General features: G+C 39.0%; 1 protein-coding gene across 1 annotated transcript; it reads left to right on the top strand.

The window, feature by feature from the left end:
• The first annotated feature begins 39,735 nt into the window (after positions 1 to 39,735).
• On the top strand, positions 39,736 to 68,930 carry Frg1 (FSHD region gene 1). The gene is made up of 9 exons (XM_070016341.1): positions 39,736 to 40,011; positions 41,180 to 41,250; positions 53,015 to 53,140; positions 53,966 to 54,023; positions 57,614 to 57,728; positions 59,367 to 59,471; positions 65,132 to 65,223; positions 67,115 to 67,225; positions 68,819 to 68,930. The coding sequence occupies exons 1-9, from the start codon at positions 39,950 to 39,952 to the stop codon at positions 68,853 to 68,855; spliced, it is 777 nt and encodes a 258-aa protein (XP_069872442.1). The 5' UTR covers positions 39,736 to 39,949; the 3' UTR covers positions 68,856 to 68,930.
• Positions 68,931 to 72,089: the final 3,159 nt, after the last annotated feature.

Below are 72,089 nucleotides of genomic sequence, written 5' to 3'. Positions count from 1 at the left end.
ATACATATTCTAGTCACAATCTGTAATAAATGCTATGATGGATGAAGAAAGGACACAGAAGAGTCTTCATTGAGAAACTAGTAAGGGAAATTATTCTAGAAGGAGTCTTCAAGGATGTGATATTTTACTGGGCAAAATAAAGTTACTCAAGCAAAACATAGGTGAGTTTCCAGGGCAGAGGAATCCGCACATACAAAAATCCCTGAGTCAGACAAGAGCTTGGCTTACTCAGGCAACTAAAAATAAAAAGGCCAGGAAATGCCATGGAAGCAGCATAAAGCTAGGAAACAAAGAAGGGAAAGATCAAAAAGGCATAATGGCCCATGTCATAATCTCTGAATTTATATTAACTATAACAGGAAGGCTATTTGTTCTGCAGTGTCTGTCAGCTCTGTTCCAAGCCTGACCTCTGAAAAGGCTTGATTTTCAGTTTTCTCTTTTCTTATCTATATATTAGAGTATTAGTGTCCTAGGGCAGACAGAGCAAGCTACCATAAAATGGGTGGTAGGAGACCAAAGAAATTCATTCTCTCACAGTCTGGGAGCCAGAAGTCTGAAAGCAAGGTACAACATGATTGGTTCATATTTACAGGCTTACATAGTGAAACTTCCATGTTTTTCTCCTAACTGCTGCAGATTACTGGTAAGCCTTTCATCCTTTGGCTTGTGGCAGTATAAATCCGATCTCTCTCTTCATCATCATCATCATCTCCCTATGTATTTCTGCTCTGAGTTTAAATGTCCTTTTAATAAGGGGTTCAGTTGTTGTGTTAGGGATAACACTAATTCAATATTATCTTATTTTACATTGAACATCTGCAAAGATTTAATCTCCAAACAAATTCACATCAACAAGTAACAAGAGTGAGGAGCTGAACACATCTTTTTGAAAGACGAATTCAACCCATAATAGGAAGCTATTGAAATATTTTTGCCAAAGGAGTAATATGATTTATTTGCATTTTTATCATTATTGTGGCTCCTGGCTGAGGTATGGATTCAAAAGAGGCTGAAGAGAAAGAAATAGACAATTAAGAGGTTGTGTGAATTTTATTTTCTACAATACAATAGAGTAAGTGTTCTGAGAATTCTCATCATATAAAATACCTAGAAATACTAATTTTTTTTGGCTGGTCCTGGGGCTTGAACACAGCCTGTGTGCTGTCCCTGACCTTCTTTTGCTCAAAACTCTACCACTCAAGCCACAACTCTACTTCCAGCTTTTTGTATAGCTTATTGGAGCTAGGATTACTGGTGTGAAGCACATGCACCTGGCTATGAATATTTAATAATCATTTAATATATAACTAAACTAGAGGTACCAATACAATTCATAATAATGAGGGAGAAATGTTAACACACCAAAAGAAAAAGAATGAAAAGGAAACATAAATCCAGAATGATAAACTGTCACAGAGAGAAGGAAGAAAAGGAAGGAGGGGAGGGAGAGAGAGAGGGGGAAAAAGGAAAGGAAATAAGACTGTGTTAACTACTTACTATGGTTATTACTATGTTCACTACCTAGTATAGCATACACTTTCCCACAAGTTATGTCTCAAAATTAGATTTTATTACTTCTATGTATCAGAGGGCTGGGAGGAATTAGATTGCCATGAGTTTAAGGGACATTCACAAAATCACACTTGAAGCTAATTTGCATTAAAAAAAAAAAAAGAATACCCAAACCCAGTCAGATTAGCAGACACCTGGTTTTGGTAACATCAGTACACTTCCATATGAGATGATGTGTTAGGCTTTTAGGTGGAAAATGTGACACTGAGAAAGTTCATGAAAATTAAGTAACACATGGACAGTGTGTGTTTCAACTGACTGTGCCATGAACTGGTTCTCAGTAATCTGTTTTGAATTTTCTGGGTGTTTCTCCTTCAGAACTATGAGCCCACAGCCACTAAATTCAAAAGGCTTTAAAATGTAAACTAGATTTTTCACTCTCCACCTATTTTGGCTAGTCTTTATAATTTGAGGAGCTTGGATTTTATTCATTCTTATCTCCAGAAATGTTTAGTGAATTCAATATGTTTAGTCAGTAATGATCTGGCCATGCAGGCACACATTTCCCCACTAGCTGATGAGTGGCTACAGAAATTGTCCAGAGCTGGATGCCAATGGCTCATGCCTATATTCTAGAACTTAGAAGGTTAAGGCAAGAGTATAGTGGGTTCCAAGACTTGAGCTGCCTGACAGAATATAGCTATGTCTCAAAAAGAAAAAGAAGAAAAAAAGAAAGAAAAAGAAGAAAGAAAGAAAGAAAGAAAGAAAGAAAGAAAGAAAGAAAGAAAGGAAGGAAGGAAGGAAGGAAGGAAGGAAGGAAGGAAGGAAGGAAGGAAGGAAGGAAGGAAGGAAGGAAGGAAGGAAGAGCGGAGGGAGGGAAGAAGGGAGGTAAACTGTACAGGAAAATCAAGAAGAAAACAGGTGGCATATTTCTGTACAGAAGAACCCATATCTAAGGCAGAAATCCACAACATAAAAACTCATTTATGGGCTGGGAAAGTGGTTCAGTGGTAGAGTGTTTGCCTCGCATGCATGAGGACTTGGGTTTGATTCCTCAGTACCACATAACAGAAAAAGCAAGAAGTAGTGCTGTCAACTATGTTTATTGCAGCATTATTTACCATAGCTAAGATATGGAACCAACCCAGATGCCCCTCAGTAGATGAATGGATCAAGAAAATGTGGTATATATACACAATGGAATTCTATGCCTCCATCAGAAAGAATGACATTTCCCCATTTGTTAGGAAATGGAAAGGTTTGGAAAAAATTATATTAAGTGAAGTAAGCCAGGCCCAAAGAAGCATAGGTCCCATGGTTTCCCTTATTTGCAATATCTAGTATAGGTATGAGTCAAGCGGAAAAGGCCAGATAATGTGATGTTAGGAAAATGAACCCTTAAATATGTATTTTAATGTTTTCGTTTCTTTCATGCATGTATTTCTAATGCATTTATAAGATTATTCCTTTATTGCTTTGTATGTCCCTCCCCCACAGTGTAACCCCCGCTTTCACATATTTGATATCAGTATATCATGTGGAGGAGATGGGGACAAACAAATCGTTTAAGGATTCAGGTGGACCTGTTGCAACAATGAGAAGTACAAAATGTCATGTCAAAACCAGCTTTACAATTTCGGTGTGGGGGGGGGGGAGGGGGGTATAATTGGGTGGGGGGAGGGGGGTAAAATTGGGTGGGGGGAGGGGGGAGGCAGGGAAGGGAAGTGAAGGGTAAACAAAGGAGGAGGCTGCAATGCTTGGTAAGAAATGTATGCATTATTCTGCCCATGTAATTGTAGCCCCTCTGTACAGTATGTTCTCAAATAAAATAAAATACAATTTAAAAAAAAAAAAAAAAAGAAGTAGTGCTGTGGCTCAAGTGATACAGCACTAGCCTTGAGCTGAAGAGCTCAAGGACAGGCCCAGAGTTCAAGCCCCATGACCAACAAAAAAAAACTCATGTCTCAATGTGCAACTCTTTACATTTTGAATAGGATTGAACTTTCATACAAATATTAAATTAATATATTTGTAATCCTTTTTTAGAAATATGTACAGTTTGATCTAAACTTATAAAAAATGGTCTGTATCTCTAACTTGTGAGCTGCCCCTCACCCTTTCCATGTGTGCATCTGTATGTGTCTATGTGTGTCATGAAACTTTACCCAATTTGATAATGATTTCCAAATAGTAGGATTTTAGGTGTATTTGTTCTTAACTTTTCCATATTGCTTAAAAGTTTTTTTAATAATAACACACTTTCATAAAATCTTTTAAAAGTAATTCATGTTTATTGTGGAACATTTAAAATATTTTTAAAAGTTATTACAAATGAAAAAGTAAATCACACTTCTACTTAATTTTTGCTTTTATTTGTTACATCACAGTTAGCATATTGGCATTTCCGCCAAGATCAGTTTGAATATGCAACTTGGTTTTTTACAGGAAGAGTTTTACTTAACCTTATTTATTTTTACAGGAAGGGTTTTCATTAACCTTTCCAAAACATAGAAAAAGGGATCTACGAGACAATGTGGTATATATACAATGGACATCGCCCATTTGTTAGGAAATGGAAAGACTTGGAAAATATTATATTAAGTGAAGTAAGCCAGGCCTAAAGAAACATAGGTCCCATGGTTTCCCTTATCTGCAATAACTAGTGTAGGTCTAGAACAAGAGAAAAGGTTAAAAGCTATGTACTTACGACCATATAAGATGATGATAAGAAAATGAACCCCAAGATAGGATGCAAGAGGTTTTATCTTTCTTGCTGTTGTTTTTAATGTATTTATAATATACTATGTGATTTTTTTTGTTTCTTTTGTACATACTTCCCCATGGTATAACCCCTGTTTTCACTGTATTTGATGTCAGTGCCCTGCATCTTGTATATACATTTTTCTAATTTTGGGAGGGGAAGGGAAATAACAAAATACTGAAATAAGGATTCAGGATAACACATTGTAACAACAAGATGTACAAGACACTATGTTGAAAACGAACTTTACAATTTTGGGGAGGGGAGGAAAGGGGTGGTAGGGGAAAAATAAAGGAGGGTATAACACTGCTTGATAGGAAATGTACTCATTACCTTACTCTGTAACCCCTCTGTACAATATCTTCACAATAAAAAATATAAAACAAGAAAAAGGTATCTATTCCAATAGTCAAACAATAAGGACTGGGAGGGGTGATCAGGATTGGGATGGTGGAAATAGGTATTTTAAAAGAAATATGAGAAATATTTAAAGATAAAATTGTCAGGATAAGGTATCAGATTTTATATCTATTTTGAAATAACATCCCAGTTACATGATTTATTTCCACAAATAGACAGGCCTCATAATTTATCATAAATCCTGCACAAAGAACACAAAGTGCAATGATATCTCCATTGGAGGTACAAGAAAATTTTATCCCTATGGGCTGGGAATGTGGCTTAGTGGTAGAATACTTGCCTAGCATGCATGAAGCCCTGGGTTCGATTCCTCAGTACCACAAAAACAGAAAAAGACAGACATTGCACTGTGACTCAAGTGGTAGAGTGCTAGCTTTGAGAAAAAGAAGCTCCAGAGACAGTGCCTAGATCCTGAAGTTCAAGCCCCAGGACTGGCAAAAAAATAGAAAAGAAAATTTCATCCCAAATCAATTTAAAATTGTGAGTGTCTGTGCCAACTTATTTACCTAGAGTCAAAAAGTAAGTTTATATCTATTGTATTTCTAACATTTTTACTTACTACTATGAATGAGTATATTCTACTCTGAGTATCAGATAGAAATAGGACCTAAAATAATACAAGAGAAAAGGTCTTGGTTCTTAACTTCAATGGTATATTTCTGTCTTCACTACCTAACAGTGAAGTCTATTTTTAAAAATCTAAAACTAAAGCAAACTCATACTGCTTCAATAATTGTATTTAAGGGCCTTTGTTACACACTTGAAATATATTCTATTTTCAAAGCTAACTGACTGATTTATGAAGAAACACACATGTGTTTTCTTGCTTCACAAAAGCAACCCAAAGCACATTTGGATATTATTAACCTGAAAAGATAAAATATTGCACAGGTCTGAAGAATTAATTTAAAAATGTTTCTTTAAGATAAACAGTGAATCAACTATATCTTAAATGTCATCACTTTGGGTGACCAACTAAGCAGATTTATGGACAACCACATAGCTAAAAAGGAATTAATTTTGGTCTCTCTGTCAAAAACCATTATGTCTAAAGACATGGGCATCGTTTCTATCTTTTCGTCTTGCAAGAAAGCTGTTCTCTACAAGCTGTGGAACTTCAGTGGAAATCTGTTCCTATCAGTGGAAATGACAACAAGGGAGAGATATACTCCTCCTCATGCAGAATTCTTTAAAGAATTTGCTCAGCTTAAGTTTGGCTTGAAAATGCTTTTTTGGGTTGGAGAGGAGTAAAATCTTAACTATCACAGGTATATATGAAAGAACTGTCAGCATTCTGTCCCTCAGACTGTAATTTAGAGGCAGTGTACGAGTCATAAGCTGCTCTTATCACAAATCTGATTTCTTAGCTTTTCTTTACACATTCCAACCTTTCTTCACATACTCTGGGCTTTTTTATGATGAAATAATGCTAATGTGTAATCCTTAGTTGTTGCTTTATTCTTTATTAATCAAGTTTGTGATGTTTAAATATTAAATCATGCAGGTATGATTTTTTGTAAACTCTCAGTTTTCCACAATCAGGTAGTACCCAGCCCAGTAAGCCATCTGTCCCTGAGATTGATACAACAACCCAACACCTTCCAGTTCTCAACTAAAAAAAAAATACCTAAAGAACTGTATGGTTTGGCAACTTAACCTACAAAGTTCTATTTCTTAATTTGGAAGAAAGTAGTACAAGATCCTTCCAGGAACAAGGAATAAAAAGGCAACCAAGGCAACTATGAGATGCACTGGCAATACTTTTTCTCCATGTTAATGTCACTGAAGACTAAGCTCCAGTGAGTATGTACCCTAGTATTTCTTGAGGATTCACTCATTCCACAAATATTTATTGAGGGCAAGCACTGTAAACCATGTAGGAATAAAACATGTAACAATGGGAGCAAAAATACTTTTTTTTCTCATGGAGCTCACATTCCACCACATTTTGTGAAGCTTCTATCATCAAAAGCACTCTAAAAGGAGGAATCCTTCCTTCTCCAGTATCATCAAGACCCACTGTTTAATACTCAGCTACTGATATAGGAGACAGATATAGGAGAAAAAAATTAGAAGTTCTAGTTACAAATAATAACAAAGGCTATAGTAGCTCCAAACCGTAATTTATTTAGTCTTAATGAAGATATGGCTGCATTACTTTTGTAGAAAAGCGAACAAGAAAACAGAATGCATCTTTTATCCCCTTAGGGTAAATAATCCATTATTTATCTTATGCTTAACTATTTTGTGTTCATTAGTTTGGAGAAAATGAAAGATAAAAAGCAAAGCCAGTCACAGATGTTAAGAAAAAGTATTTGTATTAGTAACAGAAAACCACAGTAATGTGAGGGATCATTCTCAGGAAGATCTTAAATCCCCTCTCACCTTCCAACACATGGGATACCCAAGGATCTTCTAAAGTATCTGAGAGAAGGTGGGTAATATCTTTTAATGCCACAACTCTCCCAAGAATTCAATATAAAAGAGCGGTGCTGGAACCTCATCTTTCGGCAGTTTCTATTCCTTTATAAGAAAACAATGTGTTCTTTCTTATGTAAACAATAGACCTACCTGAATTAATCTTGACATCTGATGACAGAGACAACATATTGAATAAAGAAATATTATAAACCTAATTTGAATATATGCCTTATATTCATATTGAGTGAATCCAAGAATAATGTTATATAACTGAAACATAGCAAGAAATAGCTACTATTTTTAGTATATATTTTTTATTGTAAAGATACTGTCACAGTTACATGAGTAAGGTAATGAGTACATTTCCTATCGAGCATTGTTACCTCCTCCTTTGTTTTTCCCCTACCATCCCTTCCCTCCCCACTTCCCCAACTCCTCCCTCCCCCACCTCCCCAATATCTCGCTCCCCCACCTCACACCAAAGTGTGAAGTTCCTTTTCAACATAGTGTCTTATACATCTCATTACTACAATGGGCCAACCTGTATGCTTATTTCAGCTTTTGGTTATTTCCCTTCCCCTCCCCAAATTAGAAATATATATATATATATATATATATATATATATATATATATATATATATATATATATATATATATATATATATATATACACACACACACACACATGATGCAGGACACCAGAATCAAATACAGTGACAACAGGGGTTATACCAAGGGGAAAGAACATACAAAACAAAAAAAATCACATCGTACATTATTAAATATTAAAAACAACATCAAGAAAGATAAAACCTCTTTTGTCCCTGTTTTGGGGTTTATTTCACATATCATCATCTTATATGGTCATATGTACATAGCTTTTGACCTTTTCTGCTTGTCCTAGACATATACCAGTTATTGCAGATAAGGGACCTATCATTCTTTGAGTCTGGCTTACTTCACTTAATATAATTTTTTCCAAGTCTTTCCATTTCCTAACAAATGGGGTGATGCCATTCTTTCTTATGGAGGCATAGAATTCTATTACATACATATATATATATATATATATGTAATATATATGTATGTATATATATATATATATATATATATATATATGCATTCATCTACTGAAGAGCAGTATGGGTTGTTTCCATATCTTAGCTATGGGGAATAATGCTGTGATAAACATGGTTGCACTGGTAGTTTTAGTATGGCCTTGTTTGTGATCATTTGGGTAAATGCCCAAAAAAAAGTGGGGTTGTTGGGTCATAGGGGAGTTCTATGTGGAGTCTTTTGAGGAACCTCCATACTGCTTTCCAAAGGGGTTGAACAAGTTTACACTCCCACCAACAATGCAGTAGGGCTCCCTTCTGGCCACATCTTCTCCAGCATCTGTTGTTATTAGAGTTCTTGATTATAGCCATTCTAACTGGGGTGAGGTAGAATCTTAATGTTTTGATTTGTATTTCTTTTATGGCTAGGGAGGTTGAGCATTTCTTCATGTGTCTATAGGCCATCCTTCTTTCCTCTTCAGAGAAGTTTCTAAGTCTGTAGCCCATTTATTAATCGGTGGTTGTTTCTTTGAAGATTTATTGTTAGGGGATTTAATTTTTTGAGTTCCAGGTATATTTTAGATATGAGACCCTTGTCTGTTGTATGGCTAGTGAAGATCTTCTCCCAATCCGTGGGCTTTCTATTGATCTTGCTAGCTATGTCCTTTGCCATGCAGAAGCTCTGCAATTTCATGCAATCCCATTTGTCTAACCTTTCTTTGATTTGTTGTGTTTCTGGGTCTCTTTTTCTTTTTTTTGTTTTCTTTTGGGTCCAGTCGTGGGGCCTGAACTCTGGGCCTGGGCGCTGTCCCTCAGCTCTTCAGCTCAAGGCTAGCACTCTACCACTTGAGCCACAGCACCACTTCCGGCTTTTTTCTTTCTGCTTATGGTGCTGAGGAATCGAACCCAGGGACTTATGCATGCAAGGCAAGCACTCTACCACTGAGCCACCTTCCCAGCCCTCTGGGTCTCTTTTAAGAAAATTTCAGCCTGTGCCAAGGAGACCTAGGGTTTCTCCTATTCCATCCTGTAATGTTTTCAGAGTGTCTGCTTTGACTCTGAGGTCTTTGATCCATTTGGAGTTGATTCTGGTACAGGGTGATATATAAGGATCTAGCTTTAAAAGCTACCAACACAACTATGTTTATTGCAGCATTATTTACCATAGCTAAGATATGGAACCAACCCAGATGCCCCTCAGTACATGAATGGATCAAGAAAATGTGGTATATATACACAATGGAATTCTATGCCTCCATCAGAAAGAACAACATTGCCCCATTTGTTAGGAAATGGAAAGACTTGGAAAAAAATTATATTAAGTGAAGTAAGCCAGGCCCAAAGAAACATAGGTCCCATGGTTTCCCTTATTTGCATTAACTAGTATATGTCTGAGTCAAGCAGAAAAGGTCAGATAAGTTGATGTTAGGGAAATGAACCCTAAGATATGTATTCAAATGTTTTTTTTCTTTCATGCTATTGTTTCTAACACATTTATAAGATTATTTCTTTGTTGCTTTGTATGTCCCTCCCCCACAGTATAACCCCTGCTTTCACTGTATTTGATGTCAGTATAATTTGTGGAGGGGAAGGGGAAAAACAAATCGTTTAAATAGGGATACAGGCGGACCCATTGCAACAATGAGATGTACAAGTCGTTATGTTGAAAACGAACTTTACAACTTTGGTGGGAGGGGAGGATTGGAAGGTGGGGGAGGATGGGAAGGGACAGGAAGGGGAAACAAAGGAGGAGGCTACAATGCTAATAAGAAATGTACTCATTATTTTGCCCATGTAATTGTAACTCCTCTGTACAGTATTTTCACAATAAAAAAAATGTACTCATTATCTTGCTCATGTAATTGTAACCCCTCTGTACGGTATTTTCACAATAAAAAAATTTCCTTTTTCCAGTTTTCAAAAATCAGAGTCCTTCACTTCTTTAGTTAGTGCCTAGATATTTTAATTTTTGTGGGGCTATTACAAAAGGAGTTGCTGGGCTGGGAAGGTGGCTCAGTGGTAGAGTGCTTGCCTTGCATGCCTGAGGCCCTGGGTTCGGTTCCTCAGCACCACATAAGCAAAAAGAAAAAAGCCGGAAGTGGCACTGTGGCTCAAGTGGTAGAGCTCTCGCCTTGAGCTGAAGAGCTGAGGGACAGTGCCCAGGCCCAGAGTTCAGGCCCCATGACCGGACCCAAAAAAAAAAAAAAAAAAAGGAGTTGCTTTCTTGATTTCAACCCCGCTCTTCTCATTATTGGCATACAGAAAAGCCATTGGTTGTTTTTTTGTTTTTGTTTTGGTCAGTCGTGGGGCTTGAACTCCGGGCTTGGGCACTGTCCCTGAGCTCTTCAGCTCAAGGCAAGTGCTCTACCACTTGAGCCACAGCGTCACTTCCAGTTTTCATGTGGTTTATTGGAGATAAGAGTCTCACGGACTTTCCTGCCCAGGCTGGCTTTGAACCGCGATCCTCAGATCTCAGCCTACACCGGCGCCTGGCTAGCCATTGGTTTTTGAGAGTTAATTTTATACCCTGATATTCTGCCAAAGTTTTGGATCAGCTGAGTAACTTGGGAGTGGGGTCAATAGGGTTCTTTAAATACAAACAGGGAGAAATTTACTTCATCTTTCCATATTTGGGTCCCCTTTATGTTTGCATCTTGGCCTGAGACTTAATTTCTATTTACCAAGTCTATAGGCTCATCATGAAGCATAACATGAATTTTGTAGAATACCTTGATACCTTGACAACAGTCTCTTGACCATGAGAAATAAAGCTTTCCCTTGGTAAAGATAGAGAACTCAACTCATGCGGTGAACAAGAAAACTTCCCCCAAGGAGTCCAGAGCAACAATGTCCCAAAGTCTTTATCAGCTCATCCTAGGTTTCCTTGGATGCCTTCTTTTCTGTGTCAATAAACCTTCATGCTCAGCATTGTAATCCAAGGGTCCAGTTTCACACCCATCAACTAGGCACTTGATTCTGAGTACACAATCCAGGATGCAACAGTCACAATCCTTCAACAGACTGGGTCAAAAGTAGCAGCTCTGTCTGCCCATAGTCAAGCTCAGAGGATAAATAAGATATATACACAATGGAATTCTGTGCTTCCATCAGAAAGAATGACATTGCCCCATTCATAAGGAAATGGAAAGACGTGGGACAAAATCATATTAAGTGAAGTAAGGCAGACCCCCCCCAAAAAGAGGCTCGATGGTTCCCCTCATTTATAATAATTAGTATATGCCTAGGATTATCCCAGCAGAGGATTACAATAGCCCAATAGCTATGTGCATATGACCATATACAACTATGCTATCAGAAATGAACCCCCTGATATGAAAACGAGGGTTTTTTCCCTTTTCTTTTTTTTAAGTGTACTGTTTGCAGTTATTTCTTTTGTCTTTCGTTCCCCCTCCCCCTGGTTTATTCTCTGTGGTCACTGTTTTTGATTTTGGTATCCTTTGTCTTGTATATTTATTTATCTTATTTGGGGAAGATAAGGGGAATCACAGAAATGGTGGGACAAAGGGTGAACCAACGCAAAAGCATACTCAGAAGACACTATGTTGGAAATGGACTTTACAACTTGTGGGGGAGGGAAATCGGGAGCAAATGAAGGAGGGGATAGCACTGTTCAAAAAGAAAGGTACTCATTACCTTATTTACATAACTGTGAGCCCTCTGTACATCACCTTTACAATAAAATAATTTGTTTAAAAAGATACACAGAATAGAACTGCTTAATTGAGAACATATTTAGTTTATTATTTAGTTTCCTCATAGGAGATGAAAGATTTCTTTTCCATTGCTAGGTTCATGGCTAAAATCTGTACAACAAGATTAATAAAAAATATATATATATATATAAATGGCACTGGGCTGGGAAGGTGGCTCAGTGGTAGAGTGCTTGCCTTGCATGCATGAGGCCCTGGGTTCAATTCCTCAGCACCACATAAGCAAAAAGAAAAAAGCCAGAAGTGGCGCTGTGGCTCAAGTGGTAGAGCGCTAGCCTTGAGCTGAAGAGCTGAGGGACAGCACTCAGGCCCACAGTTCAGGCCCCATGATCGGACCCAAAAAAAAAAAAAAGTATCCAATATAATTTCTTGTGGTACTTTGGAAGGAAATGAAGAGCCAGACAGGAATATGTATATATTTGGGGGGAGGGGGGGTCTGATGAAGAATACTCCACTGTAGAGGAATAAATGGACAAAGGGGCATGCTCTAATAGCAATAAGGTGAAGGGAACTTAGGAAGGCCTTTCTTTTCCCAATTCTTCTGTTTTCTTGTGTCAGTAGAAAAAAAAGATGCTTCTTTCCTCAGTCATAGAGACAGCACCTCTCAACTGAAATAGTATGACCTGCTTCAGCAGAAAAGTGTGGAAGACAGTAACCAAATCAAGGTGCCTTATTTTGAAGTAGCATTTCCTGAACTCCATCACCTTCATTGCTTGAATACAGACAGTAGGCAGTAAACAAAAATGTCATGATTAACTTGTTGAGAGTGCACCAAGTGACATAATATATAAGATTTGCCCCCACAGTCATAAAAATGGTTACTGGCTTTATAATAAAGATAGCCAAGTAAATTAATACTATAAGTGGTAACTTTTTTAAGTTCATAAGTATTTTTTTGCTTTTTCATAAATAATAAATGGCATTGGAGAGTCATTTATAAGAAAAGCAAAATTACTGCCTTATAACTCCTTGAAGTATTTATTTGGGACTTTTGGTTTTAGGTTGATTTTGCTTGTTTTGTGTTTTGTTTTATTTTTAGGGTTTTTGGGGGTTTTGTTTAGCCAAAGTCTCATAAGCCTCCTTCCTCAGTCTCCTACGTGTTGGCATTGCAGGCATGTGCCACCATGCCTGACTCAACTTTTTGTTTTCACAGAGATTATAATTCTGTCTCAATCATTATTTATCAAGCTTAATTTGACAGATTTTTACTATTTCATTCTCCTTATATAACAAATACTTTCTTCCCCTAATGATATTCAAATTAATGTGCCAGAGAGTTAGACACCTTATTCAAGAGAAAAAAATCAAGGTATGTCTTAAAGTAAGAAAACATAATTAGAATAAATATGTCCTTCCAAGGTCATACACACACATACACACACACACACACAAACACACTCAAATGGAAAATGGTAACCTACAAGGAGAAAATTAGCATTTTTATTTGACTTGTTAATTTATTTTGTGTCTGGGCTATTTTCTGATTTGTAAGGAAATAATTCATCTTTTATAGATTTTGAAGCATAAATAATAGGTTTACATTCTAAAAAATCATATATTTAATATCATAGTGCTTATTATTTAAGAGTTTTCATATAAGGTCCCACAAATGAGAATGTAGTTTCTAAAATAGAAAGAACATTTTAAGTAGTTTCTAAAAGTATATTTTATTTATTATTTTTACATTACTTATATTATTGTTTATATTACTCTGAACCAAATATCATTCTAAAGAACTGTTAAATTAAAAACCTTTCTCCTTATAAAATTACTTAGCTAGAATTTCCAGAGATATTTTCTTTTTCCACCATATTGTTGTATCCTAGATTTCAAAATAACTTCTTCTAATTTATTATTTTTTTCAGGAACAAAATCATCATGCTATAACATTGAGACCAGAGATTTCATAGCTTTTAATGTAAAATTTTATTGAGATGATTGTAGATTCACATGTACTTGTAAGAATACAGAAATATATTTTGTATGCTTTTCCCAGTCTATTCCCATACTAATATTTTGCAAAACTACAAAAGAATAGCACACTCAGAAAATCAGCATTATAGAAACTAGTGATAGCATTCATTTCCCCAGGTTTACTTATCCACCAGCCCTCCCTTTATCCATAGTAGGTATATTCCCCAATCCCCAAGGAATGCCTGAAATCATATGTCTACTTTAAGCCAAATGAACCCCAAGATAGAGACATAAGTGGTTTTTTCTTTCTTGCTATTGTTTCTAACGTATTTATACTGTACCATGTGATTTTTTTTTCTTTTGTTCTTTTTCGTTCCTCCCCCACAGTATAACTTCTGTTTTCACTGTATTTGATGTCAGTGCCCTGCATCTTGTACTTATAATAATCAAAATAGATACCCAGTGGCTTACTCCTGCAACCTAGTTACTCAGTAGGCTGAGATGTTAAGACTGTGGTTTGAAATTAACCTGGGCAGAAAAGTCCAGGAGACTCTTAGCTCCAATTACCCAGAAAAAGGCTGGTAAAAAGAAAGCATTGAGAAAAAAAAGGCTGAGGAAGAACACTAGGCCCTGAATTCAAGCCCCAGCGCACATGTGCATGTGCGCACGCGCACACACACACACATATACGTGCACAGACATACAAACAGCAATATCCTAGTAAAATGTGTTTGTCTCTGTTTCTCTCATCAAAACAAATATTAGTATTTTCAACTTTCTGAGTTGGTAACCAAAAGCATTGAAAGCAAAAACTGGAAAGAGTGGAACTAATGTGCTCACACGTGTGTGTGTGTGTGTGTGTGTGTGTGTGTGTGTGTGTTTGCATATATTGAATTCTATGCAGTTTTATCATGAGGATAGGCCATGGTCAATATACTGGATAGTTCTAATCACCATAGGGATCCTTTGTAATTTATATATTATTTGGCTACATTGTCACAAATGGGAGATACCAAATGATTGTCCCATATTCATTTATCACCTATATGTAATTTTCAGAATGGTGTTCATTTTTTTAGATCATGTTTCAAAATCTGCTATCTCAAAGTCATGCTTTCAGCAAACCATACTTACTGTTTATCATTGTCAGCATGAACAAAACAGAAACAATTTTAAGATAACAAGAAAAGTATCAAAATCCCAAGACTGGTAAAGGTTATAATCTCAGAACAGTAATAATCAAGGATCATATGGTCCTTTGTTTTTGCCCTCACTGCATTGCCTCCTGCTCTCTACTTCCATAATCTCTGTTGTTTAGTGTGAAGACTCAGGGTCTGTGTTGAGGGGGCAGAATGATGCAGGCTCCAGCCTTGGGATTATCTGAGGACTGTGTTTGGGATTAGGAAAGCTCTTGGAAAGCCAGGCTGGAGAGGGAAAATGTTCTCTCTCCCTATCTCCAGACACATGTCACAGACTCCTGAGAGCTGAGGAAGTGGCTCTTCCGCTTGCTTAAGCATAGATGAACAGCTGGTCAAGCATTTTCCTGAGATTGGAGAAGTGGTTTGAGCTTGCTCTAAAATAGTTTAGATAATAATATACCTAGACATTGTCTCATAGGTCAAGTAAAAATGTATCTGTTGAAATTTTTGTGTGAATGTCTTCTGACCAAATCTTGGCAAAGATTATGCTTGCTTGTCTTTAAATACCCACTAACAATAAAGCACAGCATGCAGTGGCAATTGCTGTTTACATGCTGCATCCCCTGTGTCCTGGTGATTTCGTGACCCTTACTCAGGGACCCCAACGCACTAGACGTTGACAGTTTAGTCTTTATCTTTCCTTTTTTTTTCTGTTGTCACAGTGATGTATGGAAGGGTTACAGTTACATAAGGTAATAAGTACAGTTCTTGTTTAACTGTTGCCTCCTCTCTCACTTTTCTCCCATTTTCCCTCCTCCCCAATCCCCCCTCCTTCTGTATTTCTTAGGATGATATTAACAAGTAAAAGTAGTCACAATTGTTAATGTACCCCTAGTTGCAGAAGAATTTGAAGCAAGACTGGAAGTTGATACAGAATAAACAGAGATGATGAAATAGAGCAGGAGGAAAGAAGATGGTAAAGGCAGAATCTTTTGTGGTTTTTTTTTTTCTTTTTTGTAGGTTGTGGGGCTTGAATCTGGACCTGGGCACTGTCCCTCAGCTCTTGAGCTTAAGGCAAGTGCTCTACCACTTGACCCACAGCGCCACTTCCGGTTTTCTGGTGGTTTATTGGAGATAAGAGTGTCACAGACTCTCCTGCCTGGGTTGGCTTTGAAGCCAGCCTCTAAGTAGCTAGTATTACAGGCATGAGCCACCAGCATCCAGGAAGGCAGAATCTTAACAAGAGCAGTCCAAGTAAATCCTCTTTCATGAAACAGAGATTTTAGCACAGTAGAAGTTTTTAAGCAAAGAATTCTGGAAAGTAGCAAGCGTGCATCAAAGATGTTCAAGCTCACACCTCAAAGACTGTTCTGGTATTGCAGACCAAGCTGAGCAGGGAAGAGATGGCACTGTCTCTGCTCAAAGGCATCCTTGACTTCCGGCTGGTTCAGGGCAATCTTAGTACAGAGGTTATTTCAGATGCATTTCTAACCGTGAGAATTCAGGACTATATACTAGACCTGATTCCTACATTGGCCATTCAGTGTGTATAATCATGTCCAGTCTGCTGATGCCACTGTAACTTGGACCCAAAATCTTTCCCCACCAATCTGCTGTGAAGGAGCTCAATCATGTGACATCCTTGGGCCTTTTTCAATATCCTTTTACAGCTGCTCCATAGCATAGCACATCAAAGGGCATTTCTTTTTCAGTAAATTCTTTAAAAAAAAAAAAAAAAGCTTGCAAATCATGTCAGTGAATCTCATTATACTCTTTTGATACCATTAATGCTGATTCATAAAAGATGTACTATCCTAAAATCGACATTAACAAAGATGAAAGTTCATCTAATTCAACTCAAAAAAATCGTTCATTTCTTTTGGCAGGATTATGGTAAAGGGGACTTGACTAAATCAGTGAAAGAAAATAGAAAGGATTGTTAAGTAATGACATTAAATTTGAGGATGGGGTAGATTTTCAAATGCCACAATATATAGGGAATACTACTGAACTTACTTTTCCTTTATTACTGATTTTTGGGAAGAAGAAGCAAAGACTCTCTTAATAACCTCTATAAGCAAATCCCAACACCCATCTGTTCAGTGTTGTTCACATTCAGAGCTGAGAAGTGAAACCAAGTACTACAGCCAGATTAGAAAGGGAGGGAGGCAATAAAGATCAGATCTAGCCTAGTAAGCTAATATCTCTGCAGGGAATGTTATAAAACACCTTTATGTAATGGAAGGAAGGTCCTTGTAAAGGTATAATGGCAAAAGAGACATAGAATTGTTGTAAGGTACTAAAATAGTATTTGCCATGAGTGATGACAACTAAAAAAGAAGTGACTGAAGTGTGGATGGTAGAAACACAGATGCCCCATCCCACTTAGAAGTGACAAAGAATTTAAGAAAGGACTGCATGAGGCTGCAGCACAGTGCCATAATTAGTTCTAAGAACTTTCTGGTTAGAAAAATCATGGGAAATTAAATTATATTTAGGAGGCAGAAAACAGGAAGAATTAAAGAACGTGGAGTACGTTGGGAAGAAGAGAAATCCACACCTGCCTGATCTGCCTTAATAAGGAATCTGGCTACACATTTTTAGGGGGAGTCAATACTAAATAAAACACATAAAGATCATTTAGGATGCCATGCTGACAAATAAAATAAGAGTTTAGGTAAAGACTGAAGGTATGGATCAAATGGTAGAGCATCAGCCATTAATTGGGGTAGAAACAGTAAGAACATGTCTCTTAACTCTGCCTGAAAAAATACTACTTGCTCTTCACACCTCATGAGACTTTCCTGTTTTAGAAACTGCCAAAAGTCAGCCCAAACCAAGACTACATCTCTGCACCTTCCTTTTCTTTCCCCCTTGATCTAAGGCCTACTGCTTCACAACTCAGTGTATGAATGAATGAATGAAGAAATAAATAAATGAAGTAAATAGGAAACCAAAGAATAGAAGGATAGATTTATCCAAAAATGAAAGATGACTGTTGCCAACATGCTATTCTTGATGCTGGCAATCCACACCTTTGAAAAGGAAAAGGACAGAGCCCCTTCTTGTTGCATGTATGCTAGGAGAGATTATGGCAAACAGGTCTGGTCAGAAATGCAGGAAGAACTTTAATAGACAATGACTGGACTGGAGGGGATTAAATGGGATTTAAAAAGAAATAGAACCAAGTGCCAGTAGCTCACACCTATAATCCTAGCTGCAGAGATCTGGAGGGTAGTGATTAAAGGCTACAACAGGGAAAATGTTCTCAAGACCCATCTTAATCAATAGCTGGGTACAGTGATGTGTTCCTATTATCCCAGCTACATTGAAGGAATAAATAAAAGAATGGTGATCCAGGCCAGCCCAAACAAAGTGAGACTTTATCTCAAAAATGCTCAAAATAAAAAGGACTGAAGTATAATTCAAGTGATACAGAACCTACCTAGTAAGTGTGAACCATGGAGTTTGAACCCCATACTACCACAAATACATACATACATATATACATACATACATACATACACACATACATACATACATATGTGCGTACATACCTACATAGAAACAAATAACAAGGCTACACACCCATTCATCTCAAATCTGTTCAGATCTGCTGTAATCTCAGGCCCCAGATATCTTCAATACATTGACGATGAGCCCTCAAACTGCCTTAGAGTGGCCTTTGAGAGTGTTACTTCCTATTTCTTGGCCTCACAGAAATTTCAGGAGCTTCCAGGATCATTCATGACATTCCCTGGTTCCTAACAACTGAGTCTAGCTCCTCATTGTCTAGCAAGAATCATGCTTGATTTTGTGTCGAGTCTTTAGGAATTCAGGCCTCAGAAGAAAGCTTTCATGGGAAATCATGGGCACAGAGGCCATAAAAGAAGTTTGTAACCAAAATACTAAGGCTCAAAGAAATTAAATAACTTACCTAAGACATCACATGTACTGAGGGCATAGTCTGGATTCTCAATATCTGTGAGGCCCAGGTCTGTTAGTTCCACTGTATGTGACACTAAAATGCAGCTCTAAACCAGTAAGACTGACTTCCTCATAAAGTCAGATCACTATCTATGAGGACCATTAAAACAAGTACTTTCAAAATGTCTGTGAGCAATAGAAGCATCATGGGAATAAACAGATAAATTCCCAATGCTCCTCATTTAGATTCATTTGAGATTCTTCTCTATACATGGACTCAAATACAAGGAAATTGAATCTAAAGGAAGAAAAGAAACAAAAGAGGACTGAATCTTCTATTTGTTAGCCAGAACAGATAATGTGGGAATTCTCTCTGTTTTCCAGACAAACCCAACAAAGATGTCTGTTTTTGCTATCTAAAATCAACTAGAAAAGTTTTACCTTCCCATCCCTAATGGCTTTGTATAAAGCACATAATTAAACTTTAGTTCCTCTGGCAAAGATTTCTTCCAATTTTTTTAAATATTATTCAAAGCAAGCTTATTTTATCCTTGACTATAAGCAGAATATCAACAATGCTCCACAGATTAGCTATATTAGAGAGAAAATGCCATGAAACTCTAAAGTCCTAGATTATCGGGGGAATGAAAAATTCATGCCTTGCTCTGGTGAAGCAAAGCTTTTGTAATGTTAGTGAGACGCCTTCCGAGTGTGCCGACCCCTGTTTCAGATAAACGGCCTTCATTTTACTGTTTGCTTGTTCTTGATAAGGTTACTAGATTGATTCAAGTTGTTGCAGTGCCTTGAGGGAGAGGATGTTCCAACACCAAACATCCTTACAACACACTACAGCTTTCCTAAGGAAGATTCTTGCCATAATAAACTAGATTTCAATAGAAAACGTTTTATATTTTATTGGACATTAATTTTGCTCTGGAATAAGTAAATATAACTACTGAAAATGCCAATGAGAATTTCATGTTGATGCATATGTGTTTTTTTTCTAGCCTGCAGGTAAATAGCAAAGTCTCTCTTAATCCATCGTTCTAAGTCTCAAACCACAGCAAGACAAGTATCAAAATGTCAATTTTTAACCTGGGGTTAGAAATTCAAATAGGAATTCTAGTTTCTCCATAATCATAAAATAAGCATCAAGACAAGTCTCTTGACATTTAAATTCATATGAATGGAGAGTAGATCCTTCTTTCACATAAATAAATTGTAAAAAGTTACACCTAACTAGGCACTGGTGGCCCATGCCTGTAATCCTAGCTACTCAGGAGGCTGAGATCTAAGAATTGTGGTTCAAAGCCAACCCTGGGCAGGAAAGTCCATGAGACTCTTATCTCTAATTAACCAACAGAAAAGTGAAGTGGCACTGTGGCTCAAGAGGTAGAGCACTCGCCTTGACCTCAGAGTTGAGGACAGTGCCCAGGCCCAGAGTTAAGTTACACCTTTCACCACTACCCTACCTTTACGCAGAGTTAACAAAAATTTTGTAGCAGTGCAGTAAGTTTTAAGGCTTTGAGAGATTTAAATGTGGACAGCCAAACCTATGGTTTCACATTAATCAGAATACCATTTTTCAAATGGAAAAACAATTTCTGAAAGTATATGGTCTTCTTATAGGATATAAATTCCAACTTTCTTATCAGTGTACCCAAAGTGAAATAGATACACTTCCTAAAAAGAAATTCTGTTCTAAAAATTACTGCCAAATCTTCCTTCCTCCTTCATTCCCAGTCACCATCAAACACACACACACACACACACACGCACACACACACACACACACACACACACACACACACACACACACACACAAATGTTGAGAGCATTGGACTCTTTCTTCTTAAGGAGTCTAATTTTTTTTTGTTGTTGGTCATGGGCTTGAACTCTCAGCCTGAGTGCTGTCCCTCAGCTCTTCAGCTCAAGGCTAGCGCTCTACCACTTGAGCTACAGTACCACTTCCAGTTTTCTGGTGGTTTATTGGTGTAAGAGTTTCATGGTTTTTCCTGCCCCAGTGGACTTTGAATCACAATCCTCAGATCTCAGCCTGCTGAGTAGTTAGGATTATAGGTGTGAGCCACTGGCGCCCAGCTTAGGAGTCTAATTTTTAAGAAATGAAAGGTGAAAAATAGAAGAGCAAATGCTTTGCATGAACATATTTAATATTCAGCACTATGCACAGAAGAGTTATAGAAATAGAAATAATGAAATGGGGAATTTTTTTGCTTTAGGAGTTTATAATCTATAGACAGAAAGTAATATAACAATTCTGAGTATATTCTAAAGAAAGAGAAAAGGCAAATATAAGAAAAATATTATAACCAGAATATGGGCAAATATTTCAGTGTGAGCAGTGCAGTCCTGCCATGGGTGATCTCCAGAGCTTTCCAGCTTCTCTAGGTGTGCTACCACGTCCCTTTCCCATCACTAAGGAACTTTCCCCAACTTCTCAACCTGATTTATTTAGCAAAAAAAAATGTTTATTGTTCACTTCAATCTAATACTATTCCAAATGACAAAAACTAAATGACAAAAATACAGCAATGACACAAAATAAAAATATTTACCCTCCTTCAGATTACATTTCAGTGGGGGTAGACCTTACAAAACAAACCACGTTAAATATATAATATGCCAAAAGTTGATAAGTGGTACAGGAAAAATATAAGAATGAAAGAGGGACAGAGAGTGCTGAGGGTGAGTGGGTACAAAGTCAAGTACAATAGACAGGAACAGAAGGTAAAATGATGCCCCCACTAACACACTAGTTTCCAGGTGTAGCAGAAGGGACTTTGCAGCCATGTTAAGAATCATGAGATGGGGAAGTTATCTTGGAATATCCAGGTGAACCCAAAGTAGTCACAGAGTACTTTTTTTAATTTATTTTTTATTGTGAAAATACTGTACAGATGGGTTACAATTACATGGGCAAGATAATGAGCACATTTCTTTTTTTTTTTTTTTTTTTTTTTGGGTCTGGTCGTGGGGCCTGAACTCTGGGCCTGGGTGCTATCCCTCAGCTCTTCAGCTCAAGGCTAGCGCTGTACCACTTGAGCCACAGCACCACTTCCGGCTTTTTTCTTTTTGCTTATGTGGTGCTGAGGAATCGAACCCAGGGCCTTGAGCATGCAAGGCAAGCGCTCTACCACTGAGCCACCTTCCCAGCCCCTAATGAGCACATTTCTTATCAAGCATTGTAACCTCCTCCTTTGTTTTCCCTTCCCATCCCTTCCTCCCCCCACCCCCCCAACCCTCCTCCCCCCATCAAAGTTGTAAAGTTCATTTTTGACGTAACTACTTGTACATCTCATTGTTGCAATGGGTCCCCCTGTATCCCTATTTAAACGATTTGTTTTACCCCTTCCCCTCCACAATTATACCAACATCAAATAAAGTGAAAGAAGGGGTTATACCATGGGGGAGGGACATACAAAGCAACAAAGAAATAATCTTATAAATGCGTTAGAAACACATGCATGAAAGAAAAAAACATTTGAATACATATCTTAGGGTTCATTTCCCTAACATCAACTTAACTGACCTTTTCTGCTTTACTCAGACATATACTAGTTATTGCAAATAAGGGAAACCATGGGACCTATGTTTCTTTGGGCCTGGCTTACTTCACTTAATATAATTTTTTCCAAGCCTTTCCATTTCCTAACAAATGGGCAATGTCTTTCTTTCTGATGGAAGCATAGAATTCCATTGTGTATATATACCACATTTTCTTGATCCATTCATGTACTGAGGGGCATCTGGGTTGGTTCCATATCTTAGCTATAGTAAATAATGCTGCAGTAAACATAGTTGTGCTGGTAGCTTTAGTATGGTCTTGTTCGTGAACATTTGGGTGAATGCCCAAAAGTGGGATTGCTGGGTTATAGAGGAGCTCTATGTGGAGTCTTTTGAGGAACCTCCATACTGCTCTCCAAAGTGGTTGAACAAGTTTACACTCCCACCAACAATGAAGTAAGGTTCCCTTCTGTCCACATCCCCTGTCACAGAGTACTTAATGTAGAAAAAGTACCAGGTCCCTAAAAAAAATAAATAAAGAGGCAAAAAATATAAAGAGAGAGGTCACAATGATGACTAGAATGGAGCTAGGAGTCAAGGAATATGGGCATCCTCTCAAAGCTGTAAAAGGTAAGGAAATCAATTCTCCCCTCGGGGGGGGGGGGGCATTGTTTTACCTACTGTTCTTGACCATCTTATTTGACTTTATACCTATTCAATCAAGCTCAGCATTCTCTATACCTCTTTCATTCTTATATTTTTCCTGTACCACTGATACATTTCTGGCATATTATATGTTTCACCTATTTGTTTTGTTGATAGGTATACCTTCACACCAAAAAAAAAACCTGAACATATTTAAGATTAAAATTGGTTGTTTAGTGAAAAAATGATTAAAAATTTGGATTTGTAGAATTTGCTGATTTCCATGGTGTAAATATTCCAACAATGGTCCATTTCAAGCTACAATAGAATTATAAATTACCTCAGCTTCAAATTTCATTTCCAGGTGAGCACTTCACACAAGATTCTCCATTTACCAATTCTACATCATATTCCATGTGGGCCCAGCAGTTTCAGAATCAATTAGTCACAACGCGTGCGTGCGCGCGCGTGCGCGCGCGCGCACACACACACACACACACACACACACACACACACACACACACACACACACACACACACACCAGAAATAATAAAAATCAGTGATAACTTGTTTAACCATATGAAATTCTAGAATTTACTAAATGCTATCTAAGAAGCACTTTTAGCTCCATATCAGAATTTTGCCATCAAATAATAGAGTTGTACTTTATATTCAGTCTTCTCTGTTTTTCTTTGTCCTCAAAAACAAAAAATCAGGATCCTTGTAGAAACCAGAATATATTTCAGAGGTAAGGTATTTGTCTAGCATGTGTAAAGCCCTGTGTTTGATTCCTAACACTGTAGAAAAAATACTGGAAAATATACAATAGAATTTTTGAAGTTGGGTTAAAAAGGAATCAAATTACATATGAGATGAGTGGATCAGGAAAATAAATAAATGGATAGAAAAGGAGAAGGAAGGTTTGATCAAGCCAAAGATAAAAGGCTACACTTAAGAAGTAATGAGAGAAAAAATGAACTCTGACATGAAAAAATACTATCTTAATTTCAAGAGATCTGAGACTGTTTAGTACAATACGATTTTTTGTATGTATGTGTCAGTACTGAGGCTTGAACTCAGGACCTCACACTCTATTCAAAGCTAGAGCTCTGTCACTTGAGCTACAGCTCCACTTCCATCTTTTCCTGATTAACTGGAAGTAAGAGTCTCATGGACTTTTCTGCTGGCCCTACTTTTAAACTATGATCCTCAGATCTCAGCTTCTGAGTAGCTAGCATTACAGATGTGACCCACCAGCACCCAATCCAACACTATTTGTACGAGAGGAAAGCAAAAATGTGTATCCAGACAGACTTCATATGTGGATCTGTCTACAGGAAAATATGATCAAGGTGTTAAAGATGAATATCCTTCCTTTTCAAAGATGAAGAATAGTTGCCACATTCAATTCCACATTCCCTTGTATCTATCTATCCACAGACTTCTAAGCTGTTTATCACTGTGGGAATAATGTTCCTATGATATTACTATGACATAGGTGTGCAAGTTTCTGAATCTTTGCTTTTAATTCATTTGAATATAGATATCTATATGAATATAGATATCGACAGATAAGTGAGTGGGATTGTTGAATCATATGGTAATTCTATGTTTTACTTTTTGAGGAACTGTCATACCATATCCCACAACTACTGCACCATCTTTCATTCCTACCAGCAATGTGAAGGGCTACAATTTCTTCACACCCTGCCAGCACTTCTGACTTTTTTATAGAAACCAGCCTAATGGATGTGCAATGTAGTCTTGAGTACCATTCCAGTGATTCTAAGGGGTAGCCAGTGGTGAGATCTTTAAATCTGGATGGAATTGAGCAAGTAAAACCTACTGACAAGTTTTTATGATGACTAAATGTGTGTCCCTTAGATGGCAATCAAAAAAAAATGTTGGTCCTTCTTTTATTTCCTTGGATTTAGATTCAGCTTCCTCCCACAGAAACGATACGAAGTTCTAAAGTATGTAGATATAGGGCTGACTTCCAACTTCTGTTTTGTTTTACCTCTGTATCTTGCAACAGATGTCAAATGTGTCCTCCATTATGTCTAAATAGCACTACACCTGCAACCAGCTTTCCACTCAAATTAACTACTCATCAGCTCTATTATTAAACAAACAAGGAACAGCTGTAATACTCAAGGAATGTGTGGGATTATACTTTAAAATTACATTCCTGCCAACACTTCCAGTTTGTTGAATAACCCCCAACCAATTTTTCCAGTTAAATTAACAGAATAGTTTGGTATCCATAAAACCCTGAGATGCCTGGCAATACACCACATGATAGTTTATAAGCAAAGAATAAATGTATGACACTTCAGAAATGCTTTCAGAGACAGGTTTAAGAAGTGTTTATTTTTAATTAGGGTGTTTTCTTTCATGTCACGGTCATAAAACACTGTTCATCAGTTGTATGTCCTTGTAAAATGCTGGATGTTTGCAATAATGTGATTATTGGGCTTCTGAAAGAATCCATAGAAGACCCCAGGAACCACAAACCAATCATTTAACTATGTGATGTATAAAGTGCTTGCAACAAAACACTGAACAATGGACTTATTTTTAAAAAAAAAAAAAAAGCAGGAATAAAACCCCATAAGGAATAGGTGTTCTAGTTGTATATTCTACAATGTACCCCGACAGCCACAGATCAATAGAATATTGGAAAATTCAAACCACTTGTGGCTCACTGCTTTGTTTTTATCCTATAGTGTCATAATGTGATGAAATAAAACTACACAACTTGATAAAGTGATTTTCAGAGAAAACTCAAAAAATGTTTTTTTTTCAAAAAATGTTTTTAAAGCAAATAAAACTTCTTACAATTTTCAGTTTGCTCAACCTATTTGCATACTTCATATGCTCCTGTACCAAGTCAAGATGATTTTATGGAGAACAGGAAGGCTGGAAAAGAAACTTAAATCGAATTGGTTTAGGGCAGCACAACTCAATTGATTTGGGGGCACAACTCAAGAGTGCTGAGTTCTAATTTTAGGAATGTTTATAAAATTTTTAACACAACAGTTGTACACAAAGTTCTGGGTCTTAATAGAAAAGTTCAATGGTGCATATTTACATATATACTGCTTATATGCATCTATATGCATAACAGAATAAATAAGAAAAAATTGAGGGACACAAAGTTGGGGAAAAGAGTTCATGTGTTCAGATGAATACAATGATGGAGATGACAGGAATGGATTTGTCTAGAAAATAAATTGAAGACAGAATAATAGGATTTGGTTAAGTGATATAAGCAGTATTTACAGAAATTAGAGTTGTTAAAATTTTGTCTAGAGTTGGAAAAAAATATATTAAGTGAAGTAAGCAAGGCCCAAAGAAACATAGGTCCCATGGTTTCCCTTATTTGCAATAACTAGTATATGTCTGAGTCAAGCAGAAGAGGTCAGACAAGTTGATGTTAGGGAAATGAATCCTAAGATATGTATTCAAATGTTTTTTTTTCTTTCATGTGATTGTTTCTAACACATTTATAAGATTATTTCTTTGTTGCTTTGTATGTCCCTCCCCCACGGTATAACCCATTTTCACTGTATTTGATGTTGGTATAATTTGTGGAGGGGAAGGGAAAAAAGAAATCGTTTAAATAGGGATACAGGTGGATCCATTGCAACAATGAGATGTACAAGTCGTTATGTCAGAAACGAACTTTACAACTTTGATGGGGCGGGGGAGGATGCTTGGGAAGGCAGGGAGAGGATGGGAAGGGATGGGAAGGGGAAACAAAGGAGGAGGCTACAATGCTTGATAAGAAATGTACTCATTATCTTGCCCATGTAATTGTAACCCCTCTGTACAGTATTTTCACAATAAAAAAAATTATCTAAAGTCTGTGTATAGTGAAAAGAGAACAAAATCAGGGTATGGTGAATTGAAATCGAATTGAAATCAAATTGAAATTTGAGGAATTTCAAATTTAGAGAATTAGGAATTGACTGGGGCTGGGAAGGTAGCTCAGTGGTAGAGCGCTTGCCTTGCATGCATGAGACCCTGGGCTCGATTCCTCAGCACCACATAAGCAAAAAGAAAAAAGCCAGAAGTGGCACTGTGGCTCAAGTGGTAAAGCGCTAGCCTTGAGCTGAAGAGCTGAGGGACAGCGCCCAGGCCCCACGACCGGACCCAAAAATTTTTTTTAAAAAATTTATGTCAAGGTGATGTACAGAGGGGTTACAGTTATATAAGTAGTGATTACACTTCTTTTTTAAATATTTTTATTGTAAAGATACTGTACAGAGGGGTTACAGTTACATAAGTATGGTAATGAATACATTTCTTACTGAGCATTGTTACCTCCTCCTTTGTTTTTCCCTTACCATCCTTTCCCTTTGCACCCCCCCAATTCCTCCCTCCCCCCACAAAGTTGTAAAGTCCGTTTTCAACATAGTGTCCTGTACATCTCATTGTTACAATGGGTCAATCTGTATTCTTGTCAGTATTTTGTTATTTCCCTTCCCCTTCCCAAATTAGAAAAATGAATATACAAGATGCAGGACACAACAGAGGTTATACCATGGGGTGATTACATTTCTTGTCTAACTTGTTACCCCCTCCCTCATTTTTCTCTCTCTTTCCCTCCTTCCCCAATCCTCCCCTAAGTTGTACAGATCATTTCCAATATTTTTTTTTGTTGGTTGTGCGGCCTGAACTCTGGGCCTGGGCACTGTCCCTTGCTCTTCAGCTCAAGGCTAGTGCTATACCACTTCCAGCTTTTTCTGCTTATGTGGTGCTGAGAAATCAAACCCAGGGCCTCATGCATGCAAGGCAAGCACTCTACCACTGAACCACCTTCCCAGCCCCAACATTTTTAAATGAAAGACTGATGCTTTAATGCTGAGAGGAAGCGTCAAGAAAAAGATAGAAATGAGTAATACAGATGAAAAATGGGAAAGCAATGGACCAAATCGCTAAAGAGGAGAGCCTGGAAAAGCAAATACCAAAAGACAGCAGAGAATAAGTTCTCTTCTATTGAGATAGGAATACTTCCCCTATGGTTCCAGGACTGGAGAAACAATATTGCACCTAATTATGGAGCTTTGGACTTTTCAATACACTTTGTTGTATATGACCCTCATGAATAAAATGGAGCAAGATTATCCATATTTCATTATGAGGAAAGAACACAGAAAAGAGAAAGCCATTTATGTTACAAAGAGAGCTAGCTCTGTCAACTCATATCGCAGGGCTCCAGACTTCCTATTCTACAAAGAATAAGGTAAAATGTCCATTGTTACATTTTTTTATTCTTAAATACAAAAATATTCCTAGTTCATCATTATTCATTAAGAAAACAAAAATCAGAGGATCAGCACCTCAAAATATTTTGTCACACAAAACACTTAAATACATTGGAGAGGTCTCTATTTTCTGCTTACTTGAAACTGTAGGTCAGGGTTAGAAGAAACTCAATTAAAAGGAGGGAGCTTATTTTGAAGTAATAAAACTAAAGCTAGCATAATAAGCAGATACTCTAAGTGAAAGGTGATAAAGTTCACAATGAAAGAATTTACCAGTTGTTTAAGGATACAGGTGGACCTGTTGCAACAATGAGAAGTACAAGTTGTCATGTCCAAAACGAGCTTTACAACGTCGGTGCGGTGAGGGGGGGGGGGAAGGAATAGGATTGGGATGGGGGGGAGGGGGGAGGCTGGGAAGGGATGTGAAGGGTAAACAAAGGAGGAGGCTGCAATGCTTGGTAAGAAATGTACGCATTATCCTGCCCATGTAATTGTAACTCCTCTGAACAGTATGTTCACAAATAAAATTAAATTAAAAAAAAGAATTTAACTTTCAAGTATCTGAGATTTGGTGAAAGAAATGGGCAGCAAAAATAATAGTAAAATACCAAACTTCAAACTCTATTACAAAGCTGTAGTAATCAAAACAGCTTGGTACTGGCACAAGAACAGAACTGAGGACCAATGGAATAGAACTGAAGAGCCAGAAATGAACTTGCAGACCTAAAGCCACCTAATCTCTTATAAGGGGGCCAAAAACATAGGATGGAAGAAAGACAGCCTCTTCAGTAAATGGTGCTGGCAAAATTGGTTAAACACCTGTAGAAAACTAAAGTTAGATCCTTTTATATCACCCTGCACCAAAATCAGCTCCAGATGGATCAAAGACCTTCAAGTCAGAGCAGACATCCTGAAAACATTACAGGAAGGAATAGGAGAAACTCTAGGGTTCCTAGCAACAGGCCAAAATTTTCTGCATAAAGACCCAGAAACACAACAAATCAAAGAAAGGTTGGACAAATGGAATTGCATGAAACTGCAGAGCTTCTGCATGACAAAGGACATAGCTAACAAGATCAATAGAAAGCCCACGAATTAGGAGAAGATCTTCAATAGCCATACAATGGACAAGGGTCTCATATCTAAAATATACCTGGAACTCAAAAAATTAAATCCCTCAACAACAAATCCTCAAAGAAACAACTGCCCAATAAATAAGCGGGCTAAAGACTTAAAGAGAAACTTCTCTGAAGAGGAAAGAAGGATGGCCAATAGACACATGAAGAAGTGCTCAACTTCTCTGGCCATAAAAGAATACAGATCAAAACAACATTGAAATTCCACCTCACCCCAGTTAGAATAGCTAATCAAGAACTCTAATAACAACAGATGCTGGAGGGGATGTGGTCAAAAGGGAACCATTTTGGGAGTGTAAACTTGTTCAACCCTTTGGAAAGCAGTATGGAGGTTCCTCAAAAGACTAGAGATAGAGAGCCCTTATGTCCCAGCAATCCCACTTCTGGGCAGTTAGCCAAATGACCACAAACAAGACCATACTAAAGCTACTAGCACAACCATGTTTATCACAGCATTATTCACCATAGCTAAGATAGGGAACCAACCCAGATGCCCCTCAGTAGATTAACAGATAAAGAAAATGTTTTATATATATATATATATATATATATAATATATATATATGTATGTATATGTGTATATATATATATATATATATATATATAGTGGAATTTTTTGCTTCCATAAGAAAGAATGACAGTGCCCCATTTGTTAGGAAATGGAAAGGCTTGGAAAAAATCATATTAAGTGAAGTAAGCCTGACCCAAAGAAACATAGGTCCCATGGTTTCCCTTATTTGCCATAATTAGTATATGTCTAGGATAACCTTAGCAATGAGTAGAATAGCTAAAGTTATATACATATGACCATATAAGATGACACTAAGAAGCTGGGCACTGGTGGCTCACGCCTGTAATCCTAGCTACTCGGGAAGCTGAGATGTGAGGATCACGGTTCAAAACCAACTCGGGCAGGAAAATCCATGAGACTCTTATCTCCAATAAACCACTAGAAAACCAAAAGTGGCGCTGTTGCTCAAGCAGTATAGTGCTTGCCTTGAGCTGAAGAGTGCAGGGACAGCGCCCAAGCCCAGAATTCAAGCCCTACCGCCGACCAAAAAAAAAAAAAAAGATGACAGTAAGCAAAATGAACTCCAAGGCATGGACACAAGAAGTTTTTCTTTGTTGTTGTTTTTAATGTACTCTTTGATTTCTTGTTTCTTTTGTATGTTCTTCTCCCTATGGTATATCCCCTGTTGTCACTGTATTTGATTTAGGTACCCTGGTATTGCATATACATTTGAATTAGGGAAGGGAAGGAGAACAACAGAATGGTGAGACAAAGGACAAGGGAGAACTAATATAACAGTGATATACACAAGATAAGATGTTGGTAATGATCTGTACAACTTGCAGGGGGGAGGTAGGGGAGGGAAAATAGGGGAAAAATCAGGGAAGGTACTTATTACCTTACTTCTGTAACTGTAACCCCTCGGTACATCACCTTGACAACAATAAAAATATGATAGTAAATCAGAAAGAAAGCAAAAGAAACACCAATTAGAAAGCACTTCAAATTCAAATGGACTGTTTCAAACTATTGCATCGCTGGGACTAGACTTCAATTGGGAAAACTCTGAAGGAAATGACCTCCTAGTCCCATGAGATACCAAACATGATTTAGGTAAAAAGCTTTTAGTTTTATGGCTGGGGAGGCAGCAATAAAGAAAATGAACTTCCTGCCAGTGATTCTTTTTCAAGCCCTGCCAATTCTTGTGTCTGGGGAAGCTATAAAGAATGTCCAGCCTCATGTCAAAAGAATTGCTGTAGATTCTCCAGCTTGCCTTCATTCAAGCATCTAAACATCCACAAACCTGTTCCCAGGCAGGCCTGGAATTAAGGGCCAAAAGATCCTGTTCTGTTCTTCTGCTGTAGTTACACATCTATGTCCCAGCATAAGCAGAGCTATAAGCAATAGGTGCTATAGAAATATACAGAGCAAATGTAAACAGCTGATGAAAAGCAGAATCTTTTCTTTTTGGCAGCTATAGCAATAGGACGAAGCATATCTCTTTTGGAGCTTTCCAAACCACTTCAAAGGCAAGTTTTCTGATGTGGATCAAGAAAGCTAGGCAAATTGCCCCATAGTTCATAGCCACCAGCCAAGATATTGATGAGTGGAAGCAGTGCAGGACGAGAATCAGCCCCAGTACTGTCTCTTTCAGAGCTCTGTTTAGTCCCAATAGGTATGGGAAACATTTGAAGAAAGTAGACATGGTGTTTGGGGTCTTCAGCCAGCCCAAAGGTAGTCAAGCTCCTCAACATGGCGGCCTGCCCAGGCTCACTCTCCCCAGGCCACACTTCTTCCCCTATCAAAATCTACCAGTCCTCTGTTGACTTTCTTCGGACTACACTAACCAGTTTTCGACAGGTAAGTGGATTTCTGCTGTTATTTTAAGGGGCATTGGACATGGAAGGGTTTGCTAATGATTACCAAAATCAGTTCTGTCCTTTTCAAAGTGGACCAAGGCCCAGTTAGAGTTAACGTTTTATATTATCCTTCTCGGTCCTTTCTTTTCTTCCTCTTTCTTACTATTTCTTCTATCTTTTTTGTACTGGAGATTATATTCAAGGCTTTGCGGCACCACAGATTGAATTTAGGGCTTTGTGCTTGCTAGGCAGGCACTCTACAATTTGAACCATAACTTCAGCCATTTTTTGTACTGATTATTTTCAAAATATGGGATCTCACGTTTTGCTCTAGCTAGCCTGTGCTTCAGTCTCCCTATTGACACTGGGAATAACTGGCATCAAGTCATTGTGCTGGTGGCAAGGCACACGTCTCTGTGCCCAGCCCGTGGTTGAGACGGAGTTTCATAAGCTTCTTTTCACCAGGTTGGCCTCAACGTACCATTCCCTGATGCCTACTTCCAAAAGAGCTAGGATTACGTGCTTGGACTACCATGCCCAGAATCCTGATCTTTCCTTTTTAACTTTTCTTAGAAATGTTTTTTAATAAGACACAAAAGAGCACCTCATGATCTGCACTAATATGCAGGAGCCAGCAGGACAGAGAACTTGCAGAAAGTCTCTAAGAACTTCACAAACTACATTGACTTAATCAATAAAACTTTCATTTATGCCTCACACCAACGCCCAGATCTCCACTTTCAACCAGTCTCCATTGACAGGTAGTTCCTCCCTATAAATACAAATATAAATATAATATACATATAATGTTTAGTATTCCCAGTTAAAATGTTTACCGTGTCATTTCAAAGTTGATGTCAAAGAAACAAAGTTTGAGCTATTAGAAGTCTTGTGTGTGTAATTATATTTTTTTAAGTCAGTGAAAAGAAATCTTTAGCAGAGTATGCTTGGGTTTTAACAAATTCAAAGTTCTGATTAAAAAGTCACATCATTAAGTCTTTTTATAGAGATTAAATTTCTAAGGGGCACCTGATTATTAGATAAGATGATATTGACTGCATTTTCATATTTTCCAAAAATTTATATACTGATACTCTGCAACATGATGGCATTATGAGGGAGGGCCTTTGGTAACCAATTAGGTTTAGATAAAGTAGGATTTGTGTTTTAATTTTTTAAGACATTGTATACATGTGTACAACTGTCACAATAAAATATCCCTTGGGCAACTCATGTTTTTATGCTAATAAAAAGTCAGAGAAAGAAGAAAAAGAGATTGCAGCAGAGCTCTTGAAACCACATGAAATACAATGAGAAACAGCTATTTACAAACCAGTAAGAGGAACTTCCCCAGATACTTACTAGGTTTGGGGGCCTTGGTCTTTAACTTCCTAGCCTCTGGAACTGCAAGAAATAATTTGTTGTTTAAGTCACGCAATCTGTGACAATCTGTGAAAAGGCCAAGTAGACTAACATATAGGACATAGGATGTTTTTTCCCCCAGAAATCCTGTTTACTTGCAGCTACCTACCATCTTTTTTTTTTTTTTTTTTTTTTTTTTTTTTTTGGTCAGTCATAGAGCTTGAACTCTGGGCCTGGAAGCTGTCCCTGAGCTCTTCAGATCAAGACAAGTGCTCTACCTCTTGAGGCACAGAGCCAGAGCCATTTCCAATTTTCTGGTGGTTAATTGGAGATGAGAGTCTCACTAACTTTCCTGCCCAGCCTCCTGAGTAGCTAGGATTGCAGGCATGAACCATGGGTATCCGGCTACCTACCATCCTTAAAAGTTGATTCTTCTCTCTTCCTTTAAAGTATACACTTCTAGACTATACTCATGGAGCTGAACCTCTAACCCATATCTGGAGAACTTGTCTCTATTCCCTTCAGGTACTTTTCCCTGGCCTTAACAAAAGAAATTTTGCTGAATAGATTTGAGCATGTTAGTGACCAACACGGGGGGGGGGGGGGGGGGGGGGGCAATGCACTTCTGTGAGTTCACTCTTCTTTAAGCTTTTGAGACTACTTAATCCTGCTCATCAGACTGGGCAAGGAAGGTCAGATTCTTGTATTGCTGCTGCACTCAGAATGTATACTAATACCCTGCTTAGCACTGAACACTAACTGGCCACTATTTCTGGCCATTGTCTTCACATTCCAGTTGCCAGCCAAATCTAGTTCCCATACAGCCTTTAATATTTCTTATGTCATTGACTGCTGTGGGCACCAATGACTTAGGCAAAGTCATTGATCTGCTGATATCTAATTACAGGACTTCCCCTCCGTTTATGGATGCATATACAAAACAACCAGACTTGCATTATTTTTATTTTCTCATTTTCCACTTCTTAGAATTCCCCATTTAGAGATTCTTGACCTACCAACATCTTATAATCCTTTCAAAAATGACACAGAAAAAGATGATGCACACACAATGCAGACAGCAGCTGACTTTATTTTTCCATCATCTAAAAAGCACAGAAGGTAATTTCTGAACCAGCAGTAAAAATCTATTTATAAAGAATGCTGATTTGTTTTTGGGACTTTGCAGCTCAGAAGTTAAATTTATTTCCTTACCATAAAAAGAACTATTACTTTTTTTGAACAATTAGCGTTAGTGCATTTTAGAAATGTCTTAACTTTAAAAAACTAACTTGCAAATTGGTGCATAAATAGCTTTCTTAAAATGGCACCATTTTAAATCCAGTCTGCTGATTGATGATGTTTTAGTGTTCCAGGGGAAATGATTTCATGGTCAATGAACATGCAATATAAATATGTTTTTCTAAAGCAGTTGATATCATTAAATTATAATTATTACAAATAAAATTATAAAGGTAAAAAAGGAAATCTTTACTCTGACAATGTCAATTTTTGAGCCAACTTGTTGACAAAAGTTATACTGCTATGGAAAAAAAAACACCCTACACGTTGCTTCTATGATAAGTCTAGTAGTACTCTGAAAAGTTACTACTTATGGAACAGGAACTATGGTAATTTTTTAAGTACATTGTGCTCTTGAGGTCAGTGGCCTTGTATTAGAAAGGAAACAGCATCACCTTGTGGACAAATATGAAAGTGGATGAAATTTGCTCAAATAGTATCAGGTTGTATTTAAAATATACTAGGTCTGTAGTATTTCCCACAAAGGAGGTACTATCATTTTGTCTTAAAAGGACAAAGTAGCACTGAGATAGATATGTAAATGTCTCTGGGGAGCTATATCTACATTCCAACCTTTGAATGGGGAAAACACTAAGACAAAAAAAATCTTAGAATAGGGGCTGGGAAGGTGGCTCAGTGGTAGAGCGCTTGCCTTGCATGCCTGAGGCCCTAGGTTCGATTCCTCAGCACCACATAAGCAAAAAGAAAAAAGCCGGAAGTGGCGCTGTGGCTCAAGTGGTAGAGCGCTAGCCTTGAGCTGAAGAGCTGAGGGACAGTGCCCAGGCCCAGAGTGCAAGCCCCATGACCGGACCCAAAAAAAAAAAAAAAAAAAAAATCGTAGAATATACCAAAGCTCAAACAGAGAAGGAAAAAAAAAAATGTCAAATTTTGCATGTTCTTCCCCCCCATGGAATATCCCTATTGTCCATTTGATCTTGGTACCTGCATCCTGTATATACATTTAGCTCATTTGGAGGGGGGAAAGGAATGTTGAAACAAGACACAGGATGACTCATTGCAACAATGATACTCACAAGACACTATGTTGGAAATGAACTTTACAACTTGGGGGCAGATAAATACATAACACATAAAAGTAGATATCAAGAAATGTACTCATTATCTTGCCCATATAATGATAATCCCTCTGTACAGTATTTTCACAATGAAAAATAAATAAATAAAAAGATTTTTAAAAAAGAAAAAAAAGTAGATATCAAGGAGGGAGCATGGGGGGAAGGGATGGGAAGGAAACAAAGGAGGAGGCAACAATGCTTGATAAGAAATTTATTCATTACCTTGCCCATGTAATTGTAACCCCTGTGTATGGTATTTTCACAATTAAAAAATTCTAATTAAAAAATAATAAAAATACAAGTATTTTGGAGTCCTCAGGAACTTTTTTGTCGGTCCTGGGCCTTGAACTCTGGGCCTGGGTGCTGTCCCTGAGCTGTTCAGCTCAAAGCAAGAGTTCTACCACTTGATGCAGAGCACCACTTCCCTCAGTAACTTTTTAATGGTATAAAGTGTTTCTGAAGCTAAAAAGCTTCAGAGCTGATACTCTAAAGCACATACCCACATCCAACTAGCTTCCACCCATACCTACTTATATGGTCTAAAGGACAATATGTGACTACTCACCTAACATCCTCTCATGCCACACCTGTTACAAATTTCAGAGACTATTTCCTATAGCATCCCCCTGGTTAGGGCGTCCTATATGTTGTGGTCATTACTTATTAGTAACTTTATTTCTTCAATAGCTTCATTGAGATAAAAGACACAAAATCTGCATAAGTTATACCATTTGATTTTTTTACTGGGATTTGAACTCAGAACCTTGTAGTTGCTAGACTGACACTCTACAACTTGAGTAACGTTGCCAGCTATACCTTCTGAAATAATCATCACAATCAAGCAAATTAACATGTCATCTCTACATAATTACCATTGTTTATGTAGGGTGTATGTGTGTGTGTGTGTGTGTGTTTGTGTGTGTGTGTGTGTGTGTGTGTGTGTGTGTGTAGAAAAGCTTGCATTTTTTATCTGTACTCTTAGATTACAGGAACACCGTACAGTATTGTTATCTATCTTCTGGAGCTGCCAAAATTTGCTTATATATTTTAAGATTATGTTATCAGATACATACAAGTTGAGGTCGAGTATGAGGGACAAACCTGTAATCTTAGCTAAAGCAAGAAGCCTAAGTAAAATCTCAGTCCAAAGCTGGTCCCCCCAGGCAAAAGTGAGACCCTGTTTTTTAAAAAGTAGAAGCAAGGGGCTGGGAAGATGGCTCAGTGGTAGAGCACTTGCCTTGCATGCATGAGGCCCTGGGTTTGATTCCTCAGCACCACATAAGCAAAAAGAAAAAAAGCCAGAAGTGGCGCTGTGGCTCAAGCGGTAGAGGGCTAGCCTTGAGCTGAAGAGCTGAGGGACAGCACCCAGGCCCAGTGTTCAGGCCCCACGACTGGACCCAAAAATAAAAAAATAATAATAATAAAATAAAAAAGTAGAAGCAATAAAGGGATAGGTGTATGTTTCAAGTGGCAGAGCATCTGCCTAACAAGTGCAAAGCCCTGAGTTCAAATCCCAGTTCCACAAAAAGAAAAGTTTAGAATTCTTTTGTCTTCACAGTAAAATTATTATTATTATTATTATTATTATTATTATTATTATTATTATTATTATTCAGAGAGCAGATTTATTCTAATTTTTTTAAATTTGTAACTAAAATACCTATAGTGCTTACTTGGCCATTTCTGTTCAAGACTGGTGCTCTACCACTTGAGTCACTTCTACTTCTGGCTTTTGATGGTTCATTGGAAATAAGATACTCATGGACTCTTCTGCTTCAATCTCCAACCCTCAGATCTCAGTAGCCTAAGTAGCTAAGATTATGGGCATAAACCATTGGTGCCAGATTGTTTTCCACAATGGAAAAATGTGGACCAAATAACAATATTTGGATGCATTCATTTTTCCTTTTGTGTTTGATAGTGGAACTGGGATGTTAACTGGGATGTTATGTGCTCTGCCACATAAGCCACATCCTTAGGTCTTTTTGCTTTATTTTTGGGGCAGAGACTCCTTGCCTTCACGGAGAACCAGCCTTGATCCACAATCTTCCTACCCATAACCTCCCTCATAGTTGGGCTGACAGGAGTCAGCCCAACACCATGCCTGCCTTGTTGAAATGAGGTCTTGCTTTTTGCTGAGGCTGACCTTTAACTGCATTCCTCCCAATCGCCACCTCCTGAAAAGTTGTTTACAAACATGTGCCACTTTGCCTAACCTACATATATTCATTATCAACCCCTGCTTTTGTCCCAAACTGACTTCAATGCTTTAACAGCATTCATATAGACCATAATAGAAGCAGTAGGGCTTGAACACCCCTCTGTTGTCTGCACTTAACATTTTCCTTCACTAGTGTGAAAGAAACCCCATGAGGACAGGCACTGTATGTTTGTGTACATGTGCTATTTATTTATTTATTTAGCAGTGCTATAGGTCAAACCCAGGGCTTCACATATACTAGGCAAGTGCCAGGTCACTTTCCCAGCCTCAATGAATCTCTAAGGATGGGAAAACCTCTACTGAAAATGAGCAGGCGCCTGAGGTGTTCTTAAAGTAGAAACTTGAATTATGATTTAACTGGGGGTGAGAGGATTAAAAGCTGGCAACAGAAAATAAATCAAGCTCTAGAGTGGTTTCATATCTTTGGCACTGCTAGTGTTCTAGCTAAACAATTCTTTGTAGTGGAGGTCTGTCCTGCACATTGATACATATGGAGTAAGCACCTCTACCCAACTCTTATTCCTCCCAGTTGATTTAAGAAATAATGCATCCCATCATTGGATATTGTCCCCTAAGAGACAAAGTAGCCCCTGAAAGATCAGCAGAACCACTTCTTTAGAGGATCAGAGTATTTAGCACGTTCTTTATTCAGGATTAGAAGATGAATATAAGGCTGCAAATGTCCTCAGATATTAAAACTGCAATGCCAAGTTGGAGACTAGTCTCCCAGCAAGAAGAGCCTCTGCTTAAACCTGGCAGCTTAGATATATAGTTTGTACAAGGGCTAATTAAACATCTGTTGACAGATGGAATATAGAGACTAGAATTCGAGTATGGCAGGATAGGCCAGACCTTAATCCTGCTTGTACAGTGTATTTAGCATGGACTTTTAGAATTATCCAGATATCAGAGCCAACTTTGGCCTTGAGTCTCTCATTTCCCATAATAAAATCCAAGCCATTTGATGACACAACCTGGAGCAGCCAGGTTTAGAATCTAAATAGTATTTAGAATCTAAATACTATGTGCAGAACTCGGATCTCAACAAAGCAGATCTCAGCAAGGCTTACGGTCTGAAATCTCTTTGGTAGCTCCCACCCCAACGCACACTGAATAAGTCGCACACATATCCATTCTGGCTAACCTGTTCTAACTAGGGACTGTCCCCCAACATTGCTCTTCAACCCTTTGTTCTGAGTGTACTTGCTCCCTTGTCGTGTCTCTATCTCCCTCTAGCCCTGATGGTTATTAGAACTACCTGTCATTTGGGCAATGTTTCAGAGGAGTCCATAAGGGTAGGGACATGGAAAGGGTGTGCACATTGCTGATGGAGGGTTAAAGGTCAACATGACAGGAAGCTTTTTGCAAGTAGCACTTCGAAAGGCGCCAAGAGCCTCCTGCGCACGCCTGTCTCCTCACTGACTGGGACGGCCTCTGTCATGATCGGTCCAACCTCCACCGTACTGCCTCCAAATCCCTCACAGCACTGGCAACGGCTGAGGGGAACGTGGCCCCCGTCCCCTCATGCCTACTGGAACAAGGCCATAAACGATTCTGGGACTCAAATGGCTACGGAGCATGCCCCAGGGTCAGGACTGGCCGGACCCGCAGCTGGCCTCGGTGCGGCCGCCGTCCCAGCCTGCGTCGGCCCCAGGCTGGCCGCTTCAGGCACTCAACCCGGTCGGTCGGTTGGCTGGAGACAAGGTTTTGTGTGCGAGGGACGACAGGGGAGCAAAGACTTACACTTTACCCTCAGGCTCATCCGGAGGCCTGGCGGGTGGCCTCCTCAAGGGTGGGAAGAGACCCCGGCCAGTGCCATTGACACGCCGGCGTCCACCAGAGGGTGCTTCTAACCCGGGTTTCCCCCTGCGAGGGCCTAACATCCGGGACTTCCGCCACAGCGACCCAATAAACGGGGCCGTAGTTAGTCCCTGGGCGGCCGCCGTAGCGCCCGCCGCCACGGCGGGCGACGAAAACAGGAAGTGAGTGGTCCGGTTGGCTCGGTGTCTTCGGCGCGGCCGGTGTTTTGGTGGGAAAGGCGGGTTCCTGAGCGGAGCCCTCGCTCCTCCGCGACGTGGCGCGGCTCCGGGGCAGTTCTGCTTTGGCCGCGGCTGCTGCTCCTGACGTCGGCTCACAGCGGTTTGCGGAGGTCGGGTGGGGAGCATGGCCGAGTACTCCTACGTGAAGCCCACCAAGCTGGTCCTCAAGGGCGCGAAGGCCAAGGGGTGAGCCCGGGCTCCGAGAGGGGTCGGGGGTCATGGCGGGGGTGAGCCCCGGGCTCTGCGGGGGGTCACGGAGGGAGTCGGGCTCCGAGAGGGGTCGGGGGTCATGGCGGGGGTGAGCCCCGGGCTCTGCGGGGGGCCGGGCCATGGAGGGGGGGTCATGGAGTCAGGGGCCACGGGGGGAGTCGGGCTCCGCGGAGGGCCGGGGCCATGGTGGGGGTGGGAGGGGGGAATGGGGTCGGGGGTCACGGGGGGAGTCGGGCTCCTAGAGGGGTCGGGGGTCATGGCGGAGTCGGGCTCCGAGAGGGGTCGGGGGTCATGGGGGGAGTAGGGCTCCGAGGGGCCGGGGTCACAGGGTGGGGGGGGAGTCGGGCTCCGAGAGGGGTCGGGGGTCATGGGGGAGTAGGGCTCCGAGGGGCGGGGGACCTAATGTTACTGAGTACTCGGGTTACTGACACTTTGGGGACACTAGGAATATTGCTGCGGTGAACGTTCTTAAGTGTCTGAGAATGAACTGCCGTTTTCTCTTGGGAGTATGTACTTAGCAGTGGGATTACTGAGTTTAATGAAAACTCTGTGTTTGACCTTTTTTAGAAATTCTAAACTGTTCTAAAGAGGCTGGGCCTGCTCACCAGCTTTATTCACAGATACCTATCAACCCTTAATCCTTACAACAATTGCACCGTGTTATTACCCTTGCACGGTGTGTTATTACACACACACCGTGTGTGTGTGTGTGTGTGTGTGTGTGTGTGTCTGTGTCTGTGTGTGTGTCTGTGTGTCTGTGTCTGTGTGTGTGTCTGTGTGTCTGTGTTGGAAATGAGAGTCTCATCAGACTTTCCTGCACAGACTGGCTTTGAACCATGATCCTTAGATCTCGGCCTAGAATTATATGCAAAAGCCAATGGCACCAGTATTATCCTAATTTTACAAACGACAGAATTTATTCACAGAAAGTTTTGTTTTGTTCAAAAATTCAAGGCCAGGCAGACACACTTAACACAGGGGACACAAAACCAGAACAACTTTTTAGAACTTTAAATCCTTGCAAATAATCAAAAATCATTTACATGTATAGAGTAGTGAACAGCTCAAAGACTCTTGTAAGGGTCCATCTAGTGATAGTTAATATACACAACAATATATCTAATCGTACTACTTTTTCCCATAGTAAGAAGAAAAAGAGTAAAGAGAAGAAAAGAAAAAGAGAAGAAGATGAAGAAACTCAGCTTGATATTGTTGGTGAGTCCTCTCAGTTCTTTATTTAGAGAGAAATTAACATTTGTTTGAGATTGTGTATAAAGTGTTTTCCTACTTTGACTTTTGTTTGTCTTAAAGTGCTTACGTATCATTTATAGTTGCAGATTCCTTTTCGTTTTCAAGCATAGTAGATACCACTTCATTATCAGAACAGTGTGCTGGAAAAAGGAAGGCTGACTCAGATTCAGTGGGCACTATTAGACTCATTGGTAGTCAGATGCTAACTATATACCGTACCTATAAATGAGCATTCTAAAACCAAATATTTTGAACTTTTTTGAAAGTGCATTCATTTTAATTGTACGAGTCAGCAATTTGCCTTTAAGGGAAGTGTAATTACAATAAAAATAATTGTTTTGTAAAAACTGAAATGAATGGAAATTCCAGTTAAACAGAATTAGAGCATCAAGGTAGCTTCTTGCTTCTAAATGGTACTAGAAACCATCTGTCTCAAACACACCAATTATTCATTTATTTTCCTTTCTGTATCTACATTTTAAAGTAAATGTCTTCAGTTTTAAATCATGATAAGTTAGATTTTGAATTGGCATAAATTATAGCTGCTTTAAACCTATGTAAAATAGAGATAGGTCACTTGAGCCTGTCATCCCAGCACCTGGAAGTTGAGACAGGATGTACTTGAATTGAAGGCCAGCCTGTGCTACATAACAAGTTCAAGCCCATTGAGCTACACAGTGAGACCTTGTTTCAAAAAAAGAAAAAGAGGGAATAGTATATTCGGGGAAATCAATGTTTTGTTTTGTTTTGTTTTGTTTGGGTCCGGTCATGGGGCCTGAACTCTGGGCATGGGCGCTGTCCCTCACTCTTCAGCTCAAGGCTAGTGCTCTACCACTTGAGCCACAGCGCCACTTCTGGCTTTTTTCTTTTTGCTTATGTGGTGCTGAGGAATCAAACCCAGGGCCTCATGCATGCAAGGCAAGCACTCTTTGTCTACCACTGAGCCACCTTCCCAGACCCCGAAATCAATGTTCTAAAAGAACAAGTTCATCCTAAAATGAAGATAGTATCAGTGGTACTAATGTAGATAAGGATTTTCTGTGTTAAAAGGTTAGGTGAATATTTAAGTGTATTAAAAATTGCCAGAAATGGGGCTGGGAATGTGGCTTAGTGGTTGAGTGCTTGCCTCACGTGCATGAAGCCCTGGGTTCAATTCTGAGTACCACATAAACAGAAAAGGCAAGAAGTAGCGTTATGGCTCAAGTGGTAGAGTACTTGCCTTGAGCAAAAGAAACTTAAAGACAATGCCCAAGCCTTGAGTTCAAGCCCCATGACTAGCAAAAAGAAAGAAAAGAAATTACCAGAAGTTTGCCAATTATTTGCACCATATTACTGTTCCACCAAGAATTAGAAAGGAATGGAAGTTCCTGTTGCTGGGGCATTCTTGTCAACAGTTGATAGCAGTGTCAGCCCTTTCTCCCACTTTGGTGCTTCTTTTAATTTAATTTTCATTGTTTTTTGTTTGTTTGTTTTGGGGTCCGGTCGTGGCCTGAACTCTGGGCCTGGGCGCTGTCCCTCAGCTCTTCAGCTCAAGGCTAGCACTCTACCACTTGAGCCACAGAGCCACTTCCGGCTTTTTTCTTTTTGTTTATGTGGTGCTCAGGAATCGAACCCAGGACCTCAGGTATGCAAGGCAAGCACTCTACCACTGAGCTACCTTCCCAGCCCCTGTTGGGTTTTGTTTTGTTTTGTTTTGTTTTTTGATGAGCTGAAGTTCTTATTTTTCTTAAAGTTTTTTGCTCTTTGTCTTTTTTCTTTAATGGCTACTGCCTTATCTCTCTGTTCTAAACAATATTTCACTTACTCCAGGTCATACAGAAATTCTACATTTCTTTTTAGAGATGTCACTTTAAAATTTTTTATAGGCCAGGCACTGGTGCATCATACCTATACTTGCTCTGGAGACTGAGATCTGAGAATATAGTTTAAAGCCAGCCTGGACAGGAAACTCATGAGATTCTTATCTCCAAATAACCACCCAAAAGCCGGAAGTGAAGCTGTAGTTCAATTGGTAGCCTTGGTCCTGAGGTCCAGAACACACTCGAGTGCACGCACACACCCACACCCACACCCACACATACTTATACGGATAATAGATCTTGAGCTTGTCATCCATTCAAATTAATTTTTGGTATACTGTGAAATAGGTGTCAAGGTTTGGGTTTTGTTCCTTGAATATATTTTACTTCTCCATCCAGCTGTTTTGGAGGGCTGGGGATTGTAACTCAGAGGAAGAATATGTACAAGGTCCTGAATTCATCCCCAGCACCATGTAAAAATTAAGTGAACAAAGAAATGAACAAACTGCTTTGGTACCTCTGTTTAAAATCATCTGACCAACTTTGTATGATCTTGATTCATTCTGTCCCACTGAAATATTTTTCTGTTCCATTGATGTCCTTTTCTTTATTACTATTTACTTCATAAAATTTTGAAGTCAGGTAGTATTAGTCCTCCCACTTCATATTTCTTTTGTGAAAATTAACTAAGTCTTTTATATTTCCAGGTAAATTTTAGGTTCACTTACCAGTTTCATAATAAAACCTATTAGATTTTCTGGGGAAATTATACTGAATCCAGATCATATAGGGAGAATCTTCAGGCATACTGCTGCTAATAATTTGTCCTTTTCCATATAGCAATATTGCACATTTTTTGTTTTGTTTTGTTTTGTTTTTGCCAGTCTTGGGGCTCAAACTCAAGGGCCTGGGCACTGTTCCTGAGCTTCTTTTGCTCAAGGCTAGCACTCTACCATTTGACCCACAGCATCACTTGCAGCTTTTTCTGTGTATGTGGTGCTAAGGAATCCAACCCAGGGCTTCATGCATGCTAGGCAAGCACTCTCCACCAAGCCACTTTCCTAGCCCCTCTTGCACATTTTTTTTTATTTCAATTTTATTGTCAAGGTGATGTACAGAGGGTTACAGTTACATAAATAAGGTAGTGAGTACATTTCTTGTCGAACTTGTTACCCCCTCCCTCATTTTTCTCCCACTTTCCCTCCCCCTTGCACATATTTTTAAATTCCTCAAGTATTGTATAATTTTATAATGCTGTGTGAACAGAATTTAAATTTATTTTCAGTTGTTTACTTTTGTTATTTATATAACTACTTTTTAAAATATTGAACTGAAAGTTGAATATGTTAAGTTGATTTATTTCTACTAGTAATTTGTTTATTTATATAGCAAGTGAGAAATCTCCAGTAATGTTTCCTGTAAATTTCATTTTACTTCTTTCTAATACTTGTCTTTTGTTTCTTTTACTGTTTATTATACCCACCAAAATGTTGAGCAGAAGTAGTGAGAATAGTCATAATTATGTTATTCCTAGTCTTAAGCAGAAAGTTTTCAGTAGTCCTCTATATAATAAGAATTTTGGAGGCTGGGAAGGTGGCTCAGTGGTAGAGCACTTGCCTTGCATGCTCTAGGCCCTGGGTTCGATTCCTCAGCACCACATAAGAAAAAAGCCGGAAGTGGGGCTGTGGCTCAAGTGGTAGAGTGCTAGCCTTGAGCTGAAGAGCTGAGGGACAGCGCCCAGGCCCAGAGTTCAGGCCCCACAACCGGACCCAAAAAAAAAAAAAAAAAAAAAAGAATTTTGGGGACTGGGAAGGTGGCTCAGTGGTAGAGCGCTTGCCTTGCATGCCTGAGGCCTTGGGTTCGATTCCTCAGCACCACATAAGCAAAAAAAAAGGTGAGGGAAATAAAGCCGGAAGTGGTACTGTGGCTCAAGTAGTAGAGTGCTAGCCTTGAGCTGAAGAGCTGAGGGACAGTGCCCAGGCCCAGAGTTCAGGCTCCAAGACCGGACCCCCCTCCCTTCCCCACCCCCCCACCCCCGCTCTGCAAAAAAAAAAAAAAAAAAAAGAATTTTGAAGCTCTTCAGCTCAAGGCTAGCGCTCTACGCTCTACCACTTGAGCCACAGCGCCACTTCCGGCTTTTTTCTTTTTGCTTATGTGGTGCTGAGAAATCGAACCCGGGACCTCATTCATGCAAGGCAAGTGCTCTACCACTGAGCCACCTTCCCAGCCCCCCTATGTAGTATTTTCATGGATATCTTTTTTCAAAATGAGAATGTTGCATCTTAACTTAGTATAGAAGGTGTTTAATTCTGTCAAATGCTTTTTTTTTTCTGCTTCTTGATTTGTTTGCATTGCTTTATTCAGAGATTCTACAAAGGATTGATTTCCTTGGTTTCATTTTCAGCCCTTCACCTATTTTCATATTCTTAATTTAACCTGAATTTAGTTATGATGTATTATCCTTTGGCATATTGGATTTTTTTTTTTTTTTTTTTTTTTTTTGTCGGTCGTGGGGCTTGAACTCTGGGCCTGGGCACTGTCCCTTAGCTCTTCAGCTCAAGGCGAGTGCTCTACCACTTGAGCTACAGCGCCACTTCCGGTTTTCTGGTGGTTTATTGGAGATAGGAGTCTCAGGGTCTCTCCTGCCCGGGCTGGCTTTGAACCGCGATCCTCAGATCTCAGCCTCCTGAGTAGCTAGGATTACAGGCCTGAGCCACCAGCGCCCGGCTGGCATATTGGATTTTTTATTTCCAATGTATTTTTAGGATTTCAGTATCTATGTTGATGACAGATAGTGGACTTGGATTTTATGTTCCTTACAGGCACATTTGGCTTTACTATCAAGGTAATGACTAGTTTCATAAAATGAACAGGGGCATAGTCTATCGCCCCCCACTCCGAACTTCTCTGTCTTTCTGCTGTATATTGGTATTTAAGCTCAGGGCCTTGCTCTTGCTAGACAGGCACTGTACGATCAAGCCATACCCCTAGCCCTTTTCCCTTTTTCTCAGAATTTTGCCCAGGACTGACCTCAAATTGTAATCCTCTTATCTACACCTCCCACATAGCTAGTACTACAAATTATGCAACATCACATCATGCCAGGCTTGTTGATTGAGATAAAGATCTTACTAGCTTTTCGCATAGCCTGGCCTTAAGCTACAGTCTTCCTGATTTTCACCTCCCAAGTCACTAGGATTACAGATATAATTTAAGAGGTTACTTAGAAATGTATGTTCTACTTCTTTTGTGTTCCAGGGTTTGAACACAGGTCTTCAAGCTTGCTAGGCAACTAAATGCTGAACCAGTCTTCAGAGATTTTTTTGCTTGATAAGCTCTCATTAAAGATAGTGGATTTGGTTCATCTACTTTTTTAATTTTTCAGAAGGAATTTGCCACTCTTGGATTAGCAAATCCTACAGACTGTAAATGATACTTCATAGAACCCCAAAGAATTACAATTTACAATTACAATTTCAATACTCTTCCTGTAGTGTACAGGAAGCTCTTCAGAAGTAGTTGTACCTAATTTAATATGAGATACGTGTGGTTGAAGAAATGAGCCATTCAGGGCTGGGAAGGTGGCTCAGTGGTAGAGTGCTTGCCTTGCATGCATGAGGCCCTGGGTTTGATTCCTCAGTACCACATAAGCAGAAAAAGCTGGAAGTGGCACTGTGGCTCAAGTGGTAGAATGCCAGCCTTGAGCTGAAGAGCTGAGGGATAGCGCCCAGGCCCAGAATTCAGGCCCCATGACTGACCAAAAAAAAAAAAAAATGAGCTGTTCAAGCTCAGGCTCTTAGTGATAAGCTGTCTGTATTCTTCATTCTAATTCAAATGACATCAATATTGCAGTTCAATAAAGGATCCATGGTTAGTATGAAAAGGCATATCTTTTAATGGACAAAGAAGTCTGGTTTCTAAGTATGGTTCTTGTGATCTACTTCCTAATCAAATTAACATAAAAAGGCAAATTTCTGAATAGAATTAATTTTTCCAATCAGTATATCACCCTGCTAGTTGATATTTCTACCAATAGTATATAAGGGTTCCCTTATATATTCACCAGCATTGACTTTTGTTTTTTTCTTCTGCTGGTACTAAGGCTTGGGTGCTGTTCCTTAGCTGTTTCTCTCAAAGCTGACACTCTACCACTTGAGCCATGGTTCTACTTTCAGCTTTTTGGTAGTTAATTTGAGATAGAGTCTCATTTCAAACCACAATCCTCAGATCTCAGCCTCCTGAGTAGCTAAGATTATAGGCATAAGCCACCAGTGCCTGGCTCATTTGACTTTTTTGATATCTTTACCTTTTTTCTCAAGCTCTGAAATCCTGTCTTCATTTTGTTCTACCCTCCTGAGTAGTCCACAGTTTTTTATTTTACTTATTTATTTTCATTTCCAGGTATCAGTTTCATTTTCAAGATTTCTGTATCTTTATTGAATTCTTTTTCTTATCTTATATAGTCTTCCTATTTCATTCAGCTGTTGATTTATATTTATGTTTTCACTCATTTCACTTTATTTAGCTGTTTATTTGAATATTCATATTTTAATGTGTATTCTCTTTCAGTTTGTTATCCATTTTTATAATTATTCTTTTGAGTTCTTTGCACTTTGTTCTACTTCACTGTCTTTAATTAGCATCTAATATACTGCAGTTGTTGATCTGTGGGGAGGATCATACAACCATTTTTTTCACATTTCTTTTGTGTTTGCATTGAGATTTGTACATCTGACATCACTTCTTGTGTTGCAGTTAAATGTTCAGTGCTCAGGCAGTACTATGCAGGGAGGTTACAATGTAGTTTATCCCCACTGGACTGGGGGATAGGTTAGTGGCAAGGCTTTTGCCATGTGTGTGCTCAAGGAACCAGGCCTGATCCTCCAACACTGATCATCACTTGGAAGAAAACTAACTGGGTTGGTGTTACATGTGCATTCAGGGCATGCCTGATTAATGGTCAGTTGTCTGCTTTCACGCTGCTTCTACCTTGGAACTTTCTCTTTGTGTACTAGATGTTGCTTTTTAGTCTGTAGGCCAGTCGAGTTCCCACTTAGATCCTCCTGTTTTGCCCTCTGAAGCAGCAGATAGGTCTTTGGGTAGTTCTTTCCTGGTCTGATTTGTTGGGTGTTTTTTAATAGCTTGCTGTGTTCATAGGAAGTTCCCCTAATGTACCCAGTAGTGGGGAACAAGTAACTCACTGAGTTCTTCACCCATGGTGGAAAACTGAGGGACTTAAGTGTTCCACTTGCAGGTTTCCCATCTTTTCAGATCCTGACCATTAGCTTATGACCCTGTGGTGAGGTTGAGGCCATGTGGTATGATGTGAGTCCCAAGTCCTACTCCTGGAGTTTTGAGGCCTGCCTAGTAGCAAGCCTCTGTAGCACCAGACAGCTTCAGGTGCTGGGCATTTTGACAGCTGTAAGCTTGATGCTGTGTCTGTAGCCTGTAGTGACCTTCACGAGAGGTGAGGTCACCCCTCGAACCTTTCACTGCCTAAGTTCTTGTTGCTGAATTCTCCACTTGCCTCTCCATCATAGCCCCTCTCCTTCCACAGCTCCTTCTCATGGCTGTTGGTCTTTGTTTTCCAAGCCCTTGAGCTGCGGCTGAGTCTCTAGCCCTTCCTGGCTACAGGCTGCTTACTAGAAGCTAAAGTAGATTGGTCTTCCCGTCAGGTCCCAAGGTCAGAGCATTCCAGCAGCCAAGGCAAGGGCCCTTTCTCCTGAAGTGTCCATCAGGCAAGGAAACTGCTGTCACTATCAGGGTAAGGCTGCCAACTGCTTCTATGGCTCTGGTCAGAAGCCCTCAGCTTGCCTCATTTAAAATCTCTCCTGTTTGTTGGCCTTAAGATGATTATTGCAGAAATCCACATCCCTGAATATTCTTCAGCCTCCTAGAGTCTTAGTCGTCTAATCTGAACTGTCTACCTCCTGCTTGCTAGGTCCTTTGTTTTTTCAAATGGCCTGCTGTAATGAAGTGGCTGGGTGGGGCTGCCAACTTTGGGGCCCTGTTAACTCTCCCTCTCTGAGTAACTTTCCCTATAACTCTCCTTCTCTGTGTTCATCTCTGATGGCAGTTTGCCACCTGGACCCTGGCTGGATGTCCCAGCCCCTCTCATCAACAGATGTTCCTTACTTTCCAGGCCTTCCCTGGTTGATGGCAAAGATAAAGATAAAGGAATCATTGTGATTGGAGCTCTGTGAGGGGAAGCTAGATCTTTTGCTTTCTGAAATGACCCTTGGGCAGTAAAGTTGTAGTTGCTCCCACTGGGAAGAAAACACAACGCTTCCTCTTGCAATCCACCTCTGGTGGTTCTCAGCCTCCAAGACAATGGCTGGGTATCACTAAAGACACTGATGGATGACAAGTTCTTTTTTTCCCCAAATCCTCTTTATATCTTAATGCCTGCCTGGTTTGCGTTTGCTTGCACCCACCTCACGTAATCTGATCCTCCTGTACCTCAGTCTCAAGCAGAAAGCCCTCCTAACAAGATGGTTTAAGGCTTGAGGGAGGTATGAATTTGTCCAGAAACAAGGTTTACACTCCATTGCAGAGGCTACCCATCTTACCTGGTAAGCAGGCGTCAGCTTCTCCTTCCCAGCCTCCTTCCCTACCAGCTGCATCAGAGCTGGAGCTATCGCTGCTTATAATGCTTCTGGTTATATATTCAGAAGAACTGCTGCTCTATCAGTTTGTTTGTTGACTATCACACATTTTCTGTAGAGGCTATACATAGCATTTTACATTTCCACCAGCAGTGCATAAATGGGATTTCAATTTCTCTACATCCTTACCAAAACTCTTTTTCTGTTTTGCTTTATTTTGTTCTATTACAATAATCCTAATGGGTGTGAAGAGGCATCTTTTTTTTAACATAAAATTCTAGCTTTAATTAAACACACTTTTTAGGTACCACATAGTTGCATGTACAATATTTTTTTACTTTCTTTTTCATTGTGGTTTTGATTTGCATTTCCCTAATGTCTAGTGATGTTAAGCATCTTTTTTATGGGCATTCATGTTTTTATCCCACTTTTAAATGTGGGTTTTTTTGGAATGTCCTACATGTACTGGATGTTAATCCCTTGCCATGTATGTGATTTCCAAGTCTCTGATGCACTAAAGTTGTTCGTTTTTTAATATATATTTTTATTGTAAAGATACTGTATAGAGGGGTTACAGTTACATGAGCAAGGTAATGAGTCTGTTTCTTATTGAGCATTGTTACACCCTCCTTTATATCCCCTACCATCCCTTTCCTCTCTACCTCCCCAATGCCTCCCTTTCCTCCCTCCTCTCCCCCCCCCCCCCACCAAAGTTGTAAAGTTCGTTTTCAACATACTGTCTTGTACATCTCATTGTTACAATGGGTCATCCTGTATCTAAAGTTGTTAATTTTTGTGAAATCCAATTTGCCTTTTTTTCTATTGTCTCTCTTTATTTTAGCTTTTGTATTATCTTTAAGTAGTATACAAAAAGTTTTCAATTCAACATGTTAATTTGTGAGTACACCACATCTTAATATCACCCATTCTATTCTCTCTTGTCACTCCCAATCCCACTCATCCCTTCAATTTACAAAACTTCCTTTAGGTCCTGATACATTTTGTTAATTGTAGTTCATAATAGCTAAAATTTTACTAATACTTTAATAACTATAGACCTAACATATTTAATAGGAAGTCTTGTATAGTATAAACTCAAGTTTTTAGAAAACTTTCATAATGAAAATTTCCAAACTAATATAGAACTTGAATAATTCAATTAATAATTTAGCTCAGTTATGAGTTACATTATAATATTATTATCATTATTATTATTAAATTATTAAAAATTAAACTAATCATATATACATTCTCTTCATTATTAGTAATTACAGTAATTATATATAATTTTTTCTGGTTGTACAAAGTTATATATACATGAACCATATTTGTTTCTAGAAAATTTTATATAACTTGTAGTTACTGTGATATGTCAGGGTCTCATTCCCTTTTTACTTATTTTTTGTATCCACAATTTTTTGGGGGGGTCCAGTTGTGGGGCTTGTACTCCGGGCCTGGGCGCTGTCCCTCAGCTCTTCAGCTCAAGGCTAGTGCTCTACCACTTGAGCCACAGCGCCACTTCCGGCTTTTTTCTTTTTGCTTATGTGGTGTTGAGGAATCGAACCCAGAGCCTCAGGCATGCAAGGCAAGTGCTCTACCACTGAGCTACCTTCCCAGCCCTTTACTTATTTTTTTATACAAGTATGCTATTATCAGATCTTGCAGAATTAACACAAGAGTTCCTTAATATTATCTATATATAGTTAATGATTGGTTGTATTTTATTCTTGGTAATCTACAATTTGAGTGAAGATTTGAGACCTTTTGTCTGTTAAAATACAAGTTTTAAGTGATTGCTAAATCAGTTGAACCTTTTGATTAAACATGAGTGTTCGTAGACCTGCACCCTGCTCATTTTATTTCTCATCTAAAATCATAGTTTAAAAAAATCATAGTTGGGCTGGGAAGGTGGCTCAGTGGTAGAGTGCTTGCCTTGCATGCCTGAGGCCCTGGGTTCGATTCCTCAGCACCACATAAACAAAAAGAAAAAAGCCGGAAGTGGTGCTGTGGCTCAAGTGGTAGAGTGCTAGCCTTGAGCTGAAGAGCTGAGGGACAGCGCCCAAGCCCAGAGTTCAGGCCCTATGACCAGACCCCCCCCCCCCAAAAAAAAAATCATAGTTTACAGTAACTTACTTTTACATTGTCCCTTTACAGACTTCGTTACCTGTAGCCAGCTGTGGTCTGAAAATATTAAATTGAAAATTTCTAGAAATCAGCAATGTGTTTTAAAAGTATGCATTATCTGTGTAGCATGATCAAAACTCCCATTCTTCAAGCTGAATGTGAATTGTCCCTTTGTCCATTATATACTCACCTGTTTCAGTCATGTAGCCAATTGAATTATAAAATCAGATGCTGTGATATTATTACAGTGTTAGTTCTTTTACTTAATAATAGTCCCAAAGTACAAGAGTAATTTGGATATGCCAAAAAGAAGCTATAAAGTACTTCCTTTAAGTAAAAAGATAAAAAGCATGTTATGTTAAGAGAGACCACATCCATTAATTTTACTTATGTGTATTATTTAATATTCTCTTGTTGTGCCTAATTTATATATATTTATGTTATTTTATTTTTGCCAGTCCTGGGACTTGAACACAAGGCCTTGGCACTGTCCTTGAGCTACTTTTGCTCAAGGTCAGGACTCTACCACTCGAGCCACAGTGCCACTTCCAGCTTTTTCTGTTTATGTGGTACTGAGGAATTTAATTCAGGGCTTCATGCATGCTAGGCAAGCACTCTACCACCAAGCCACATTCCTAGCCCTTGTGCCTAATTTATAAGTGAAGTTTTATCATAAGTATATGTGTATAGGGAAAAATTAGCATATATAGGATCTGATATTAGCTACAGGTTCAGGTATCTACTTAGGAAAAAGTAGGACTGATATATGTGCTGGAAAGTACTTTTCTGAAGCTCACTTAAACAGTTTATAATAGACATTGATTCTGGAAAGGGTACATGGATGGATAGATAGGGTCTGGAATGAGAGAAACTATTCTGTTCATCAGTTTTTGTATCTTTGCATGTTTTAAAGAGAATGTAATCTTGTCTCTGGTAATCACCTCAGTGTACCTCTGCAAACAAAGAAATGTGTAATTGTTGAACTCTAAGTCATAGATTGCAGCAGTATCAGTTTCCTAGCTTTGACAATGTATAATACTTATATACGATCTTTCATTAGGAGAAAGTAAAAAAAGGGCAAAAAGAGGCCTCTTGTTATTTCTTAAAACTGCAAAATAAAAGCTTTTTAAAATAAGTTATAGTAGTGATAAAACGAGCAAATTTTAAATAAAAAATATAGATACTTATTTTCTTTTTTAGGCATCTGGTGGACAGTATCCAACTTTGGTGAAATTTCTGGAACCATTGCCATTGAAATGGATAAAGGAACCTATATTCATGCACTTGACAATGGTCTTTTTACACTGGGAGCACCACATAAAGAAGGTTTGTATCTGATGGAAACAACACATGGGAGAGGCCCTGTAAAGTGCCTTTAATAATGTTCATGCATAGCAGCCAAATTCTAATTAGCCTCAAGTACATTCCAAAAGGAATTATTGCATCAGGCCTTTCTACTTTTTTCCTTCTTTAAACCAGTTATTAAGCCAGGTGCTGGGTGGTTCATGCCTGTACTCCTAGTTACTCAGGAAGTTCAGATCTCATTCAGTAGAATGAAAAAAGAGAAACTTACTGAGTCAGAAACTTGAGTTTCTGTTTTCTTCAGACCTTTGCCAGAAGTAACACGGGTACAAGTTTTCTCATTGTCTAACTCAGGAGAAGCACTAATGAGTTCTGAAGTAATTAGAAGGTAAAAAGGAGTATCGGTTTGGTCAGAATGGTCATCCCTTGAATAAATAGAAGCATTTAGTATTTCAAATATTCAATTATTTGTTTATTCCATCACTTGGGAGATGGAGGCAAAGGATCAGGAATTTAAGACCAGCCTAACAACATAGCTAGTTAGGAGCTAGCTTAGACTACATGGCAAGACCTGATCTCAAAAAGAAAAAATCCTAAATCACAAAGAGAAATGTTTTGGATATGACTAAGTGTCATTCCAGCTTACAAGTTTTGTTTGGAAATAATGTAAAATTAGCCATGTAATATAATCAAACCTTATTATGAATACTGTATTGTTATAATTGTGTCAGATATCTTAATCTTCTTAAATTTAATTGTATAAGGGGGAAAAATACCTATTTTAAAGTAGAATACCTTTACATATATATTTATAAGAGTCATCAAGATTTTTCCAATTTTTTCCTGTAGTTGATGAAGGTCCTAGCCCTCCTGAGCAGTTTACTGCTGTCAAATTGTCTGATTCCAGGTAATCAATAACTTTTTAAATTTATTTTCTTTTTCTTTTGTGTTTGTGTGTATATGTATATGTGTTTGTGCTGGACTTGGGGTTTGAACTCAGAGCCTAGGCACTATCCCTAAGCTTTTGCATGTAAGGCGAGTATTCTACCACTTGAGCCACAGCTCCACTTCTAGCACTTTTTTTGGTAGTTAATTGGGGGTAAGAGTCTCCCGGGCTTTTCTGCACTGGCTTCAAATGGCACCCCTCAGATCTCAGCCTCCTAAGTAGCTAGGATTACAGGCATGAGCCACCAGTGCCCAGCTTAAATTGAATTTCGTTCATTTAAAAAATTCTAGTTAGCTAGATATAGCATGATATACAACTGTGATCCAGCATCTAGCAGGATGACGTAGGAGAATCAGAGTTCAAAGACTACTACCCTTAATAGGCCAAACCCAATCTCAAAAAAAAAAAAAACTTCTACAAAGTAAATTTAAGAAGCAAAACAGTTTTTTTTTGTTTTTTTTTTAATTTAATTTAATTTAATTTGTGAACATACTGTACAGAGGAGTTACAATTACATGGGCAGGATAATGCGTACATTTCTTACCAAGCATTGCAGCCTCCTCCTTTGTTTACCCTTCACATCCCTTCCCAGGCTCCCCCTTCCCCCCCAATCCCAATCCTTCTTCCCCCCCCCCCCCACCGACGTTGTAAAGCTCGTTTTGGACATGATAACTTGTACTTCTCATTGTTGCAACAGGTCCACCTGTATCCTTAAACAACTGGTTTTTCCCCATCTCCTCCACAAGTTATACTGACATCAAATATAGTGAAAGCAGGGGTTATACTGTGGGGGAGGGACATACAAAGCAACAAAGAGATAATCTTATAAATGCGTTAGAAACACATGCATGAAAGAAAAAAAACATTAAAATACATATCTAAGGGTTCATTTTCCTGACATCACATTATCTGACCTTTTCCGCTTGACTCATACATATACTAGATATTACAAATAAGGGAAACCATGGGACCTATGAGCAAAACAGTTTTGTAAAGTAGCTTTTGTAATTTTTTTAATATGTGTTATTTCTGTTCCCAATAAGATACAGTATGAATATCCCATATTCAAAATGCTTGGGACAAAAACTAATATGGATTTCTGATTGGGTTTTGGAATATTTATACATTCCTGCTAAGATATCTTGGTGGGGACACACAAATAATAATAACCAAATTCATTTTTGTTTTATATAACTTTTATACATAGGCTAAAGATAATCTTATACAATTTTTTACTTTGACTACATTTTGGCTAGGATCTGTCATCACATGAAATCAGATGTGGAATATTCTGTGTGGTTTTATGTGTATACTTAAAAAGTTTTGGATTTTAAGTCGTTATGTCAAAAAACGAACTTTACAACTTTGGTGGGGCAGGAGGTGGGGGGACAATGGGAAGGGATGGGAATAAAAGAAAAGAAAAAAAAAGTTTTGGATTTTGAAGTGTTCCAGTTTTGAGATTAAAGATACTCAACCTGTATAAAGTATGGTGTATGGCTTATGATTCCTCCCAATATTATATATTGGAAGTGGATCTGTGACTCAAATGGTAGAGTGCCAGCCTTGAGTAAAAGAATCTAAGGGACAACACCCAGGCCCTGAGTTCAAGCCCCAGTAAAGACATGCTTGGTGAACCAAGCCTAGATACCACCTATAATCCCAGGCTGAGGAAGGAGGATTGTAAATTTGAGACTACCATTGGTTGCATAACGAGTACAAGTCAGCCAGGCTATGGAACAAAATCCTGTCTCAGGAAAAAAAAAAAAGAGATATTTGATTGTCATTTTCACTAAATAGTTATAATGGTAAATGAAATAATATTTTTCCCATACCATATTTCTGAATATTTTGGGGTGAGTGTTCTTAAGATATCCATGATTTTAAAACATTGTCTGGCTTAGGGTTTAACTCAGTAGCCGAATGTTTATCCAAAATGCATAGTTCCTGGTTCCATCCATCCCCAGCACTAAACATACCTTCCATAAATTGGGATGAGAATATGTTACTTTCAGTTTTTTCTGAAAAGCAGTTTGAGTACGTGTAATAGCTTTAAAGTTGATAACAAGCTGAGTGCTGATGGCTCACGCCTATAGTCCTAACTATTAAGGAGGATGAGATCTGAGGATCCTGGTTTGAAGCCAGCCCAAGCAGGAAAGTGCATGAGACTCTTCTCTCCTATTAACTACCTGAAAATTGGAAGTGGAGCTGTGGCTCAAAGTGGTATAGAGCACTAGCCCTGAACCAAAGAACTTAGAGACAGAGCCTGGTCCCTGAGTTCAAGCCCCACAACTGGCAAAATAATAATAACAACAACAATAATAATGTTGGTATCATTCTAGCTGACCTCTGTGGCTTCATTGTAGGCCAGCTTGGACCATGTAGTAATACCTTTAAAAAAAAAAAAAAAAAGTTGAGGGGGTGGGAATATGGCTTAGTGATAGAGTGCTTGCCTAGCAAGAATGAAGCCCTGAATTCAATTCCTCAGTACCACATAAACAGAAAAGGCTGGATGTGGTACTGTGGCTAGAGTTCTAGCCTTAAGCCAAAAAAAAAAAAAAAAAAAAAAAGCCGGCACTGGCGTCTCAGGCCTGTAATCCTAGCTACTCAGGAGGCTGAGATCTCAGGATCACTGTTCAAAGCCCACCTGGGCAGGAAAGTCCAGAGAGACTCTTATCTCCAGTAACCTACCAGAAAACTGAAAGTGGCACTGTGGCTCAAGTGGTAGAGTGCTCACCTTGAGCTAAAGAGCTGAGGAACAGTGTCCAGACCCAGAGTTCAAGCCCCATGACCAACAGAAAACAAAAAGCTCAGGGACAGTGCCTAGGCCCTGAGTTCAAGCCCAAGGACTGGGGGGGGGGGGGGGGGGGGGAGAGTTAATACCCTTCAGTTCAATGATTTCCTTTTCTAGGAGTGTCTTCTAAAGATAAATAAGAAATCAATGGGATTTTGTATAATGTTAGAAAAAGTAAATTTTAATATAACTATAATAGAAAATGTGCATCTATTAAAAGGATTCATGAAGACTTAACACATTTGAAAAATGTTTGCTTTGTGATATAGATGTATATTATATATAAGATACAATGTTTATATTAAAAAGCAAATATAAAGCCGAGTGCCACTGTCTCATGCCTATAATCTTAGTTACTCAGGAGTATGAGATCTAAGGGTCACTGTTCAAAGCCAGCCCAGACAGGAAAAGTCTGAGACACTCTTATCTCCAGTTAACAATAAAAAGCTAGAAGTGGAGCTTTGGGTCAAGTTGTATAGTGCTAACATTGAGGAAAAATTGTTTAGGAACAGTATGCCCAGGACCTAGGTTCAAGTCCCAACACCAGCACTAGAAAAAAAGCAAAATATATACTGTCTGCATAGAACTACAGTGTCAAAGATGGCAACAACTAGCCATATTTGAGTTTAGAATACTAAATATATTTAGTAACATATACCCAATACACCTAGAGATACATACACACATAACACACATACTGTTGATGTTCTACATTTAATGTTGTTTCTAATTTTTTAACATCTATCTTATTAATCTAAAGAATTGCCCTAAAATCTGGCTATGGAAAATACCTTGGTATAAATTCAGATGGACTTGTTGTTGGGCGTTCAGATGCAATTGGACCAAGAGAACAGTGGGAACCAGTCTTTCAGGATGTAAGTGCTACTATTGTAAAAGCTTCCAGTCAGTCTAACAATCTTAAGTAGTCAATAAAAAGCATGTTTTCTTAGTCAAATGTATAATGTATAATGCACAAGATTAGCTTTCTTTTTTTCTTCTTTTTTTTTTTGTCAGTTGTGAGGCCTGAACTCTGGGCCTGGGTGGTGTCCCTCAGCTCTTCAGCTCAAGGCTAGTGCTCTACCACTTGAGCCACAGTGCCACTTCTAGCTTTTTCTGCTTATGTGGTACTGAGGAATCGAACCCAGGGCCTCATGCATGCAAGGCAAGCACTCTTATCATTGAGCCAACTTCCCAGCCCACAAGATTAGTTTTCAATGTGTTATTTAATAGGAGTAAGTATAGGGCTGGGCCTATGACTCAAAAGTAGTAGAGAATCTACCCATGTTTAGAAATCAGTATAAAACATCTACCTTTAATGGTTGTTTAATAAACTTAAAGAATCACCTAAAAGAATATAGCATTCCATGCACAAAAGTCCTCCAGATAGGGGCTGGGAAGGTGGCTCAGTGGTAGAGTGGTTGCCTTGCATGCATAAGGCCCTGGGTTCGCTTCCTCAGCACCACCTAAGCAGAAAAAGCTAGAAGTGGCGCTGTGGCTCAAGTGGTAGAGTGCTATCTTTGAGCTGAAGAGCTGAGGGACAGCGGCCAGGCCCAGAGTTCAGGCCCCACAACCGACAAAAAATAAAAATAAAGTCCTCCAGATATTAATTCTTAAGTTCAGAGCCACCGAAGACTGGCTTTTACTTACAACACTAATGGTTTGTTAAATTTTTATATATTAGGCAGTTTTTATTGTTATTTATTTATTTGTTAGGGTTTGAAGTCAGGGCTTTTTGCTTGTTAGGCATGTAGTCTACTGTTTGAACCATACCACCAAGCCTTTTTGCTTAATTTTGAATAGTCTCAACTTTCATACAAGCAGGCCTAAGCAGTGATTCTCCTAATTATACTTCCCACATGCATAGTTATAATGACAGGCATTTTTACCACCACACTCAGCTATTGGTTGAGATCAAGTCTCCCAAATATTTTGCCAGAATTAGCTTGAGAGGTCCTCCCAGGCCCTGTTTTCCAAGAAGCTGATAATACAGATTTGACCTACCACTCTTGAGTTTTACTTTTTTTTTTGGGGGGGGGGGGTCTGGGACCTGAACTCTGGGCCTGGGCGCTGTCCCTCAGCTCTTCTGCTCAAGGCTAGCACTCTTACCACGTGAGCCACAGAGCCACTTCCGGCTTTTCTTTTCTTTTTGCTTATGTGGTGCTGAGGAATCGAACCCAGGGCCTCATGCATTCCCAGCCCCTTGAGTTTTACTTTTTAGGAAAGCACTTTACCAGTGCTTTTCATTGTCATACTTTTTCTTGTCTTTAAACCAGTATTAAACTAAACTAAATAAGCTATATAAATCTTTTAGAAAAAGAAATTGTATTAGAAAAATATACAAAAAATTATTTTGATATTTTGATGTTTGGGTAGTAAGATATAGTGGCTTAGGTTCTCTTTTCTTCATGTTCTTGTATTTCCCAGGTTTATTATAAATTCCTCTGGATTTTACCAACTGGAAAAAATGCATGCAGGTATTTTCATAGCCCTCTTTTTTGTTATTTGTTTTTTAGGGGAAAATGGCATTATTAGCCTCAAATAGCTGCTTTATTAGATGCAATGAAGCAGGTGATATAGAAGCAAAGAGTAAAACAGCAGGGGAAGAAGAAATGATAAAGGTAATCATGACATTTCCTTGCAGGATGATATATGTCACTTAAAACATTAATCATTTTAAAATTCTAATTACTTTTTATAATGTGATACTCCACACTTTTTTGGGTTTTTTTTAAATTGCTATTATAATACAGAGGGGTTACAGTTTCATAAGTCAGGTAATGTATACATTCTTTTTGGACAGTGTCACCCCTTCCCTTACTTTCTCCCAGTTTTTCTTTCCCATGCCCACCCACAAGTTGCATTTTCAACGTAGTGTCTAGTGAGTACCACTGCTGTATTTGTTCATCCTTTGTCTCTCCATTTCTGTGTCCTCCCTATTTCCCTCCCAGACAGATAAATGAACACACTTTGATTTTTTTAAAACAATAACTGAGAGCTGATTGCACAGTGTGGTTGAGAAGTAGAGCTGCCTTACTCTTTCCTCCATTTATTGATGTAGCATTTTCTGTGTAGCTTCATGAGCTTTTAAAGCCTTTCCTACATTCTAAATTTTAATTTTTAGAACATAGCATATTGTAGAAAAATGTTTAAACTAAGTACATGAAAAAATATAGATAGATAGATAGATAGATAGATAGATAGATAGATAGATAGATAGATAGATAGATATACCCTGCATGTTTTTCATCTATGTTTTCTGATATGTTCCTATTTCTCCCCTAGTTTGGAGTTTCTTTTCTTTTGTTTTTGTTTTTTCTGTTGTTTATTTTCCCAGTCCTGGGGCCTAAACTCTAAGCCTGGGCACTGTCCCTGAGCTTCTTTTGCTAAAAGTGAACACTCTACCACTTGAACCACTGCATCACTTCTGGCTTTTTTGAGTAGTTTATTGGAGATAAGAGTTTCATAGGCTTTCCTGCCCAGGCTGACTTTTAATCATGGTCCTCAGATTGCAGCCTCCTGAGTAGGTAGGATTACAGGCATGAGCCACCAGTACGTAGCTTTTTGTTTTTTAAATAACTTCCTAAAATTTCCTTATAAATATTAGAATATTTTTTAATTTTCTTTTTCCTTAATGTTGTACCTCTCCACTAAGTTTTCCTCCTCCTCCTCTCTCTCTCTCTCTCTCTCTCTCTCTCTCTCTCTCTCTCTCTCTCTCTCTCTCTCTCTCTCTCTCTCTCTCTTCTCTTTGTTGGAAATGGGACTTGAACTCTGGGCCTGGGTGCTGTCCCTCAGCTCTTCAGCTCAAGGCGAATGCTCTACTACTTGAGCTACAGTGCCACTTCCAGTTTTCTGGTGTTTTTTTTTTTGGAGATAAGAGTCTTACCAACTTTCCTACCTGAGCTGTTTGAACCACGATCCTCAGATCTCAGCATCCTGAGTAGCTAGGATTATAGGCATGAGCCACCAGTGCCTGGCTTTTTTCTTTTAATTGTCAAGGTGATATACAGAGGAGTTACAGTTGTATAAGTAAGGTAATAAGTACATTTCTTGTCAAACTTGTTACCACTTCCCTTATTTTTCTCCTAATTTCCATCTCTCCCACCCATCCCCCCCCCAAGTTGTAAAAATCATTTCCACCATATTATGTATATTGCTGTTGCATTGGTTCCCTATTTATCCTGTGTTTCACCATTCTGTTGTTTCCCTTCTCTTCCCCAATTCAAATAAAGGTATGTGCAATACCAGGATACCAAAATCAAATACAGTGACAACAGGGGACATACCATAGGGGGAAGAACATACAAAAGAAACAATATCATTGAACCCAGTGCCTGATGCATGCTTGGCAAGACTCAGCCACTTGAACCATGCTCCTAGCCTCTTTGTATTTTCTTTTTAAGATGTTGGGGGGCCGGGCGCCGGTGGCTCACGCTCGTAATCCTAGCTACTCAGGAGGCTGAGATCTCAGAATCACGGTTCAAAGCCAGCCTGGGCAGGAAAGTTCGTGAGACTCTTTATCTCCAATAAACAACTCGAAAACCGGAAGTGGCGCTGTGACTCAAGCCCCACGACCGACCAAAAAACAAAAAAGAATGAAAGATGTTGGGGGGGGGGTACCCATTTTGTCCAGGTTGTCCTGAATCCTGGCTCTGTCTTCTCATTAGCTGAGATGACACATTTATGACACACATGCCCAGATCCCTTTTAAATATTACATATTTCAAGCCGGGCGCTGGTGGCTCACGCCTGTAATCCTAGCTACTCAGGGGGCTGAGATCTGAGGATCGCGGTTCAAAGCCAGCCCGGGCAGGAGAGACTGTGAGACTCCTATCTCCAATAAACTACCACAAAACCGGAAGTGGCGCTGTAGCTCAAGTGGTAGAGTGCTCGCTTTGAGCTGAAGAGCTGAGAGAAAGCGCCCAGGCCCAGAGTTCAAGCCCCACGACAGACAAAAAAAAAAAAATATGTTACATATTTCAATTTAGTGTATATCTTAATTTATTTACTTGGACTCTATATGGCTGGATATATAGGTTGTTTCCTGTCCTTTGTCTTTAAAAATTATTGTAGCACATTTGAATCTGTACTGTTTCATAGATGTGCAAGTATATCTGAAGACAAATTCACAAAAGCAGAATTAATGGGGAAGAGGCTTGTGCATTTGTGATTTTACTAGGTGCTACCAAATTGTCTTATATGGAGGTTTTGATAAATTATACTCCTACCAACATGAATACAAAGTAACTTAAGAACTGAGTGCCAGTGGCTTATGCCTGTAATCCTAGCTACTCAAGATGCTGAGATCTTGGAATCTTGGTCCAAAACCAGCCTGAGCAGACAAATCCTCAAGACTTACCTCTAATTATGGAAGTAGAAGGTAGCTCAAGTGGTAGAGTACCAGCTTTGATGAAACAAGCCAAGCAAACATGAAAGGCCCCATCTAGTACTGGCACGCACATGCGCACACGCAGAAAGCTACTAGGTGGTTTTGTTTGCTTGTTAGTTGTACGTATGGTATCTAAGCATCCTGGTACAAACCATAGATGTAAGAGCAAACTTTCTAGGATTTTTAACCCTCAATTTGTTACTTCTCTTTTTATGAATAAGTACACACCTTTCCATGAAGAGACATATAAACTACATAAAACAATTGTTTAGTTTTTAATTTCATATCTGTCACTAGGTCGGAAATATGAGTTCCTTAATCCAAGAAAGGTACTCTTAATTTCTTTTACTTGATTTTAAAAATTGTAGACACTTTTATATTAATAAGGTGAAGTTCTCAACTGCAAGGTAACTTACCCAAATCAGGTAGTTAACTGGACTTGATGAAGGCTGAATGTTTTTTAAATTATAAAATCCATCCCCCCCCCCTTTTTTTTTTTTTTTCCAGTTCTAGGGCTTGAACTTAGGGCCAGGGCACTGTCCCTGAGCTTTTTACTCAAGGCTAGTACTCTACCACTTGAGCCACAGCACCACTTATGGCTTTTTCTGTTTATTTGGTACTGAGGAATCAAACCCAGGGCTTCGTGCATGGTAGGCAAGCACTCTACAACTAAGCTATATTCCCAGTCCTCCCCTTGATTTTTTAATATCATCTAGATAGATATTCTAATATTGACAATATTCTATCTAATTATATAAATTTCCAGTGATACCTAGCTAATATTTGGACATTTTCTAGTATTTTGAAAAGAAAATGATAGTCATAATGTCTTTCAATTAAACACTGAACTAACTAGTTATACTCACTCTTAAACTTGATAATATATATTGTCATTTCTAATTCCAGTGAGGTAACTATTATTAGCTTAATGTTATAAACAGTCTTTGACTCTCCATATAGTCTCACCTGTTTAATAAGTTACTTTTGTGAAAGTCACTCATCTGAGTATGGTACAGAAGATACATATGTGAAAATTTCATAATGAAATGTCTTATTTTGTTCAATTAAGATACACTAATAAAATGTAAACAAAAGGTAAAATTAAAAACCATGCATATATAGTAGACACAAGGTGTGTACCCTGGCCCAACTACAGAAGCTTCTATATTTTATAACACACTGCTTTTCATTATACAGGCCATGAGAAAAATGCTGGTTAGTTTTATTGTCATATTTAAATTATTTTTTCATTTATATTGCATTCTTTTTTATTAGCTTACATTAGTTAAACAAACGGGGATTTCTTTTGGGGGGGGTTGGGGGTCTGGTCATGGGGCCTAAACTCTGGCCGTGGGCGCTGTCCCTCAGCTCTTCAGCTCAAGGCTAGTGCTCTACCACTTGAGCCACAGCGCCACTTCTGGCTTTTTCTTTTTTGCTTATGTGGTGCTGAGGAATCAAACCCAGGGCCTCATGCATGCAAGGCAGGCGCTCTACCACTGAGCCACCTTCCCAGCCCCAAAAGGCGATTTCATTGTTATATTTCTATACCCATTTACAATATTAGCAGTCTACATTTCATTTGCACTTCTACAAAGAAAACACTTGCGTATAAAGTAGCTTTCATATGAAGTTTCCTGAGCCTCTTTAGTCAAGTACCAGAAATCTCTGAACAATTGTCAGTGACTTCTCTATGCCATTACATTGAAGGCTCTGATAGGCTGTGTCAGTCAGCAACATCTATGTCTTGGCCTTATCCACCAGTACACAGGTCCCTCTCAGCAAAAGTTGTGCTATTCTAGGACCTAGCCAGCAAGTTTCCAATTCTTCTGACACATTTATGGAATTGACAAATATCGGTCATTACATTTTAACTAGTCTTAGAAATGGAATCTGGGCCTCAGAGATCATTGAGACACATGATTTTTCAGATTACAAATTGCTAGAACCATGACTGATCCTAATTGCTATATCACAATCAGTTAATTTTTGGAACATGATAGTAAATACCTGCAAAAACTTCTTTTTGTGTCCATTATGGGGTTTGAACTCTGTGCCTGGGCTCTGTCCCTCAGCTCTTCAGCTCAAGGCTAGTGCTCTACCACTTGAGCCACTGAGCCACTTCCCATTTTCTGAGTGGTGTATTGAAGATAAGAGTCTCACAGACTTTCCTGCCTGGGCTGGAGACTGGTTTTGAACCATGATCCTCAGATCTCAGCCTCCTGAGTAGCTAGGATTATAAGCGTGAGCCACCAGCACCCAGCTTTCTGCCAAAACTTAAAAGAGGTTACACATAAGATTTTTAGAAGATGAATAACAACTAAGTAAAAACAGAGTCTGTTATGCTACAAGTTTTAATGTATTTGATAAAAATAGCTGTACTAAATAAAATAGCTATCTGTTTAAGTTCTCTAAATGATACAATGAACAGAGATAGTTTGATCCAAGTGTGTTTACTTTAAGGCCAAAATTAAAATAACTGAATTTATTTATTTGTTGGTTTATTATCCTTAAGTAGTTGTACAAAGGAGTTTCAATTCAACATGTCAGTTTGTGAGTACAATGCATCTTGATCAGTGTTACCCCTCACCTTGATCTGACCACCCCCCACCCAATACATGTTCCACTAGCTAAATTGTTGCATAATTACTTACTAGGGTCTGATCACTAATGTTTTTCAAATGATTTTTAAGTGTTTTTTTATATAAACAATGGCAATTCTTTATATAAGTTATAAGTGAAATAAAAATGTCCAGTACCTTTTTCTAAATCAATTTCTAAGTTAATTTTTCTTTTTTATTTAAAAGAGATCACATAGAATGTTCTTGCTTAACAAGTAGAATGAAGAGGGGAAAAAAATACATAACCTGTCCGGGTCTCATCTCCCATATCCAGATTAGGTCCTGTGCTGAGAGAGAAACAAAGAAAAAAGATGACATCCCAGAAGAAGACAAAGGAAATGTGAAGCAGTGTGAAATCAATTATGTGTATGTAATCTTCTCCTTTAGACTCATATTTATAGTGAAGTACTTTTTACAACAAACAAAGAGGAAGCCTATTAGATACTCTTGGACAAAGCATTACACTGTTTCTTTTCTTCAAATTTTGTTTTCCTCATTTTCCTATCTTAGAGCTAGTCCCTTAGTCTTGTCTTAAAATTGTTATATTTGGGGGCTGGGAATTTGGTAAAGTGCTTTCCAAGCATGCATGAAACCCTGGGTTCAATTCCTCAGTATTACCCAAACAGAAAAGGCTGGAAGTGGTGCCATGGCTCAAGTGGTAGAATGCTAGCCTTGAGCACAGAAAGGCTCAAGCCCCAGGACTGACAAACAAATAAAAATAATTTTTTTAATTGCCATACTTGGTCAACCAAGCTGTATTCATGTTCAGTACATAGGACTTCAGCCAGCATTTCCTGCTAGAATGGGGCTTTTTAGAGCTACCAAAGCAACAGCTGTCTTGATGGGTCAAAATGTCATTTGTAATTGGAAAGGTGTAAATTATCAAAGAAAGAGTGTGTATGTAGCCATCACACACACACACAATGTAATTTTGTAATGGAAAAGGTGTAAATTATCAAAGAGTGTGTATGTAGCCAACACACACACACACACACACACACACACACACACACACAATGGAAAAGGTGTAAATTATCAAAGAAAGAGTGTGTATGTAGCACACACACACACACACACACACACACACACACACACACACACACACACACACACACACACACACACACACACACACACACACACACACACACACACACACACACCTTGCTGGACTGTTGGCTCATGCCTGTAATCTTAATGTCATTTTGTAATTGAAAAGATGTAAATTATCAAAGAGAGTGTGTATATAGCTAACACACACACACACACTTACTTGCTGGGCTGTTGGCTCATGCACAAGTCCCTGAGACTCTTTATTGCCAATAAACCACTTAGGAAAATGAAAGTAGCGTTGTGGCTCAAGTGGTAGAGCCCTTGTTTTGAGCCAAAGACTGAGGGACAGCCCCCAGGCCCAGAGTTCAAGCCCCACTGAATGGAAAAATAACATAGGCAGAAAGTAACCCCAAAGAAAGTAACCCAAAAGACCACATGGACAGAAGTCAAGTAGAAGAGAAGACTTATTGCCAGGAGAGCTGACAAGGCCAAGTTCTCATGAGGAAAGGGACTAAGTGGCACTGTCTGGCTCCTTGGAGGCCCCTTTTATATAGTCAGGGGCCGAAAGTGGGAGGTGCCTCACCTGTACAGGTGCTGCATTTAAGAGTGGAGATTAGGTCTTCAAGGTGGGTGTTTCCTTACACCCACAACCGACAAAAATAAATGAATAAAATTAAAGGTTAAGATATTTTTCTTTTTTTTTATTGTGAAAATACTGTACAGAGGGGTTACAATTACATGGGCAAGATAATGAGTACATTTCTTACCAAGCATTGTAGCCTCCTCCTTTGTTTCCCCTTCCCATCCTCCCCCCCCCCGCCCCCCCCAATCCTCCCCGCCCTCCCCTCCCCCCCAGGGTAAGATATTTTTCTTTTTTTTTTTTATTGTAAAGATACTATACAGAGAGTTACAGTTACATGAGTGAGGTATTGAGTACACTTCCTCTTGAACATTGTTACCCCCTCCATTGTTTTCCCCCTACCATCCCCCCCCTCCCTTCCCCAAGGTTCTTTTTTTTTTTTTTAATTGTGATTAAGTGGTTACATAATTTCCGGAATTTCACAGTATTGTGGAATAATGATGTTCATTTAAAGTCACAAATTCATTCTAACTTTCCTGGAGCAAATTGTCTATCACAGTCTGTAACATATAACGGTGTTCACATGTTATATACCATATATGAATGAAGATATTTTCTTTACAGAAAGAAATTTCAGAGCTTCCAAGATCATAAACTTAAAATAAGTAAAGAAGATAATAAAATTCTTAAAAAGGCTCGGAAAGATGGGTTTTTGCATGAGACACTTCTGGACAGGTAAATATATATTTACATAATACCAACTGTTTTGGGCAATACAAACAACTAAAATCATGTGTAAATCTGTGTTCTGCCAGTCCCGGTGGCTCACACCTGTAATCCTAGCTACTCAGGAGTCTAAGATGTGAGGATCATGATTCTAAGCCAGCCTGGGCAGGAGAGTCCGTGAGACTCGAATCTCCAGTAAACCACCAGAAAACCAGAAGTGCCGCTGTGGCTCAAGTGGTAGAGCGCTAGCTTTGAGCTGAAGAGCTGAGGGACAGTGCCCAGGCCCAGAATTCAAAACCCATGACCACCACCACCAACAACAACAAAAACTGTGTTCTTATTATGTGTGTTCACACTGGGGCTTGAACTCAGGACCTGATTGCTGTTCTTTGCTTTTTTTGCTTAAGGCTAGCACTCTTTCACCTGAACCACAGATCTACTTTAGCTTTTTGGTGGTTAGTTGGAGATAAGAGTCTCTTGGACTTACCTGCCTAGGCTGGCTTAGAACCTCCATCCTCAGATCTCAGCCACCTCTCTCTCTCTCTCTCTCTCTCTCTCTCTCTCTCTCTCTCTCTCTCTCTCTCTCTCTCTCTCTCTCTCTCTCTCCTCTCTCCTCTCTCTCTCTCTCTCTCTCTCTCTCTCTCTCTCTCTCTCTTCCTGGGGCTTGAATCTGGCCCTGGGCACTATCCCTGAGTTTTTATGCTCAAAACTACCACTCTACCACTCAGCTTTTTGTGGCTAATTGTAGACAAGAGAGACAAGGAACTTCCTGCCCTAGCTGGCTTCAAACCTTCATCCTCATATCTTAGTCTTCCAAGTAGCTAGAATTCCAGGTGTAAGCCACTGGCGCCCAGCCTCCGTAGTATTTAGTATTACTGTAGTATTTAGATTTTTGTCTTCACTTCTGTTGTATTTGTGTGGTAATATTACCTAGAAAAGACCTAACTTTTCAGCTTGGAGCTGGGGGGTAGGAGGAAGCTGGAGAAAATGAGGGAGGAGGTAACATTGTTCAAAAAGAAATGTACTGCTGGGCGCGGTAGGAGGAAGCTGGAGAAAATGAGGGAGGAGGTAACATTGTTCAAAAAGAAATGTACTGCTGGGCGCTGGTGGCTCATGCCTGTAATCCTAGATACTCAGGAGGCTCAGATCTGAGGATCGAGTCAAAGCCAGCCTCAGCCCAGGCAGGAAAGTTAGTGAGACTCTTTTTCTCCAGTTAACCACCAGTAAATGGGAAGTGAGCTAAAGATAGTTCAGGGACAGCACCTAGGCCTAGAGTTCAAGCCCCACAACTGACCAAAAAAAAAAAATTATATTGGTTTAACATTATCTTTGTATGACAGTTACCAGATTAGAAAGTTGTTCAAATGTGTATCCTATTGAAGTATTAAAAATTCAAAAAATGACATTAAAATATACATTGATTTTTAAGTAGATTAAGTTAAAAAAATAATGAAATTTTGGGCATTTTAAGTTTAATAAAATGTTTAACTGGTAATGTAATAATCAAACGAAAACATAATTTCTAAATATGTTTCTTATTTTGTAGCAGATGACTATGTATGGTATATTCTAAATTAATTAATTTTTATTTGTCTTAAATAGGAGAGCCAAATTGAAAGCTGATAGATACTGCAAATGAAGAGGATATTTGTTTTTTTTTCCCTTTGTTTTTTTTTTTTCTGAATAAAGTATTTGGTGGATCTCCTTTTACAGAGTTCTTGGGTTAATGTGGAATTATTGCTTAAATCAAGATTTATCAGGATTCTTTATGGATTCATTTTTCGTTTTTTGATTACCTGTTGTGGAAGGTCTCGTCAGAAACTGATGATTCCAGTAGACTCCTAGATTTTATCTTGTTGCTCAGTAGTCTCTGTTCACTCAACACAATCCATGGTATATTTAGAGGGAAGTTAGAAACTCTTCAGTCAAACAATCAACAAAGCTTTGATTGTCTCTCTTAGTTTTGTTTGCACTCAGGATGGAACCCAGGATTTGCTCTTGTTAGATAAGCACCCTATTACTAAGTTATACCACCCATCCTCCCTCTTAAATAGTGCCTAAATCACAGACAATTCAAATAACTCTTAAGAATATGGGGGCTAACAAGGCACCAGTGGCTGTAATCCTAGCTATTCAGGAGGCTGAGATCTGAGGATCGTGGTTCTAAGCCAGCCCTGGCAGGAAAAGTCTGTGAGACTCTTATCTCCAGTAAGTGGCTCTGTGGCTCAAGTGGTAGAGTGTCACCTTGAACTGAAGCGCTCAGGGAGAGCACCCAGGGCTAGAGTTTAAGCCCCACAACCGACAAAAGATAAAAATATGGGGGCTATATAGGAACAGTCATCTTCTAGGCAGTGAGATGAAAAGGAAAAACTATGAAAGAGCAAATAGGCTCAACAGAAGTGGAAGAGTAATATTAGAGGAGTTCATTAATTAGGACAGTTTAGTCAAATTGGATATGTATGTGATTCATCCTCATGTGTGGGATGGGAACTACCAAATAAATTCAGACACTAAGCATTTTCTGAGGCCTGTCTTTCTGAGTTCCTAAATGTGGTATTCAGGATGTTATCTGATTGTAGAGAATGTTCTAAATGTAGGTTATCAGATGTCTGGATTTCATCATAGGAAATTGTGATTCAGGGCTGAAGTTCGTTCTGACATCTGAATACTTCTGAAAGTTCACGCTGAATGCATGGCACGACTAAGGTTAAGTGTATACTGCCGATTGGGGCTGGGAAGGTGGCTCAGTGGTAGAGCACTTGCCTTATATGCATGAGGCCTTGGGTTCGATTCCTCAGCACCACATAAGCAAACAGAAAAAAAAGCCGGAAGTGGCACTGTGGCTCAAGTGGCAGAGCGCTAGCCTTGAGCTGAAAAGCTGAGGGACAGCACCCAGGCCCAGAGTTCAGGCCCCACAACCAGACCCAAAAAAAAAAAAAAAAATGGTGTATACTGCCGATTCTACCCTTTATATTCCATTTGTCACCAAATTAGGGTTATTACTAGGAGCTCTTGCTAGAGGTCTAGCCTTAACATTCCTATTTCTCCATGACCAGAATGTATTCTCCAGCTTCTGATCCTTAGGCTGGGAATGTGCTTATACTAGAATCCTCAAATCAATGGTGCTGATTCTAAGTTCAGGCTATTTTGCTTGCTAGGGGATGTGGGAGACATTTTTCTTTGAAACAATTAAGAGACAGTGGAAGAGTCTACAGATGCTGCTAAATATTCTGCCCACACCAGACAGCCCCTCTACAATAAGAAATTGTCCAATGATAATATGCCAACAGTTGCGATGATACGAAAATTGCTAAAGGGACCTTGATTAGTCCTTCCTTTTGCTAGCTCCTGAAGCTGCAACTTGAACAATAGTTCAAATTTCTATTGGTTAAAATCAGGACACCTGTCAGTTTCAAGTACTGATTTATAAGAATTATCATTAGATATTCGGACTTAGCTAGTGTAGGATGGGGCCCCAAACCTGCACTGTGTGCATGTGTGCATGCCAGTCCTAAACTTAGGGCCTGGGTATTGCCCCTGAGCTTTTGCTCAAGGCTAGTTACTCTACCACTTGAGCTACAGAGCCACTTTGCCTTTTTCTGTGATTAAATGGGAAATAAGAGTCTCACAGACTGTCTTGCCTAGGCTGGCTTTGAACCATGATCTTCAGATCTCAGCCTTCTGAGAAGCTTAGATTACAGGCGTGAGCCACTAGTACCCGGCAAAAACCTGCATTTTAACAGATATTCCAGGTAGTTCAGAAAAGCAAGCAACATGACCACTCTTTGACAAAGACTGCCCTTAGTTAGCATCTTTATGCCAAACATTATCTTGGTAACTAACCTGCCTGCCTACTGAATGATTTCCCTTCTGCCTCCATTCCTGTATGTTCTTGGGCCTTTATCACCTCAGCCTCAAATTCCCCTATCTCCTGCCTTTATTTCAGTGGATGGCATAAATTACATGTCCTAACAAGGAGATACAGAATGAAAATATGCATTGTCTCCCCTTACTAAGTTAATATACTCATGAAGGAAGACAGCAGATTTAACAAGTACTCCACTGGTTGTCATGGCACTTTATACCATTGAAGTCAGGGGCTGGGAAGGTGGCTCAGTGGTAGAGCGCTGGCCTTGAGCTGAAGAGCTGAGGTACAGTGCCCAGGCCCAGAGTTCAGGCCCCACGACTGGACCAAAAAAAATAATAAAAATAAAAAAAATAAAGGTAGCCTTAGATGTATAAGGTCTAGGAATTAATCCCAAGAATTAAAAGTAAAATCCATCTAAACATCTGGTCCCACATTTTTCATCTCCATGAGGTTATCGTGAGAACATTTATTTAAACAAATCAAGTTAGTCTGGTTGAGTATTCCTCTGAATTACTAGTGTTACTAATATTAACAAGATAAAATCGCAGCCATATGCTGGTAGCTAACACCTGTAATCCTAACTACTTAGAAGGCTGAGATCTGAGGACGGTGGTTCGAAGCCATCATGGTTAGGAAAGTCTATAAGACTCTACAAATAACCACCAAAAAGATAAAGCAGACCTGTGGCTCAATTGGTAGAACACCAGCCTTCAGCAAAAAAGCTAAGGATGGGTTGATGGTCTGGCTCAGTTGGTAGAATACTAGTAAGTGACAACATCAGGTGCCAGGTTCAAGACCTTAGTAAAACTTACATAAAGTAAAAGCATGAATGTAAGAAAAAGTACTCATTTTTCAGGTTAGATAATGTAAATTGATCTTCAAGTTTATTAACTCAACATCTCTAAACGTTAAGTGCATCTGGCAGTTTTTGAAACCATACATCATATTTTTACTTCTAGAATTTCTAATAGATCTTTTTTTTGTGTTTGTTTCTTTGTTTTGTTT

This window comes from Dipodomys merriami, unplaced genomic scaffold (genome assembly GCF_024711535.1).
Source record: "Dipodomys merriami isolate MVZ:Mamm:240054 unplaced genomic scaffold, mDipMer1.0.p SCAF_12, whole genome shotgun sequence".
NCBI lineage: Eukaryota > Metazoa > Chordata > Mammalia > Rodentia > Heteromyidae > Dipodomys > Dipodomys merriami.
The sequence above is the reverse complement of the archived record's forward strand: the minus strand, read 5'-3'. Positions and strand labels throughout refer to the sequence as shown.

Excerpts from the sequence above, each read along its gene's own strand:
- Frg1 (XM_070016341.1), top strand. The coding sequence starts at position 39,950 with ATGGCCGAGTACTCCTACGTGAAGCCCACCAAGCTGGTCCTCAAGGGC. Across the intron at positions 40,012-41,179 it reads AAGGGCGCGAAGGCCAAGGG|TAAGAAGAAAAAGAGTAAAG; the intron begins GTGAGCCCGGGC and ends TTTTTCCCATAG. Across the intron at positions 57,729-59,366 it reads GGGAACCAGTCTTTCAGGAT|GGGAAAATGGCATTATTAGC; the intron begins GTAAGTGCTACT and ends TTTGTTTTTTAG.